General features: G+C 31.0%; 2 protein-coding genes across 2 annotated transcripts in view; one reads left to right on the top strand and one right to left on the bottom strand.

Annotated features, from left to right (window-relative positions):
• Positions 1-15,687, top strand: part of LOC111627113 (GATA zinc finger domain-containing protein 14-like) — a 40,582-nt gene extending 24,895 nt beyond the window's left edge. Inside the window, exons 5-7 of the mRNA XM_023370670.1 lie at positions 4,022-4,416; positions 4,492-4,588; positions 15,328-15,687. Of these exons, the coding sequence (XP_023226438.1) occupies positions 4,022-4,416; positions 4,492-4,588; positions 15,328-15,400 (565 nt within the window). The 3' untranslated portion in view covers positions 15,401-15,687. The remainder of the gene's footprint in view (positions 1-4,021; positions 4,417-4,491; positions 4,589-15,327) is intronic.
• Positions 15,688-34,515: 18,828 nt separating this feature from the next.
• Positions 34,516-59,731, bottom strand: LOC111627112. Its single transcript, XM_023370669.1, has 8 exons — positions 59,324-59,731; positions 57,256-57,335; positions 36,227-36,378; positions 35,858-36,052; positions 35,684-35,781; positions 35,095-35,606; positions 34,810-34,893; positions 34,516-34,730 (listed from the first exon to the last, which is right to left on the bottom strand). The coding sequence occupies exons 1-8, from the start codon at positions 59,333-59,335 to the stop codon at positions 34,646-34,648; spliced, it is 1,218 nt and encodes a 405-aa protein (XP_023226437.1). The 5' UTR covers positions 59,336-59,731; the 3' UTR covers positions 34,516-34,645.
• Positions 59,732-72,089: the final 12,358 nt, after the last annotated feature.

The raw sequence follows: 72,089 nt of genomic DNA, 5'->3' as shown, positions 1-72,089 counted from the left end.
ACTATGGACATGATGGCTGAAAAAATACTTGTGACTGATGATGAACTTGCTCATGAAAATGAAAACTGTGACGAGGAACCTTTTGAAAATGTCGAAGACCATAGCTCATCAGATGAATATGAACCAGAAGGAAAAAAAAAAAAAAAGAGAGAGGTAGACCATCTTTCTTTGGATTACAAAATTAAAGTTGTTAATATCGCAAAGGCTCACCCTATGTGGAATCTACAAACATTGCATAAAAAAGGATGCAGCCGGTTAAAAAAGAAGGAATATTTATCTCAATGGAAAGAAGAGATAAAAAAAAGGAGGAAATCAATTTGATAAGTACGAAACAATCAATTTCTGGACACGTGATCGTTTTGTTGAAGCCCAAGAGAATTATCAACAAGTGACTACTCGAAATTTACAACAGTGGGCTTTAGCAGCAGCACAACAATTTACAGATTTTGAATTTAAAGCTTCTGACAGTTGGGTTCATAAATTCAAAAATAAGCATGGAATTCGTCAACGAAAAGTGACAAAATTTGTTTCAAAAAAGAAACAGCAACGATTGAAGAAATGTTGGCTTCTGAAGACACTTTTCGAACCCAGACGTTCAAATTGATACCGAATTTCAACAAAGATTTTGTTATTAACACTGACCAGACAGGTAAATTATTGCAGAGTATTTACAAATTTATTTTGCTCTTTATTTTTACGACTCTGACAAAATACTTAAATTTCGGTTGTTTTCTCTTTCCAGGATGTCAGTATCAGTCGGTGTACAACAGGACCTTGGATAAAAAAGGAAGCAAAACTATTTTCGTCAAAAGGCATGACATGAATAAAGTGACTCATACATATACTGCTCAATATGTTCTCACTCTGTCTGGAAAAGTCCTACCTCAAGTATTTGTTTGTTTACAAGAAGCAACCGGTAACTTTGGCCCCCGAGTTCAAAAACACAGTAAATGAATATGCGCAAAAATATAAAAATGTCGTAATAATGTCTTCGAAATCTGGGAAACTAACGACAGGACTGTATATTGACTTTCTCAATTGTTGTTTAAAGTCTCATGTGGGAAAAGAACAGTTTTTATTAATTATTGACTCTTGGGGTGGACAAACAAAGCCTGAATTGTATGACGAAATCTTTCAGGATGACGAGAAATCACCGACTTGTACAATAAAAGTAATTCCTCCAAAATGTACTCTTCTAGTTCAACCTTTGGATGTATATTTTTATAGACAGGTAAAAAATCTAATAAAGCATATACAAAATTGCACTTATCTAATTGAAAATAATAGAGAAATAAATTCCCGTGAAGATTGTATAAAAATGCAATCAATAGTGCTTCATCAACTATCATCACCAATTTTTAATGAAATGATTCGGTATGCCTGATATGCTTCCAAACTTTCTGATAAAAGAGAAATTTTTATGAATATAAACGAAGTATGTTTTCCAACAGATCTATTAAAAAAAAAGGTTGTTCGTGTAAACAATCATCCTTCATAAATTGTGCAAGATGTCAAAATAGTTTTTGTTTTCAATGTCTTTATAATAATTATCATTCTGGTGCTTGTATGTAAAATAAAAAATTGATAAATAAAGACAATATTGTAAAAATTTTTTATATAAATAAAATTATTTATATATATTTTATATTACTGAATACAGTGGAACCCCGGTTAACGAACTTAATCCGTTCCGCGACTCCGTTCGTTAACCGAAGCAATTTTTCCCACAGAAATTAATGCAAATACAANATTTACCTCCATTAAAAATGCATTTGAAATTATTCAACTTTTGAAAAATAAAATGTTATCTTTAATTCACATTTTAATCTGCTGTAACAGTCATTTCATAAATAAAATAAAAGTATTTATGATTTAATTGATAATATTTTTACATCATTAACTTTATTTAAAAGTTGTTATAATTTTAAACCAATGAAAAAAAAAAGTTTTCTGAAGGTAGGATCAAACCTAGGTCGGACTGCATTGCAAGCGAGTACGCTACAGACTCAGCACTTCACTGTACTGCCATAATGTAGAATCGATCGGTATATAAGCTGCGCTTAAAATTTTAGAGCCTTTTTCTCGGAATCTTCTGGCTAGTGCACTTTACAATTCTTCTGGGTGAACACCCTTGAAGTATACTACTAACCTGCAAGTCTCATCCTGAACTGAATTTCTGAGACCATAAGGTCCCCTTGTCAGATATAAAAAATATAGTGCCAAGTAAAAATTATGGCACCTGAAATGAAAGTCAAATTTTTTGTTGGGAGCTTATTTTTGGTAAAGATAAGGTGCTTTGAAGCTATATTATAAGTGTTTACTTTCCAGGTGTGATCCCACGACTAACTACAAGTGTTTAGTGGTTTTATTCACTCAGCCACTGGTGGGTCTTAAATTAATAAAAACTATTTTCTGAAAGTATAGAGCATGTTGTGTGAGATATGCTTAACATTTTCCTATGAAACGGCCTTTATGGGTTAATATCATTTTGATATCTACGTTTATTAAAGTGTCCATTTTCTAAGAAATTTCTTTAAATACTAGTGCGAGAATTGGAATTTTATCGTAAAATTCCATGGGAAATTATATCTATCTTTTCATGTTGTTTACAAAAATGGATGGCAAAAAGTGACACTGTTGTGTTAGAAAGGGAAATCAACTTCCTTTCACAAAGTTCTTATCTCCAACTTTGACAACCATCTGTGTATCTGACCCCCGTACATCCCATCTGTGGACAAAATCCTATTGGTTGAAACTGATGATAAAAGAGGAAATTTCCCACGATTTGGGGCAGTCAATAGAAATCTGACATTGTCACATAGACTGCAGTCCTCCATATTTTGAAGGTGCCAGAAACAACAGGAAGTTCATGATAGTTTTGAACATGCCACATTAGCAGGAGTGCCCTCACTCACATCCTCTTCCTGGAACCTTGTCCAAGAACATAACATACTTCATTCAATGAGAAGACCGACATCGAGACCTTCAATCAAGATAGTATGTATAAGTTGTTGTAAGTTCTCTGTCTCTCACATGATTAGATAGGGGACTAGTATCTCTTTATGTATCAATCATTATTCTTTTATTATATTTTGTCCTCATTAAATTTTGTTTCATTTGATTTAAATGGTCTTGTTATTAAACTCAGCTCTTTGCCAAAGTCTTATCACAGATCTATGATCCTTCCCTCTTGGAAAAGTATATAATTTTATTCATTAGCATGCCTAATGCTCTAATTAGGCTGGTGTCAGGAAAAATCAACAGGGAGATCGTAAGAACTTTCTGTTCCCAAATTTAAATCATACTAAAAACCCATCCTAGTGACCCTGCGGGCGGATCTTCCTTGTCTGAGGCCGAACAAGAGTGAGAAATACGTTTTCTTAACTCCAGATTCTCACACTAGTTAATTAAAAACTATTTTTCTTACTTTGCATTTTACCTATAGTAAACTTCAAGGTTGGAGTCATTGAAGTCAAAAGAATTTTATTGACTCCAGCTCTGCCCAAAAATGTCTGACTCCAACTCCACAATAGTGGTTCTCAGAGTTTAGTGGGTAATGATCTGGTAATGGATCCTACTTACATCAACTGTCATTGAAATCTTCCATTCTAATCACTAATAAATCCCCGATGTTCTTTTTATATTGTTGCCATCCTGCTATTGTGTAATATGGAATTCAATGCTAATCACAGATGGAAGATTCCAATGATGGCTAATATACATAGTATCCATACCAGATCATTACCCACTAGACATATGACATAAAGTTTATAGAATTAAAATTATAACCTAATATAATTTTTATTTCTAAACCTCCATAATTTATTACAGTTATAGATTTGGGTATTGTTTCCCCTCCTCATTCACACTAATAATCAGTTCTAGTGTGGGCCAGGCTTGCTCATATGAGGCATAATTAAGGCTGGTCACTTAGACTACAATGTGCTGGTGCTTTAAATTTTATTATATTTTAATTTTAATTTCTAAATTATTGATATTTAATATAAAATTTTATTTATAGAAGATCACAAAATACTAATTTAAAGAAACACATCAAGTCAACAGAAGAATTAGAAATAGAAAAAATAACAAGTCTAAGAAAAGAATTGGAAGATCATAGGAGACTTTCAAGGATGTCTATGCTAAAAGCAATTTCTGGACAATCAGTTCATCCTAAAAAAGAGAAATTACTTGAAATAGTGAAGCAGCCTTATCTTCCCAAAAAAGAAAATATAAAAGCTAAATTTAAATTGCCAACGATATCAAATGCCCCTTCCAGTTTCTTGTTAAATTATCAACAAAAGCAATATGTATCCAAAACTTCAACAATGCAATCATTTATTACTTCAAATAAGAATACTCATATATATAAAACAGGAAATGAAACTGAACTTCTTAAGAAATATAATATAAAAGGTTTGATTTAAAAATTTTCTTACTATATTAATAAAATAAGATGATTTTTAACAAAAAATTTTGAATTATTTGCAGATTCTAAAAATGTATTGACTTCTCTTCCATTATCTGACCAAGTGTTTTACTATCAGAAACCGATAAATATCTTTCATAAATTGAATGATACTAAAAGGTAAATTAGTTGCAACTTTGCAACTTGTAATATGATATTGAAATAATTTGAATATATAGTGTGTTTATAATTAAAGTTCCATTTTGAAATGGCCATAAAATGAAAACTACTGGACAGAATGTTATCAAATTTGGTAATAGTGTACAGGACTTTATGGGATTTTATTTCCCGCGAAAAAAAAGTTCAAAAACTCACCACCAATGGGAAATGGTGCTGTCTGCAATATTGTTAAATGAAATAAGACATGAAGACATTGTTGAAAATGTTTTCAATCGGTTTTAAAATGAAACTGTTTGTTATACTCCTGATATGCTAAGAGCTACTGTTAGGAATACAGTAATGTGATGTAACTTGCTTATCAAAAATGGTGGACACCACATTGAACATGCTCTGTAACGTGTTTTAAAACTGATTAAAAACATTTTTAACAATGTCTTCATGTCTTATTTCATTTAACAAAATTGCAGACAGCACCATTTCCTGTTGGTAGTGAGTTTTTGAACTTTTTTTTTTGCGGGAAATAAAATCCCATGACATCTTGTACACTTACCAAATTTGATAACATTCTGTCCAGTAGTTTTCATTTTATGGCCATTTCAAAATGGAACTTTAATTATAAACACCCTGTACAATGTTTTTACAATAAAGGTAATACCTTATTTACTTGAATAATTTTCAACCTTGAATAATCTGCACACCCATTTTTTTAAGATACTGGTTTTAAAAACTTGAGAAAAAAACTTGATCAGTTTCATTTATTACCTATTTAAAAAATTTTACTTATTTATGATTGTAACGTAGTAGCAACCTTTGCTCTTACTGTTTTATAGCATTCAATAAGGCAGTGGTCAGTTTACAAGTTTGCATGGTATTAAAGGATAAAAATATCAAGGGGAAAAAATTACTGATTAAATGAAAGTAAGACTTCTTTAGTCATTTAATTTGAACTAAAAATGAAAAACTGGTAATAGAACAAATTAGCTTAAATTAAATTATAATTTATTTGTCATCAGTCTTAGACGTATGTTTAAATTAGTTTATTTTCAGAAAACAGTCTCACAAAAATATTTAATAGTAATGCTTGTAACTATTGACTCTATAGTTGATAGTGCAAATTACAAAGTCAAAGAGTGTCTCAAAATTAATACAGAAAACGTTTTTGTCAAGTTAAAATTCTCAAAGAGTAAGTGGCTGGACATTATCAAAAAAATAGGTGGGGGAAATAAGGCTGTATGGCTTCTCTGCATGGTCTTATATGCTGCATTGAATGCACAAAGTTAAAGGAGTATAAATTACACTTGAATCTGGATTTGCTTCATTAATTTCACATAGTTAAGTAGTATTTTCTGTTTCATTTTTTATTATAAATGTGTTCAATTAACCATTATTATCTTCTTTATTATAGATTTGTTAGTTTATTAAAAATTCCATAGTTTTCATTATTTGAGTACATGAGATCAAAATCATAAAATCAGAATAAGAAGTTTGTTGTTGTTTTATATAATATGTAAGGGCATTTTTAAATTCATTACTTAAAGAGGTGTTTTGATTTATTAGTTCATCAAGCATAAATTTAAATATAACATCAATGACATGCAAATTAACATTTTTACAACATAATACATCTACAGGAATTTTTATTGGTTGTAATTAGAGGATTTGATCCCGGGATCTCGAAAATCGGGATCCCGGGATCCCGACCACTTTTCAGTCCCAAAATTTTCGGGATGAAGTTTTCCTAATCCCGGGATTTTCGGGATTGACATCATTTTAAAAAAAGTTGCAAAATAGACTGCATGAAGCGAAACGTTCAGTGCCAGTGCTTTTAACAGAATTGCTTGCCTATCATTTTAATATAAAATACAAGAAATTTTATTCCAAGCAAGCAGCAGAAATTAACCTAGCGGGCTTGCGATGCTTGCTTGGAATAAAACTTCTTGTATTTTGAACTAAAATGATAGGCAAGCAGTTCTCACTGGGTTACTTGGTAATATACTTCATTTTTGTATTTTTGAATTTTCACGGGTGCCAATCGATTTTCTGGCGCAGTCAAGAGCACTACTCAGTGCATTTTACCTGTCAATGTGTCAGCCATCTTGTTTTGCCAGTGTGGTTAATATAGACCTGACGCCACTCGCTTAGGGGAGTCGACCTTAGGTGAAAAGGTTATGACCCTCGCCTTGCCCGCGACCTGTCAGGATGATGCGAGAAAGTCTTTTTACGTTTCGGAGTAGTGGTTTGCTGAACGCTGAGAGGCTCACACAGAGACCGAATTTACAAAATTAACGCGTTTATTTTTTGAAAAACATGCTTACAATGATCGAAACAATCGGGATTATAGCCTTTACTTCTACAATCCCGATCCGTGTCGACCGGACTGTTTTCTTCCAACCTCCCCGTGTCCTCGAAGCTTATAAGTATTTACTAACGATTCCTCCAACTTCCATCAACCTAAACGCGTTTTCTCTGCAGCTGCATATATGTGCAACAAATTGAGAAGCAGACTTGGTGATGAGACACTGGATGCGTTGTTATTTCTCAGACCATATTTTCGCAATTCAAATTAGAATGTTCCTATTAGATTAGTTTTCTTTATATTTAAGAAAAATGTGACTGATTAATATTATTTTTAAATACTTTTTCCTAAGAAACTTACTTTACTACCTACTTACTAGGTTGTTATATGAAAGTAGTCTATTTAGTCGATGTTAAGAGAGATTTTTTGTGAATTTTCAACGTTTATTTGCATAGTTTGTTACATAAAGGTTTTTTCAATTTATGTGAGTTTAAAGAGATCTCAGTAATGCTTAAAAAAGAATAAATTTAACATGAAGACAGTGATTTTAAGTCTGGTTAGTCTGACTGTAAGTCTGATTAGTTAGAGTGATTAAATTAACTAGGTGTACACAGTAAAATACGTTGATTTTTTGTCTAAATTTTGATTTTTGATTTCTGTAAGATTTTCTTATTTTTTATTAACCCTCAATACCGAAATAATCCCGGGATCCTGGGATTGAATAAGTATAATCCCGAAATCCCAGGATTAGAAATAAGGACCGGGATCGAATTCCCTAGTTGTAATGCTAGCATTGTATTAACAATGTAGCCTCATTGTCTGTAAAGATAATATCTGATTTCAAATTTATTGTATGAGACTAACACAATTTTTAATCATCAAAGAAAAAAAAAAATTCAACATAATCAATAAACAACTCCGATAAGTATTAGAATCTATTGCTAATGACATTTCTTTACCAAATTTTTTTTAATGTCATTTTCATTTATTCATAGATAATCATTGTTTTGGGTTGATTTGTGGAATAGTTTTACTGCTATGAATATTTTTGCTATCAGAGAACTCAACTATATATTTGATTCTAATTTGAAATCCTTCCCATTGATTCTCAATTGAGAATCAATAGCATTTCTCTATAGAATTCAATGATTCTCAATTGAATTCTATAAAGAATTTAATTGAGAATCATTAGACAATACTTTAGTAGTGATAGTAGGTGGTGGTGGTGGTGGTGGTAGTAGTAGTAGTAGTAGTACAAGGCATATCATTATTTTCATTGTTATTGGTCATGATCAGCTGTTTAAATTAATTCAGCAGGCTCCTGGTCTTTGTTGATTTCTTCTAAATTATGTTTAGTGTAAATGTACTTTGATTAGTCAACTATTCTATGTACAAGGAAAATCTGATGAATTGCTTTCATCAATTTTCCTACTTTTGTCATTACACGAAAGCTCAATCTGTAGTAATTGATACAATATTTTTAAAATAAATATCAAATTCTTTTAATTTATTTTTAATGAAAATTAAATATGTGAAGGTCTGAAACCCTTTTTTTCTGTTTTAAAACAGTATAAACCTCGGAATTTTCTCTGAAAAGGGAAAAAGGAGAACCGCTGTGGTCAATGACCGAGACGCTCTCCTCGAATAAGAAAAAAAAGGGGAATGTTAAAATATCAATAAATGAAATCTCCTCCATTTGTTTATAGGTAATTCTACAGATGTTGATATCAACAAGACGGGAATAAGAGATGTTTCTTATCACCTTTTTGGTTGTTCCTAACATGTGGTTACGGCAATAAATCGTCTCATTTGTAGTCAAACACGACGTTTGATATAAACAATATCTAGATAGTTGACCAAGTTAAAGAAATTATTGTCAGCTGAATGTTAATTTATGGATGACCTATAGAAATTTATATCAAAAAATCATATCATCTTGACACCAATATCAATAAATTGAACAAACTTCTCTATGTCAGTTGTCCGAACTAGCTAGATCCAAACATCAACACACTAACAGGTGTGCGGATAAATCATTTGTAATGTCATAGTTCTCACCCCTCAAATTTGGTATAAAGAGGGCTCCTGGCCAGTTATCGGTGTGGCCTCCAAGATAGCAATAAGCAACGGATTAACTACCTTCAACGCTGACCGCCGACAAATGGACGAAAAAGCTAATTTCTACCATCTTCCACTTAGTAAGTAGAACTCTCTTTTTTCTTTCAGGTGGACTAGGGCTAATTCCGAAAATAATATTAATTAAGGAGGATCAGAGACTATCCTCAGTCGAAATACCCGAGATATAATCCGACTAACCTAATATTGTAATTTCGGTTTGATATTAATATTCTTATTATTTGTAACCTTTCTTTTATATAGTGTATACTAATTAAATTTATATATATATATATATCTTAATCATGTGTGTTTACTCGTACTCCATCAACACCTTATCGACTTATCTGCAACCTCCCACTCGATTTCCTCCCACTCCGCCCTCCTAAATTGCCATCCACTGACCCTGTGAGTGGGACTCACCTCCCCGTTGTCAGAAAACGGTTTAGGCTTAGATGCTTAAACCCCGATTCTCACAAATACTTGTCAGTAGACATAGATCTATGATTATGGAATAATCCAAGGTTCCAAAATTTATCATCACTTAAATGGACATTAACTTTCATCTATCTGTGATTTTTAACAGGCATCTGCTTACCTAATGTTAGATTAAATGCTTTATAGCTATGTTGTGATATTTTGTCAGCTACTCAATTCTTAATTTTATCTGCAGTTTTCTTGATTATATTTGAAGATGTAGGAATGTATATAGTCCTTTGCAATTAACAATATTTGCAAATTTTCAGATGTACAAAATCTACTAAATAGAATTGTCTTGTGCTATCATTTGTACTATAATGGAAGAAAAGATTAGTCAATGGTCTTCTTGAAATATGAAAAAACTTTTGATTGAGAATACACATCACTCTTAACATCAATATTTTAAGTTGATGTAGCTGAATTATCAGTTTTTTTTCTTTAGTAAATTAATTTTGTGGGCTTTGGTCTTTGCTTTTTTTTATGTAGACCACAGGGTACTTCCGTCAGTTGCTATAATTTTTGTTAACACAACAAAAAGCTACATCTTTTACTTCTGTACAATTAATGGTAAATTTTTATTAATGGTTACTGTTATCAGTTAATAATTTTCATTTGTTTCTCCTTTTGAAATATGCAATACCTTTGACACACACAAAGTTTGTTCTCCTATGTTAAAATATTTCTGAAGAACAATTGATTTTTTTTATAAATCTTAAAAGTATATAAACTTTAAGATGAGTAATTTAAACTTAAAATGTCAACTAGGACTTATCTGTTATCCAGTATAATAAGTCCTTATTATACTGGATAACTGGTTCTGCAAATTAAGTAAACAAAGTCAGAAAAACAGTCTTTATTTATCACCTGAACACATACATAATATCTTTTTGTTTTGGACCTGCTGAGGGATCAACAGGTCTGAAACACAAAGATATCGTGTATGTGTTCAGGTAATAAATAAAGACTGTTTTTCTGACTTTGTTTACTTAATTTGCAGAACCAGTTATCCAGTATAATAAGTCCTAATAAAATGCCAACTAAAACTTATCTATTAAGTTTAAAAATTAAAAAATTATGGACACAAAGGCATTTAAATTTAAGATGAGTAAATTGTCTATATAAATTTTTCTTATGGAATGAGAAATAACTGCTACAAAAAAAAGAAATCTTTTAATATTGTATGAATCAATGTATCTTTTAATATTGTATGAATTTAATGAATCAATGTAAAGTAATCACAATATTTTTTTAACTTAAATTTGCATAATTTTAGAATAAATGAAAAGTGTAATATGTGATCTCATATTTAGGATTATGAATCAATGTAAAGTAATGAAATCACAAAGTGGAAACTGCAGTATTATCAGTTATTTGCATTTATACATTTGTCAAATTGTGATAAATTTATAAAAGTATGATAGAAACAGTTAATGAGTAAGATTTCTACTTTTTATAGAGGATCTAATGCAAACATTATAGATGCTCTTCTTCCATTTGAAAGATAAACTTTATAATTAAACATACTGAACAGAAAGTTGATTTTTGGAACAGATTTATATCATCTGTAATATTTGGATATCAATAATTGTGTGCAAATAAAAGCACTTTAACTAACTATGTATCCTACTCAGCCTCTTTAGAATATTTAATGAAACATCAAACACCTGATGCTGAGAAACATTTATTAAACAAACATATTTTGTTTTATTTGATTATTTATTTTTAATTTAGCTAGTATTTTGTTTTAAATTTAAATGTAAAAGTATTCAAACGTTCTGTCGTTTAAATGTTAAGTTAAAATATGTTCAGATTTCAGTTGCATCTGAAGATGGCCTATCATATTGGGTCAAAAACATTAATGTTTGCTTAATAACCATTTCTCAGCATCAGGTGTTTGATGATTCATTAAGCATTTTTTAACATTAATATGTGTTTTTCTATTTAAGATTTTTTCAGAAATTGTAACTTCAGCAAATGATATTTTTATAATTTAATAATCTTTGGTTTGTCTTTATAAATGAAAATATACCAGTATTAGAAATGTTTTGCCTTCCTTTTGTTTTCCAAAGAAAAAAGAAATGTTTTGCCTTCCTTTTGTTTTCCAAACAAAAGGAAGGCAAAACATTTCTTTTTTCTTTGGAAAACAAAAGGAAGGCAAAACATTTCTAATACTGGTATATTTTCATTTATAAAGACAAACCAAAGATTATTAAATTATAAAAATATCATTTGCTGAAGTTACAATTTCTGAAAAAATCTTAAATAGAAAAACACATATTAATGTTAAAAAATGCTTAATGAATCATCAAACACCTGATGCTGAGAAATGGTTATTAAGCAAACATTAATGTTTTTGACCCAATATGATAGGCCATCTTCAGATGCAACTGAAATCTGAACATATTTTAACTTAACATTTAAACGACAGAACGTTTGAATACTTTTACATTTAAATTTAAAACAAAATACTAGCTAAATTAAAAATAAATAATCAAATAAAACAAAATATGTTTGTTTAATAAATGTTTCTCAGCATCAGGTGTTTGATGNCACCTATTCCTCTTTTTACATAATTTTTTTTTGTGTAAAAAAATCAAAGTTGGTTTGAAAATTTTTAAATTTAACCTTTTGTTAAAAAAGTTACTGTTTTCCTTGAAATTAAGAGTTCATTTATATTTTTTAAAGCACAGTACTGTACTGAAGGTATTAATATATCAGAGAATACTATTTGTTCATTTTCTGTTTCCTATGCAACCTTGTGTTTACTATATTTATGTAGAAATAATGTCAACGATAAATGATGTTAGAATAAAAAAAGCTTGTGTTTCTTTTGTAAATTGCTTGCTTTTACACACCATTGAAGTTGTGGCTCCTATCAAGCATTTTTCTACAGGATGCATGTGCTGTACTGTTTACACGCCATTCTTTGAAGTGTTTCCACCAGACAAAAAGAGGGAAGGATAGGTGTATATAATTTTAAAGAAAAGTTATAAAATAAATCTGAAATAGACAGTCCCAAACTTTTGAATTTAATGTGCTTCTGAAAATAAGGTATATATGAAAGCAAAATGTTTGAAAGTTGAGATGTAAAATTGCATGCTATGAAGAGCGAATTTTGCTTTCCAGTTAGCTAAGACATGTTATAAAAGTTTTTATTAAAGTAGAAAACTTTTAGTTTTTACAGCAAATACATTACATTGCATAAAATATTATTCAAAATGTTAAAAACCATACATTAACCATAAAAGATAACAAAAATGAATTTTTACAAATAATTTTGACATTGAAACTAAAACTGGTAAATAAAAGTGTTGTTACATTATACTCAAAATCTTTGTTTGCTGTATAAAATAATTTTTAAAGATTTTAAAGAATGTTTCTTGAGGAATATAGTTATTTAAATATCTAATATTTCTAGAACCTTTACATCAATTTTCAATTTGTTAGATAATTAAATAAAATTGACAAATAAAATAGCATGAGAAGATTGTTGACTGCAAACCAAATTTGGTGATGCTGTGAGCTGATTGTGCTTGAGCAAGTAGTGCACTACTTACTCATAGCTCCAAGTTTGACTTGAAACATTGCCAAATTCCTTAGGTTACTTGCAAGTTTTCCTTTCATTTGGCAATACTTCATAAAATAAATCTTTAAAGTAAGTTTGAAAATTTGAATGAGTTTAAAATTTTAAATTAAAATTAGTATTGGCTAAAAAATATTTTTCAATTTTTGATCTTTCAGAATTCTTTAGTTTTAATCTGATGCAATGTTTTTGTGATCTCATCAATGTCTGTCTACATAATCTTGTTAAAGGATTAGTTAAACATTATATAAATAAAGAAGCCAGATCTAAAGAAATTTATATATACAGGGTGTTTATAAATGAATAGTGCGGTTTTAAAAATTAATAATAAATCTATTTATTACCTTATATAGGCAAACCATACAGCATAAGCAGCGGTAACTGTCCAAGTTTTTTATGCATTAATCACAATCCTTCAATATGTGCAACCATGGTCACACGACACACGTCTACACGGTAATCAAATTCTTCCCATACGTGGTGTAGCATGTCCTCCATGATGGTCTGCAGTGCATCTTTATCCAATCACACAGTTCCCCAAGGGACATGGGCATTGACGGTACATAAACTTGGTCTTTAACAAACCCCATAAAAAGAAATTGCAGGGTGTTAAATCTGGCAAACAGGGTGGCCAGGGGAGCAAGTTGTTATCTGCTGTTGCACCACATCCAATCCAGCATTGGTGAAGAACACTATTAAGCATGACAAGCAAAGAGCAGGTAGCGCATAAAAAACTTGGACAGTTGCCACTCTTATGCTGTAAGGTTTGTCCATATAAAGTAATAAATAGATTTATTATTAATTTTTTAAACTGCACCATTCATTTATAAACATCCTGTATTATTAGAGATTGATAGAGTTTTGTTGTTGTTTACGAGAAGTTTAAAAGTGTATTTAACTTAATTTCTTATGAAGTTAAACTGGATGTAACTGATCCAAATATTTCCTGTATGAAATAAATATATTCTTTGAGAAACATGTTATACTTAAATAACATAGCAAAAGTATTTTATATTTGTTATATTTAAAGAAAAGAGTGACTATTTAAAATTTAAATGTTATTCAATTAGAAATGAAAACTCAAGATGAATGTTTAAAATAAATTTTTAAAACAAGGTTAATTTCTTTTTTAAAACATATTCAATATTTTTTGTGTGTTAGATTGTGAAGATATGTAACTAATTATAGACCCAACACATGTTTATTTACAAAAATAAAATTGATACACACAATTTTTAATTCGTAAACATTAAAAAAGTGCATTGTGAAATTCAGTTTTTTATGTTCATAATAACAATAAATTTTGCAAACATTAGTAAATATATTAATTAAAATTCTTAAATTCAAAATAAACACTAAAATTAGATGTTAATATATAACTACTAAATTACAATAGAGCGTCGTTTATCCGAATCAATTGGGGACTGGGGTTGTTCGGATAACTTATTTTTCGGATAACCAATTATGTACAAAAAAATATTTTAATTTATCCCGTGTTGAAATTTTTCTCCGTTGCATGTCGCTTCACGTTGAATTTTCGTCTATGTTAAGCCTAACGAAGACTATTGTATCGTTAAAAATTATTTTTTTATTTTATACGAACAAAATAAATATATTGAAAAATATAAAAACAATAAAAAATTATACTTCAGAAGTTAATTTAGTATCAAAAACGTAAAATATTTGAGTAGCCGAAGACATAGCCAAAGATTACAGCGCCACAGCACTGGTGAAAATTTAAATTTGTCGACTGGAATTCCTTCGGATAACCGACCTTCGGATAAACGACGCTCTACTGTATTATAATTTTTATAATTGTATCATCTCTAGAGGGATTTTTATCACCTTATTTGCATATTGAGGCTGATGAGAATCTCAGAATAAAGCAAAACAGCAGGTGTTCTTAAAGTACATTTTGCAATCCTGAGATGTAAAAAGAGATGAGTCGTGAACCCATTTTCACTGTAATTTTTGGTGTTTCTATTAAACTTATGAATTTTAACTAGTAAATACACTTTTCTCATTTTAATATGAAAAGATTAAATCAAGTTTACTAGTAGAGTTTACAATTACACTGTACAATTATAATAATTTGTCCCAAAATTTTAACTTGAAAAACATAAGATCAACCTGTTTTTAATTTCAAATTCTATATGTTGTACATGCTTTTATGAATTTTAGTGTAGTTTTTATGAAGAACATAACAAAAAAATAATTTTGCAAATGTATTTTTCCATTAAAAAAATTTTTTCTTTTTGTTTAAAGGAGAAAGAAAATAGAACTGCCACTTCATAATTCAGATCTGAATATTTTAATTTATGAAAAGTCAATAATTTGAAAACTTAATGTAACAAATTTATAATTTTTCTTCATGATCAAAAAAGAGAACCAACTTTAATAAATTATTAATTAAATTACTCTATAGTTAATTTATTCATAATCTTATTCTATTATATTAATAATTTAAATATATATATTTAATTATTCATGTGAAAATGAATGTATAAACATGAGAAGTTGTGAGAACTACTTTTAATATATAAATATTTTCTAATTTTAATTACTATGGACAAATTGGATAAATTAGCATTTTTAATTTTTAATGTATGATTGATTTAATTACAAAAATCCTATTACTATTATTTTTATTATTAATTTATAATTAAAAAATTGATTGTTATGTCAGTATTATAGAATCATCTGTTTGTTTATTTAATATTGAATTTTAATCAATAAAATGTTATGAAAATTTTATTTATAATTTATTACTCTATGTTAAAATAATCTGAATGCTAATTATCTAATGTAACAAACATTTTTAGTGTAATGATAAATATAAACTATACATGTTTTAAATATAAATAAATTTATTGAAAATTTAACTTGTTTTATTTTTTTCTGAAAAATATCATATTTCAGGCACCAAACAAGCTAATTTTTTTGCAATTTAATACAGTTGACTCTCAATAACTCAAAATAGAAGGAATAAAGAAGAATTTTGAGTTAATGAAATTTTAAGTTATGGAAATTAGCACTACGTTAATGAGATATAAACAATACATTTTGACTTGCTTAAAAGATAATAAAATATTAATAAAAGAAGTCTGTTAAGTGAGTTTGATGTTGATCTGTTGCTTTCTGCTTGTCAGCATCTTTTATACAGCTTAAAAACATCTTATCTCATGTGTTACAGTGATACAGCCAGGAATGTGCACTAATATTTGGTCCAGCAAGAGGAATTCACAGTCTTGCTGGACCAGATATTAGTATCCATCTTTTAACAGTTGAAACTCATTTATATGTAAGTGTAAAAGTCACTCATTCATATAGATATTAAATTCATATCTATATGAGTGAGTGACTTTTAATCAGAACTGATAGTTTTCATATTTTTAGCAACATAAGAATTTTTTCTTTTCTCAACCATAAGAGACTTTTTCTATATCTACATTCATTTGTTAAGACCATTAGATAGTGACTGTGGTTTACAGATAGCATTACATAACTGACTCTTGCTGCTCTCTTGGAAGACAAGACTATCTTTGTCAACACTTAACAGTCTTAAAACAACTCTAAGACTAATGGCTCAAACTACCCATGTAGTCACTGGCTCTTGTGGTGACCGGTGCTGATGAGGAATGTAGAACTAATAAACCTTAAACAAGAATGATACTACACCAGAGTAAAGTAAACAAAAATATACCAGGGAGCCTGTTATTGGTGTGCTTCTTGGAAACAACAGAGTGTTATGAACGTTTTTGAACTTGTAAGTTCTTCTTCAGGTAACTAATGATTGTTAAACGAATGCAATTCAAATTAAAGTCAAATTGGAACACCATTCAGAATTCTATCATGTGGATATCGATATCGTCATTCAGGCATGTGCCCCTTTAACGGCTGTAGATTATTGTAAGTTCTTGTCTACAAGCGCCTGCCATGCAGTTGACAGGGTGATTTTATCTTTATGATTAATGCAGTTATCATCTTTAAGTGTAGCCATACAGATGTAAAGAGCCTCTAGCCATCTAAGATGGTGTACGTATTGTGTAGTGTGGATCACTTTGGCTTATTTGAACAATGGTTCTACTTCTGGATCTGGGCATAGATAACAAGAGCAGTGGTGGGCCTTGCATGTAGAATATCCACTGTGTGTTCTTTAATTCTCACTTCCAGCGAGTGCTTGGTGGATCCTACATAGACCAGGCTTCTGTCCCATCTATGGTTCATAATTGGGATGGTGTACACCCCCAGGAGTCGTTCTTTGTTGGGGGTGTCTTTTCCATTCTGTAAAATATCAAAAATTGTAGCACACCTTATATAGGCGATACGAATATTCTTTTTCTTAGCTATCACATTGTATAATGATTTAAGGTACTGATTGTGTGTTACCAGGATGATGGTAGGTGGAACTTCGTTGGCTGCCTGGTTGGGGTCTAGTTGTCGGCAGTGCCATCTGCAGATCAATTTACTTGTGATCACAGGGTAACCATAGTCCTTGGCTATATGTTCAATATGCCTTAGTTTGGCTTGGAGAGTTATCTGAGAAGACAAGTGTGTGTATGCCCTCTTAATTAAGACATTGAAGGCTGCCATTTTATAGTGGTGATGGTCACATGATCCTACCGGTATATAGAGATGTTCTGCCCCCGGTTTACGGTAAACTTCCGTGTAGGTTGCTGTTTGCTCGAACTTGATGCTAATGTCTTGGAAATGGACCTCAGAAGTGTGAGCTTGGTCTATCTCTATGGCCAAGCCATAAGGGTTATCATTGAATGAATCGACGAACGCTGATATGTCTGGCTTTTACCTCCATAAGATGAGAATATCATCTATGTATCTTTTATATAGTACAGGTAGGCCTCCTACAACGTGGTAGATACATTCCTTGAAAATACCGTGTTGTGGGAAATCGCGTTGTAGGAGACACCAACTCAATACAAAAACTGGGATTCAGTTCTAAAAAGAGAAAAACTTAACGTTTGAATGGCGTTTTTTGAATTTTTCAAACCAGCCATTGGTAGCCACGAATTTAACACTGGTTTCATCAGCTGACCAGTGGCGTAGTGTAGTGGGAGCAGCAGGGGCAGCCCACCCCGGGCGGCACTTTTAGGGGGCGGCAAAATTTCACAATAAATAATAATAATATCTTGTAAAAATTTGAACCATTTCATTTCATATTTTTGTCGCACCTACGATTCGGACCGATTGAAATGAGCACGGAATTGTTCATTACTTATTCTGTGACGAAATTGAATTTTAGTTTTTTAAATTGAGATACCTAAATAGGGGGCAGCGAAATTTTCCTCTGCCCCACTATGCTACACCCACACTATGCTACTGCAGCTGACGACTGTCCCATTTGTTATAAATAATCAAATATTTTTAAGGCTTTGTGTTTAAGTGCAGTTTTATTTAAAGGCAACCATTTCTTGTTCATATCTTCTACCCATAATATTAGCACTTGTTCTATTTTTTACATTATAGGTGCTCTCGGACTAGCAACATTTTTCGCAAGAATAGATGATCCAGATGCAACCAAATTTCTAATTTTTTCTCCTGATTGCTTAATCGGCCGAATAGTCAACTCATCTAAATCAAAATGCCTACTATCAGCTATCCGCTCTTGATTTTTAATTTGATCCAAAATTTCTATCTTTGAAGAGTTATAAATTTCTTTTTTAACGACAATCCTTTTTTTTCATTTGGCATTGTTATGGCTAAAATTTTTTCAATCAGTTTTGTGGACAGTAAAAATCGCAAAAAATAACTTTTCTCACTATGTTGTTAAAAATATACACCCAATAGAAGTTTATACTGTATTTTGGACCATTTCTGCAGTTCCCACTTATTGAAACAGTATAAATGATTGAAAATTTAGTGATATATTTCAGTGTTTACGGAAACTGATGCACATCTGTCTAGAAACTGGTCTTCCCCTGAAACTTTCAAGGGAACAACACGCCAACGTCAACAAACAGCTTTTTCAAGGACATTTAGCTCTGTATGCCAAACTGCAGTTCGTATCACATGATCCGTTGCAATTTTTCTGTTGTGTGAAAGATAATTCATTTCTAAATACCATAAACCGCGATGTAAGAAAATTTCTGCATTTTTCCAACTGCATTGGAGTGAAAACGTGTTGTAAAGGTACCTCATTGTAGGAGGCCTACCTGTACGATGTTAGGTAAATGCTGAGGGATGATTCTAGATTCTAATTGTCTGACCACTATCTCACAGAGGTCTCCTGCGATGGGGCTACCCATCGGGACTCCTCTTCCTTGGCTGTATGTAACCCCATTGAATTGGAAAAAGGAGTTATAACACAATAGATGTGCCAATTCTAGTATCTGTTGGTGCATAGTGCTATTGTTTACGAAGTTGAAAAGTGCATCTCTGATGGCGCAAAATACTGGTGGGAGTTTAATAGACGGGCAAAGTGACTTGAAGTCTAAAATCATTATGAAGATAAAAGGCGCTGATATTTCCTTGAGGTCTGCTGGGTGGGTCAGAGCATATGTCTATCCTTCTAAGTGGGGCAAAAGTAGCATATGTATGAGCTTCTCCAATTTAATGGTTGGTGCTCTAGCTTTATCAATAACTGGTCGTAGCTGTTGTCTAGGTTTGTGGATTTTTGCGAAGGCAAAGATCCTAGGGGTATCTGGAGAATCGATCATTATATTCCTTAACTCCAGGTGTTTAGCTAGCTTTGTATTGGAAAAGTGTTTAACTCTCGCCTGCAAGCTGTCAATAGCATTATTGCTTGCAATGGTACATTGTGTGCTGGCTATATGCTCCTCGAAAATGTTTGTAACACTGTTTTTTTCCAAGAAGCACACTGGTAACAGACTCCCCAGTAAGTTTGTTGTTTACTAATAAACCTTGCACACAACATGAATTAAACAGTGCAAGTTAGCAAGTATGTAGACAGGGCTAGCCATAGGCACTAACAAAGTAAGTATAAGCTTTGAGTGGCACATTTTGAGGTAGTAGCATTTCTCAAATTAATTTTAAAAAAAGTAAAAATAAAATTTGACATGGGGACAGCATCTGTCAGGTGCTGGAGAATCTGTGGAAGTAAACAAACCTATAGATCATTGGTTTATTTACTTAAGATGACATCTTCACACAATCTCACCCAGCAGCATGCAGTGACAGTTTTCAAAGGGGACCAGACATGAGAAAACCCATGTTTTGTATATTATAACTATTATTTAAACACCTCAAACACTGAAAAAACAAAGCTTTCATTTTGTCACATTATGTTTAATTTTTCATTTTATTTTGTTGGAGAAAACACAGTAAGTTTCCACAATAGTAAAATATTGTACATTAATGGAATCTTCCTAACTTCTTTAAGAGAGAACTTCTATAACAAGATCATAAAAATTTCTTTGTCTTTGTGTAAAGTACTAAGTTATTTTTACGCCTTTCACAATGATTAGCGACACAACTTTGTGCCGGAAATATCCGTTACCTAACTGGAACTTTACACGGATTTGCATTAATGTGCCAGGCCTGGACTTTAAGCGTGCACCGAATTATATAATGACAAAGTTAGTCAAAATCAAATTCAATATTTAATAATTCTAATAACGATTATGTACAAAAATTTAGTAACAATCAACAACAAATTTATTCTAAGAAAAAATCAATAAGAATCAACCTGACAAAACTCAAAACAATCTATTTGCTAACTTAAATCTATTCTCCTTTGGAACTCGACAAAATTTCAAAGACTTAACTTATGTACAACAATTCTTATGAACTAAGGTCCTAATCGTCACCTCAATATACTAGGAACCTTTTTCATCAACTCTCAAGACTTTCTCTAATCTTCGATCCACAAATCGAATAACTTCAAAATCGCCTTGGAACCACTTTATCGCTATCGGACACCTCTTGTTGTTTGCTGCTATGAAGCTCACCACGCTCGTTGCTAACAGAAGCTCACCTCAGTCATCTTCACTTGAGGTTCGGACTTTATACTGTGAGGTGACATCACAATTCTGAGTGAGATCACTCCCCTCGTCTACGTACTTATTGCTAACAGTCAACTTTTCCTTTCTGTCTGTCAGCCTATTTCACGACAATACTTGCTAATCTTTACATTATTCTTTTTTACAATTTTTCAGGATATTTTATTCTTTAAGGTTTAGCAAGTTCCTAAGTTGTGCTTATGGGGTCTCCCCTCCTCTTTCTCGGTGCGGACTTACTTTTTTCCACTCAGGAGCACAAGTTTTTTTTTATGGCGCTTTCTCGTTGATGAGTTGGTTCTCTTTCTTCTATTTTTAAGTTTCTAAGGTGGTTGGTGAGGAAACCTTCGTCCTAACAAAACATAAGCCCCAAACAAAAATAGAATAAAAAGCAAAATAAAAAATAACTAAAAATAACGTTCAGACTTGGTTTCTTACATTTGGAGATCTTTAATCAGTTTTTTCAATTGACAACAAGGAAAGCTGGGAAAGTCTCTTATGCTTATTAAAACATATTACATTCTATTTTAGAAGTGCTCACAAGATGTGTTTGTGTTTCTGTATATGCTTCTTCAGCTAACTTGATGCATTTCTGGGAAACTCCCAATTTCAGTCATTGTTTTGTTTGAAAAACCTGACAACCTGTACACAGACATTAACTCCTCAAATTTTTAAAATTGAATATTGTTTGAGTCAATTAATTTCAGAAACGGAAGTTCTTTCAGATCACTAAATCTTATTTGCATCTGTCTAATGATTGTATTGAAAATCTCATTGTAGAGATGCAAGTATCTCATTCTAGTGCAGGCATGGCCAACATACGGCCCACGGATCAGATCCGGCCTGTCTAATGAATTTATGTGGCAATCTCTTAAGTACAGCGTAGTGTGTTGATAAAGCATGATAATGTGAGAAATGTATCTGTAATCTCTATCTACAATTTAGTCTCTACGGGGTGACACCACAATGAGATCTTGCACTACCTCAAATTCTTCCTAGGGCAACCTCTGGTTCGGCCCGTGGAAAAAGTTTTATTTCCAATCCAACCCGGGGGCAAAAACTGTTGGCCACCCCTGTTCTAGTGTCTTCTAATTCATTTTCTCTGTGATGCTTTCTCAGTGGTTCAATGATATCATATTTTTCTTTCACATTTGTATAAATCTCTTCAAAGTTATTTCGAGCTTCTTGGAAGACATAAATTGTTTCCTTCACTTTCTCAACACAGTATTTAATGTCAAGTTTTAGTTTGAATAATAATGAACAATGTATTAATAAGGGAAAAAATATGGCTGAAAATTTCCAGGTAGAAAGAGAAGTTAAAAATCTGTGGTAAGTATAAATTAGTTAAAAGTTAATATCCTTAAAAGATGTTAAATACTCTTTGGCAGTTATGAATGAGTTAGCATTCCATTTTTCTGGACAATATCTTCAAAAAACTGATCAGATCTGTTTTATTTTTTGTAGACCACATTCACAATTCTTGAATTGTAGTTCCATCTTGGTTTACAACTGTAGGAAATTTTTTTTCACTTTGACTTTTCAATGCATTTACATACTTTGTAGAGTGTGAGAAAAATGACTGAAGGCCACTCAATGTCTTAAAAGAAAGCATGCAAGGCATTTTTTATGAAATTCACTGATTGTAACAAGATTAAGTTAAGTCTGTGTGCATAATAGTGCTTCGGGGCATTTTATCTTTATAAGAGTCTGCAGACTATTCAAATGATCAGAAAATGTTGCAGCTCCATCATAACCCTGCACCACTAAATTGTCTTTACATCCAAAATCTAAAGCCCTTTAAACATTTGGTTGCTTGAAGCAACTGCTGAGTGATTCTTGCTCATATTTGTAAATCCAATAAATCTCTCCTCAATTTTCTCTTCTTATACAGACCAGATAACAGTGGAAAGTTCAGATAGTTTTGCAATATCTGTTGTTTTGTTGAGCATGATTGCAACAAATTTGGCCTTCTTTACTTCTCCCTCTATTTTGTCTTGAACCATGTTTTCCAATACATTCAATAATGTCATTTTGAAGTTCCATATGTTTGGCTTTTTTGCATGTATTTTTACTCTTTTACTTATTATCTTTATATATTACAATATATGATGTATATGTATACTTTGGAGAAGCCATTACAACTGATTGCGATCAAATGGCAGGCAGTAGAAGCATTTTTTTTTTTGTATATGACCTTTAACCATAACTTTGCAATAGTTCATAATATATATTACTATATAATATATTTTTATAATACAAATATACGTGTTATGTCAGCTAGTTTTAGGCATAGAAGAAAAAAATGGAGCTTGGGAGTGGAGTGGCAAGCTTTTCTTCTTTTTCATCCTGAGTTTGGACAAGGTTTGGTTGGTTGACTAGGGTGGAACTAGGGTTCAGTCCTTATTGTAGTAACTGCTAAGCTTTTTTTTTTTTTTTTTTGTCTAAGTTGGAAATTGTCCCTTTGGCTTTGTAAATCCTGAATTCCAAATGTCTTAAGGTGGAAATGAAATGGGTGTTTGTAATAGTGAGTTGTCTCCATGTGTTGTATGCATGGTCCTTGATTCTTGTCAATAATGACCAGGAAATGATCTCCTGCCCAACCTATTATCTTTTATTGGTATGTTGTACACACCTGGTTTCTACATAGGTTCTATTTCATCTTTATTGTTTCTTAGAAGACCATATATGGAAGGATTCCTTCTGTAGTAAATATGCCAGTGAGATGCTCTAGAAATCTCTTAATGGCTGTCCATATGGTGTCTGTTAAGAGCTTATGAGCCTGAAGTCTTCCTGATATATTTTTTGCTTTTCTTGTCATGGGTTTTCTTGTGTTTGTAGATACACATACAAATTCTCCTATTTTGACTTTAACAGTTTAGAATGCTTTTGAAAACAAAAAGTTTTGAAAATGTGTACAACATTGAGTTCCTCCAGCATTTAAAAATCAAAAGTTAGTTAGGGTGGAGCCATTGTCAGTGAACTTGACTGACTGAAAAATATTTGGACATTAGAAGACAAAATGTTTTCTCATGTCTGACTGTGAAAAGTAGTTTCTTACATTATCCTTATCTTCACTGATCAAGAAATATTATTTATACAGCAAATCTTTGGAAAATTCATATGCAGTTTAACATGGTAATGACAAAAATATTTAATGATTCTAATCACAGCAAGTTCTTAAGAAATATTACATCTTTCCAATGGTTGTGTATGTCTCATCTGTTCATTCATTGTTGGACTACAATATGTAGACTAGTGAAATGGCAGATGCAACTCTGATATAATTGGTTGAGGTTTATGATTTTATTCAGTAAAACATCTAAAATCTTGGAATACCATAATTTTTTTTTCGCTTGTTTGAATTTATTTTATTGTGTAAAAACATCTAATGTTCTCAAATTTAACTATTCATTCAATGACATTTTTAGTATTTAATTGATTTTTACATAAATTAAAGTGAGAATCAAATACAAGCTTTGAAAAAACTAGAATTGATAAAAAGATTTAATTTGTATAATTTCTTTTTGTACTTCATACTATACAGTGTGTTCATAATTAAAGTTCACATTTCAAGAAGATAAAACTCTGGAACTAATCAAGAGAATTTCTGATATTATATTTTACATAGAGACATCTGTGGTGATGGAATTTTATTTAAAAAAAAAAAAAAAAAAAAAATTAATTACAAAAATGTCTGCCAGTGCAGTAAGTGGCAACACTAAACTGCAACACTAGTGAATAACTCAAAACTTATGATACACAAAGTAAAGTGTGTGGCTATGCAATACCATGATCAATATGCGGCCTCCATTATTGGCAACATACTGAAATTGCAAGATTTTTGGAGACCAGCATATTAAGCATACTATTGCATGACAACACAGCATACAATGTGTATTGTGAGTTATTCATTACAGTGTTGCAGTTTTGTAACTAGATTCTTGTTTTTGTGTAAAATTTCACCACCACAGAAAGATCAGCTCCTGAGTTATATCTTTTTGAAATGTGAACTTTAATTATGAACACCCTATATATAATTGTATAAAATGATTCAAAATCACAAGACTTGCTATATATGTAAGCAATTCAGCATATAAAATAAATTTATATAAATTTTTGAAGGTAATGTTTAATTACTACAAGTAAAAAGTAGTAAATAATTTGTTAACTTTCAAAACAATTGTCTTGCTTTGTGGTGTATATAAGTTTTATTTTACAAATAGGGAATTGTAAAGTTGTATAACCATACTAGGATTTTATGAACTTCAAGTTCATAAAATCCTAGTAATCTAGTAATCCTGCTTATGTTGTGTAGAATCAATTTTAGTGTTTTGCTTCTTTAATATTTCTCTGCCTGAGCATGGTTCTCATTTACCTCATCATTCTTAACAAATTAGGCTGAAAACTTTTAGTTTTGAAAACACTAAAAAGTAATAAGATATAACTTAAAAAACCTCATTTGGTTGGTATGTAAATATATAAAAAAGGTAATTAGTTGTTAAGATCCAAACTTCTTTACTGACTGTTTATCCGAGACAAAACTATTTTAAGAGAGACACTAAAAAATTAGTTTACTTATTAGACTAAATAAAAATTAGTTTACTTCTCTTCAGTATCTTTATTGTGATAAATGCATTTTGATTCAACAATCCAGAATCCAGAGAAAAATCAAGAAGCAACCTGGGAATGGTCATTACCTCACAGAAAATCTGATCTTTAAGATTGATAAGAAAATCACCCTATATAACCATAAGTTTATTGGACTGCAATTTTCAAATTGCAGACCTACGCATTCCCAATATTGTCCATCCACTTGTCTGTCTCTATGTCTGTCCTTCATTAATCTAAATAACAGAGTTAGATAGACAAAAATCAAGACCAGATATGGAAAACTTATGGGTCGGAGGCCTGATTAACCATATAGAACTTTCAGTCTAGACCAGAAGTCATGTGATTTCAATTCAAAATTTTCTTCAGTGCAGTTAGATGACCAGAATGACTTGATTGTTATGAGGAGAAGTATGATGTACAGGGGTGAGGCATTGTTAAAATTTGTACTAGATATGGAAGCTTGAGGGCCAGAGATCCCAATTAACTACATATGAATTTCTGGTCTGGACTGGAAGTCATGATTTTTTTTTCTTTCAATTAAAAGATGATTAAAAATTGCAGCCTGGCATTGTGACTTTGGCTTTTCCTTAATTAATTTTCTTTGAATCATATAAACAGACAGCAGATCTACAAACTAGTAGTGGCAGATTCAAAATGTGACAGACCATAAGTTGCCAGATCACAAAATGCTGGATTAAAGAAATTTAACCTGTATTTAGCAATGACATCTACATAATAGTTTTGAGGCTGTGAGGTTGAAAGTCATGATTTTGTGATAATGCCATTCACAACACAAAAGCATATGTTTAATAGTTCAGATACTGAAAAGTTCTCTATTATGTAATATTTATGATAAAGATCTATTCAAAATTATTCATTGGTGCTAGTTAGAACACAATATCAAGGGGTGACTAGTTTGCTTGTTTTTATAAAGCTCTTATATTATGAGGTAATGATGATTTGTGTAACTAGTAAACTTTATTTATAATTAACTTCATATCATGATTATGCTGTTTTAGTTAAAGTGCATTTGGTGATGGCCCCACCTATAAAATAACAAATCACATACTAGGTCATCAGCATATTTGTAATTGAAACAGAAATATTTCATCAAACAATAAATCTAGTACTCTATAAGAAACTTCAGTCATTTAAATTTATATATATATTGTAGAAATGCTCATTCCAGACTTTGATTTCAAACAACTGAAATATGGGACCTATTTAAATAAATAAGCAACATTATAAGAGAAGAATGAAGTGTTAAAAATCTTTAAGATACATTTTATTATAAACAAATGTCATCTAACAACGTATTACAACAATAATGAATAAAATTTATTCCCTCTATAAAAAGACAAAACAACAAATATCAGGTTCTGTACCAAAACATATTCTTGATTATTGCTGTTTTCCTAGATGAGAGTTTAAAATCATATTTCAAAACTGCAGAAACATTTTTGAGAATATGCCAAAAAGGAAAGCATATGAATTCAAAAATAATAATCATTTTCCTTTTTCAAAAATTAATATAACTTGATTACTTATGCAATTTTGAAAAAATATAATTGTTCCTCAAACTATACAGGACTTTGAAATCAAAGATTTTATGATATTATATAGATTGTATCTAAACTCATGTAACAAACTGATTGAGGTGATATTAGGGATCAATATAAGCAATTTTGGTACTATGAAGGTGCCACAGACTTCTTAGGAAATATGCAGGGTAAGTGTGGGGACCGAGGGGGGAGAAATAAAAAAAACTCAATGAACGATAATAGGCAATATATATCGTCTCCCTTGCCGTTTGGACTGCCAAGCGGTAACAATCAACGACATGTGGAAGCAGTTGAGTCAGAGATAGATGCTTTGTTTATAAACAACACAACCGTTTATTAAATACGAAAGAAGCTTACAAGATTTCCGCGATCTTGGAAGTTCTGCAGCGGCTGCGGCCTCTGGGTCTTCCTCTCCTTTCCAAGATAGTCCCATTTTGAAGGAGTGTTCCTTGTTCGCAAATGAACCATTCCATCACGTCTCAACGACTCCAGGATGATGCAGTCAACTTCCGTTGATGGAAAGATGTCAATCCGAGGTCAGGAGATGGAGATGAAGATGGGTGCAAGATACACACACACACACACACACACACACACACACACACAACAACAGATCCGTCACTTGAAACTTTCAGGAGAAGAAGCCGGCGCGTCCTTGAATTTCTGGGATTTTATCCGTTTTCTCTCGGATTCCCCTTTCCGATTGGTCTCTCCTCGTCACCTGATGACAATTCGAAACCTTTTGGGGCATGGGAGAGGTCAAAATCGAAGTTTAATTCTATCTCCAACTGGAAATGGTGGACAGACTTACATTCTTCTATTGTTTAAAAGTTAGCGTCGCGTTTTCATAAAATAAAAATCTCTTTCTAACTACTATATATTTTTTCTCTAAAACAATTACAGTAGAGCATCGATTATCCGAAAGTCAATCATCCGAAAGAATTCCAGTCGGCAAATTTAAATTTTCACCAGTGCTGTGGCATTGCAATCTTTGGCTATGTTTTGGGCTACTCAAATATTTTATGTTTTTGATACTAAATTAACTTCTGAAGTATAATTTTTTATTGTTTTTATATTTTTCAATATATTTATTTTGTTCGTACAAAATAAAAAATAATGTTTAACGATACAATAGTCTTCATTAGGCTTAACATCGACGAAAATTCAACGTGAAGCGACATGTAACGAGAAAAATGTCAAGATGGGATAAATTAATATATTTTTCCGTACATAATTGGTTATCTGAAACATTGATCTTCCGAACAACCCCACTCCCCAATTGATTCGGCTAATCGACGCTCTACTGTATTTTAACGCGAATTTTAGTGAGGTTTCGGACCTGTCCAAAGCCTCACATAAGCATTTGATGCTGATGTCTGTTCACTTTCCTGTAAAGCATATATTTTGCTGTTTACAGATAATTTATGGAATAATTCAGAGAAAAATTGTAGAAGGCACTCTTCTTTATGTATATGCAGAGCCTTTAGAAAATTCGGGTATATACTACTACTTGCTCCCAATCCCACATTGTGTAGATACTTTGCAACAATAGAAATGGGGTTACACTTTTTGAAAGTCTGGAGTATACCTTTATAAAATACACTTCTTCTTCTTCGTCCTGGCCTATATCCCAGATTATTTGGGGTCAGCCCAGAATGTCAATTTACGCCACGTTGGTCTATTTCCAATTGTTTCTTCATCCACTCCACAGTCCAGCATATCTGTTTTTACACATTCAATCCACCTCTTCTTAGGTCTTCCTCTACCTCTATCTCTCTGTACTTTCATATTTAGTGCCTTTTTGTTACATGTTCCTCATTCCTTCTCACCACATGTTCAAACCATGTCAGTCTGTGGCTTTTTATTTTTTCTGAGATAGATACTACCTTTAAACTTCCTCTGATGTAATCATTTCTAATCCTATCCATTCTTGTAACCCCACACATCGACCTCAGCATTTGCATCTCTGCAACATGCAATTGCTTCTCTTCGGTGGCTGTCATCGGCCAGCACTCACACCCATACATAAGGATGGGTCTGATGACAGTTTTATATATTAGCCCTCTTATTTTAAATGGCATGCGTTTGTCACAAGTTATTCCTGTCACATGTTTCCACTTTAACCACCCTGCATTGATCCTCCTAGTAACATACCTATCAATGTTGCCATCTTTCTGGAGCAGAGATCCCAGATATCGGAATTCAGCACTTTCTGGCAATGGTATTCCATTTAGTTTTAACACACCAGTACCAGGGAGACCGTCAAAATTACAGAACATATACTCCGTCTTGGTTTGGCTGATTTTTAGTCCCTCATTTTCCAGCACGTGTTGCCATTTGTTTAGCCGTCTCTGTAATTCTTCCCTGCCCTCATCAATGAGGACTATGTCATCTGCAAACAGCACACACCAGGGTATGTCCTCTTGTACAGCAGATGTTATCACATCCATAACTAATAGGAAGAGGTATGGGCTGAGTGCTGACCCCTGATGTAAGCCCACTCTTACTTCAAACGTGTCCGTCAATTCGGCTGCAGTTCTAACTTGCGTGCTGGCCCTATAGTACATATCTTCAATTGTCACAATGTATTGAAGCGGCACACCTTTCTTACTAAGGCACCACCAAAGGACTTCTCTTGGGACTCTGTCATACACTTTTTCCAAGTCTATGAACACCATATGCAGGTTTCTCCTCACAGATCGGTACTTCTCCATCACCTGTCTCACCACGAATATGGCATCTGTAGTACTCCTCCCAGGCATAAATCCAAACTGGCCTTCAGTGACACTAGTTTCCTCTCTAATCCTCCGTTCAATTACCTTTTCAAAAAGTTTCATTGTGTGAGCCAATAGTTTTATCCCCCTATAATTACTGTATTACATTCCTGCATATCCCCTTTTTCTTTAAAGATGGGTACTAAATAGTTTCTTCTCCATTCATTGGGTATAGTTCCCTCTAACAGTACTTTGTTAAACAGCTCTGTTAACCAGTCTCTTCCCTCCTCTCCTAGGACTTTCCATACCTCTATTGGTATCNACTGGAGATATAAGAACAGATCTTATTTCATCATTTATATAGCAAATGAAAAATCAGCATTAAAAAACATTTGTTTTGTGAAATTTATTTGAAATGAAATTATTTTGTAGGGAGTGGTCATTTAATTAGTGAACTAATTCATGCTTAATTTACTCTTTGTTAGCAATTCCTTTACACATTTGTTGAGGTTTGAGAGTATTAGTTATTCTGTTTAGCTGTTGTTTGTGGGATAATTTTTCTATTTTGTTTAGAATAATTTACTTATTCCATTATATTCTATATCTGCGGTTTCCAACGTTGCGAAAGAGGTTTTATAATCACCCAACATGTTTGTTCCATAGACTTAACATTGTATCTTTGCCACTCCATCATGCTGGAACCTTTACACCTTTCTCAAATCTCTCTTCAGCAGAATCATATATAGGGTAAGAGCTTTAATTTGATCCTGAACTATATTTTTAGCCTCAAAGCTGTTGTTCAAAGTAATTTGACAAACTGAAACCCTCTTTCAATTAATATAATTTGATTTTTCACTCCTAAAGCATATAATTAAATTTGCTTTTTTATGCCCCATTATATGTTTATTCAAATATGTATTTCATTTTAGTTTTATAGAATTTAAAATTTTAAATATGTTTGAAAATTATATTTGTTTAGAAAATACCTTAAATGATGAATAAAAGCAACTATTCTTATTTATTTTAAAGATATCAATATTTATATGTTTATATTATTGAAAAATGGAAAAAAATGGAATTTTTATAAAACAAGATTTAGATGATATGCAGAATATTTGAAGATACCTTTATCAAAACTGTTACAATAACTCTTTATGTTCATTGAATCAAACTTTATATCAATTCATTATTAATGACTGATTGACTAAGATTAAATACTGTATTTACAAGAATTTATTATAAAGATATATTATAAACATATTACTGCTCATATTGATTCTTGCAAGATTGTCACTTTAGCCAAATTACCACATGCTTACTATTGGATAGCATATTATCATTTCAACATTAGCTCCATTTGCCAGAACATTCATGTAAAATTTGCTGGTATTTCTTACCATTTATTCAACCATACTATGAATTGTGTTGTTAGTATAAATGTATTGTTTTAGATCTATGTAAGAATAAAAATAAACAGTTTTCTTCTGATTGTTTGTCCCAAAGAACTGTTTTGAAATGTTTTATACAAGATTTCATGATTCAAGTAATGAATTCAATTTATGTATTCAAGATTATAATTAAAATTAAAATCATCCTAAAAATTACAAGATTTTTTTAGAATGATTTTAATTTTACAAAGTGATATTAGTCTGCAATTAAAAAATTATTAAAAGTATCAATTTTTCCAACATGGTACATAGTGTTTAACCATATACTACTGTACATATATTTTAAATAGTTTGATTTGTCTTATAATATATATGTCTTATAAAATATAATTATATAAATACTGCTTAAACTTTTTGGTGCAAGGCTCTCTAAATCTATACTAATATTATAAAGAGGTAATGTTTGGCTTTTGAATTTAGTAAATTATATCCAAAATTTTTAAAACTCCATTAAATTGCAAAATGTATTCATGTATTCAATCTGTGTTTAACTCCNGATTCGTCTCTTGTTTGAGCGCCACGCAACTCTTGATTACTGACTCCCCCCACACTATTGTTCAGCTTACATGTTCGGACGTGTCGCGCGGAATTGACACATAAATAACACAAAATAAATTGTAGCTATTTCTGTGTTTGTTATATCTACGGAGCCTTGAGAGACTCTATGTGGTGATTTCTTGTAACCGTAAATGAATCAAAAGACGAGATAAGATTAACGAGAACATTTATTAGCTTACATACATCCAACTTGGATTTTACACAAATTGGGAAATTATACCCCGACTTACGTGGTTATCGCTTGGTCCCACCTATCGCGTAAGTTCAGGGTATTACTGTATACTAGTGACAAAGGGGGCTCATGTTTACATTTTTTTAAAGTTTTCTCTGTATTTTTATCAATTATTTCTATGTATATTAATTCTGTTTTTTGTTAACCATTGCCATCATACATTATGTTTGTTTTGTAATGGCATATAATTCTGTATTTTTAAATTTTTATGTTCCATGCTCATGTGCAAAGAGCAATTTGAAAATGTGTTCTATCTCTAGATTTATAATGTTCCATCTGCCATATTACCTGAAGACAGTTATGTACTGTTGAAAGTGCTTCTACTTGTTAATTAAACATATTTACCAGTAATGCCAATAGACAGTTTTTATGTTTTTTGTTTATTTTTAGTAAGTGGCATCCTTGTTTTTATATCTCTACTTTTATGATGAAACTTTGCAACAATGGGAGAGCTGCCCAGCAACTGTATCCCAACTGTTACCCACATTGTCTAGTTCTGATGCACACAGTATTTGCATGTGTCAACGGTTGTGCTAAGCAGGCAGTTTCACTGTAGAGCAATCCGAGGCTGGTGCCAAGGAGAACTCAAATGCCAGACTTTAAAAAACAGGTTTTGGTACATAGTGCAGCAAATCAATTAAAAAAATACACAAACACTTGCTAACATACAGGTAATGAACCATATGAGTTTGTGGCAGATATTTGACTAAGCAGTCTATGCTTTGTAGTTTCTCTAACAGTGCAAGAACCCAGATTTCCAAAGCTGGTGTTGTTTTTGGACAGGGTATCATTTATCATTGAGAGCCTGTTCAATTCATGGAATGACCAGATTTATAATTATGAAAATCTGCCTATGGCACTCATTCCAGAGCATTCCAACACTCACTGGTTTGTCATCAATGTGTGGACAGGAATTGTAGAGCAGTGGCTAATGGGATCATATATATATACAGGAAGGTAGCATATATATATATATATGCTACCTTCCTGTCTCAATGACACACTATGACTATATTTGACAATTCTGCAGGAAGAATTGCCTAGACTTCTGGAAGACATTCCCTTTAACACCTAACATTGCATGTGCTTCCATAATGGGAAACTAGTATAGTTAAGTCTTGTTATTTGAAATCACCTAAACCACATGTTCAGAGACAGAGGGACATGTGCCATGCCACATGTCCCTCTGTCTCTGAACATGTGGTTCCCTGTCATATATCCCTGATATGACACCTATCAATTCCTTTTTTTTATAGGCCACATGAAAAGTCTTGTCTACAAGATACCAATCAACTCTGCTGAGGAATTAATAGTGCAATTTTAACAATTGGAGTTGACATCCTAGGACTTATCTTACACATGTAAAGTACAGTACCATAACATGGTTCAAAGGTGGACCACATGCAATGAAGTTAATAACCATCATTTTGAGCACCTCCTGTAAGTGGAAGTTTCACAAAAGCAAATAAATAAGTATAAAAACCTTTTCCTATCCTTTTCCATTTCTGATCTGTACACCACTGGCAGGAGCACTGATATTACACAGTTACACTTTGTATTTTCATATTTATTAGCATACCAATGGCACAAACACATAAATTTACATAATTTAATTTTTGTTTGTTTGTACAATTGCAAACTTTTATTTCTTTTTACAACCGTTCAAACAAATTTATTGTTTTTTTTTTTTTTTTGTAAAATTGATGTTTCTTATGCCACATGAAAAGTTGTATCTGTTTAGCAGAGATTTAGCCCTACTATCATCCCTACCAGTTTGTTACAGGAGTTCAGATACATGCTGTATATTATTATTAAAGGATCTGTTTGCTTGATATTTTCAAAGATTATAGAAACTAAAAGCTCATTCAGCATTGCTACAATTAAAACACATGATTCACAATTGACATTAATAAATTTTTCTCATAATTATTCAATGTCAGATGTCCAAGACAGGAAAGAAGACAACCTGTTGCTCTATAGAGTTCGGGTTTGAATCCAGGTTAATCTTCAAAAATTTTTAATTGTTTGACTATATGTCAGATCTCTCTCAACATCTGACTAACCCACTGTGAGACTGGCTGAACCACAATTGGCTCTGAAAAAGAAGCTCAGTGCCCACAGGAATAAGAGTTGAAATCAAATTTTGTTGGTATTTAAATTATTGATATACTTTTATGTTTTGAAGTCAGATTCAATTGATTACCCGTCATTTCTGATGATGGGTAATCAATTGAATGAAATATTGCTAAGTCCCATCATTTTTGATGAGACTTAGCAATATTTCCTGTAATAATTTTCTTCTCCTTAAATCCAATATAAAAGCAGTCTAGCATATCATAAATTTATCAGATTAACAAAACTCAAAATATACAAAACAAATTTATTTTTATTTACTAAAAAAAAGAAATGAAGTACATTTTGTAATAAAAAACTAGTTTAATTTGGCCATTGCTGGATAAAATGATTTCCTTATTGTAATTTACCATTATATCCTATGAATGTAAACTCTTACGGTTCTGATATTAACTGGAGGATTCAATGATGATTCGTTTGGTTCTGTTGTCTGTTCACTATAGAGTACATAAATAAATAAAATCCAACTATTTTATATATATTCTCTATAAATATATTGAATGATTTGCAAATTACCTTTTAAAATAACAATAAGAAAGAAATAATAAACTGTGCACGATCACCAAAATCAATGTTACAAGTAAAAAAATGGTAACATTGCTGAAATAAAGAAAAATTATCTGTTAAACAGAATATGAAATATATTTATTAATCTTAATAGCAAAAATCAACAAAAATATAAATTTTCTACAAGCATATTGGCAAAATTAACATAATAATTCAAAGATATTACTTTATACAATTGATTATTTTATTAAGAGTATTTTTCATGGCCATGCAAATAATACTTTATCTACCCACCGGAGTAAATCTCTGCCGATAGCACGATTACTCTGCCAATCCTGTGGATTATTTACATCTCGTTTCTTGCTTCGAGCATTCGCCCTATCAAAAACCCAATTTTTAAACTTTGATTCTTTCTTCAAATTAATATCTACTTTGGATTCAGCTCTGCCAGTCAATGATTTGCATTCTTCTTCATTTAAGTTTAATTGTTTTAACAATGTACAATGTTTTCTGTTAATCCTTTCTTGAATATTATTGTAAATGGAATGATTTAAATATAAAAACATTTCTTGGTTATCTATGCAGTAATTTAAACCATCTTTGAGTAATTCTCTTAATTTCCTAACTTCGTTGGTGAGATTTTCATTACGATCCTGTAAATCCTTTAGATTTTCTTCCATTAAACTATAATTTAATATACTAATATCTTCATTCAATCTTTGAACCTGCACTTTCATTTCCGTAATATCTCTCATTAAAGATGTGACATTTTCGTTACGATTTAAGATTTTATTAAAAAGAACATCCTAAATAAACAATTTTAGAATTACATTCATTATATAATATAAATTTCATTTGATTTTGTTAAAAAAAATAAATTTACAGATTTTTGTAGCCCTCTCATTTTATATTTCACATCTCTAGACAATTCTTTGAGCATGATGCTTAAATCTTGTAGCAGTGCAATTTCTGTTGTTTTTTCTAGAAATTATAATAAATATATTTTTAATCACTTGATTTAGAGTGATAATAGAAAATCAATAATTTAAAGAGTTACCTTTCGTATTGTGCATATTAAAAATAAAGGCTATTATTAGTATTAGACCAAAAAGTATATAGTGTTTTTGAAAAATAGTTGATTCTGTTTGGTGTTCGGGTTCTACTGTTATGAAACGTGGATCAATTTGGTCAGTTTGAATTCCAACATTTTTCCTCTCAACTTCTTCCTTCACTTCTACATTTGATATATCTACTAAAATAAAAAATTAATTTAATGCTGAATGCTGCATCATCCCATGGAATGCTAAATTAGCTGAACTAATGCAACTGACCCCATTTGCTGGAGACAGCTGGTTGCCAGCATAACACTTGGCACAGGAAGACCTAAGACTAATTTAATGCTATATATTTTGATTATTTCTCTTACCTGGAGAGTTGAAAACAGACCAATGGGATGAAATTGAAGATTGTAATGACTCAGCATAATCTATTAATTCAATATCACTTGATGAATCATTTTTTTCACTCTTTAAATTATCAGTTTCCTTTAGATCTTGTTGTTCAACTAAAGATTCATCTCTAAAAGAAGATTATTTTTAAATTAATCTCATATATAAAAAATACTATCAATTTTTTCCAGCTTTCACTTACATAAATTCGACATTTGTTAAAGAAAAAAAAAATACTGTTACAAATCTTACTATTAAAACAACAAATATTATGATTCTATCAAATATATACTGAATGATTCATTTACTAACAGAAATAAATTCAAATGTACTTTTTACTTATCTTATTCATAAATAGAACTGCAGTATTGTAAAATTATTATTTGTTGGAAATCTTTGCAACTATGAACTTTCCATACTTTATTCAGGTTGTTTATCTCAATGTTTAATTTTGTATTACAACTTTTGTGTAAGACAATATAACACATTTCTTTGATCCTGAGATATACTTTAAATCCATTTTTACTCGTATGAAATATAGATTCATCTTAAAATTGATAGCATATTACATCCATAGTCCAATACAATAGTCAATAGCAATCATGCCAAACAATTCCTGAGTTACATCAGGCTATAGTAAGGCTACCATTTAATAAAATATTGAGTAATTTGGCCTAGAGATAGATGTTAGACACGATTACTTGATATTTAATTATTAAACGTTAGCCTTATTATAGCCTTATATAATTTGGAAATTGTTTGGCATTAATCTAAAAATTGAGTTTAATAGATGTTTATATTAGTCAACAGTCATCACCACCTACAGTGCACACATAATAGACATTTTTGGCTATATTGCTCAACACACTCAGCTCACATTTTCTGGACAATATACAATAATAAAGATAATAGTCTAAATTCATACTTGAGATTGAAACAAGACTTCTAAACATTTTGATATTTCCTTAAATATTTGAACCATGCAATATCAAAGAATACTCATACTAAGGATGGTCTACATATTAAATCCAACTTTAGAAAGTTGCTCATTTATTGCAATCTCACTGTTTCATAATACATGTGACAGACACCTCACAATAACAAATAAAATTCAAAAAATGCATTAATAGGTGCTTAAAACTCTCTACAAAACTAAAATTTAAGACTAAAAATCTTGTTCTAATTCCATTAGAGCAGGGCTTCTTAAACTTTTTTTATTCACGACCCCATTTATAATTGTGATTTTTTCACAACCCAAAAAATATAAAATAAAGATATATACAAATTTGCAAAAACAATAATGGTGTACTACCACAGTTCACTCTTGTGTTACCATGGAACAGAGACAACTGAATACACTGAAAAGCGAAAACACTATACTAGTTCACACTACAGTGTTGCTGAATCATTGTCTCGCTGCACCAGAAGTGACACAAAGCGCAACTCACGAAACCAAGGGCCATATTCTGGTCACTGTCTCTGGTCTCTCGTCTCTCGCAAGCCGGTTGCTGGTTGGCTAATCCAAATGATTAGCAAATCGGCGACCGGCTTGCGAGAGATGAGAGACAGTGACCAGAATACAGCCCCAACACAAAGCGTGCCATTTTCAAACTCTCACAAATTATTTTCAAATTTTGCATTAAAATCTTGCGACCCCAAATGGGGTCGCGGCCCATAGTTTAAGAAGCCCTGCATTAGAGCAATTTTTTATTTTTATTCATAGAATATGTCAAACAATTAAATTGTTTGCAATAGTCATATCACCAAATAATCTCTTAAATCTTATATTTTAAAAAATCAAGTTAAAAAGTTATTCAGCATAAATTTTATATTTAGCAATATGACATCACTATATTTAAACAGGAGGAATAATTTATTCCTTTTAAAAATACTTTCCTATTCTATTTAAATGCTGTTTTAAGAATGAGTCATTATAATAAAAATAATAACAACTATTATAATGCTCTGTTAATTATCATTGTTATAAAAATATCACTGGATTATTTATATCTTAAAGTTTTACAGCCATCTTTGGATTTTATAACAGAAAAAAATCTAAAATATAAATGCCACAAAATTTAAGCATGTATAACAGAACAAAGATGATTATTATTAAATAAATGTAATGGACAAACATTTTCCATTAAATTTTATTTTGGATTACAATGATTTTTTTGTTTTAGATTCAAAAATTGAAGGAATATTATTCAATATGGGATAATTTTGTAGTAAATAATATATAAAATAGTTATTAATTTCCTCTTCCATATTGTAACTGTTATAGGAGATAACTTAGACATTTTACAATGCTGAAAGTTATGTTTTAGACTCTTCTTTATGAAATATTTTTAGAATGTTTGTAATTCTGTCATTAGAATGCATTAAAATTGGAAGTGTTTAATTTAGAATAATTCTTTATTTTATAATTTATATAGCTTTTGAATTTAGTAAATTATATCCAAAATTTTTAAAACTCCATTAAATTGCAAAATGTATTCATGTATTCAATCTGTGTTTAACTCCTACTGAGAGTTTTTTACAACAGTGTAACAAGTACAGAATATAAAATAGAATTAAATAATCAATATTTATTACTTTTTCTTTACTCAATTTATATGTAGAAAAATAACTACAAGAATGGTTCAACTTCTGTCTGGAATTTCAGTAATGGTGATGGGATACAGTAATGGATGGCTACATGTAATTTGTTTTTTCCTATAGGTACTCTCCCTCCACATACATCTCTCCCGTCAGTTTGGTAATGGTGGTATGCATGCAGAATAGAAGTATTTTTACTGGTGTCAGAGCATGGACATGTGCATGGTGGAGGCAATCAACAGACTTGGTTAGGAAATTCTGGATCATCTGGACCACAGTTTGGATCTGTCATCATGCAATTATCACTCTTTTTGGCCCTTTAAAGTAAGCCTTTGGAGACCAGAGTACTTTATACAGTGGCTCTTAAGTCAAGAGTTTGTCATGCAGTGGTTCTGACACCAGTCAAGATATTTCTATTCTGCATGCATACTGTTGTTGTCAAAACAAAGGGTGTCAAGTGTGGAGAATATGTAGAGGGAAAAAAACACAATTTGGGACTATGCAACACACACTATTCCATTGCTATTACTGAAATTCTGGACAGAAGTTGAACTGCTTTGTATAAATTTGTCTTACACATAAATTTATACAAGGGCAATTCAACTGGAGATATAAGAACAGATCTTATTTCATCATTTATATAGCAAATGAAAAATCAGCATTAAAAAACATTTGTTTTGTGAAATTTATTTGAAATGAAATTATTTTGTAGGGAGTGGTCATTTAATTAGTGAACTAATTCATGCTTAATTTACTCTTTGTTAGCAATTCCTTTACACATTTGTTGAGGTTTGAGAGTATTAGTTATTCTGTTTAGCTGTTGTTTGTGGGATAATTTTTCTATTTTGTTTAGAATAATTTACTTATTCCATTATATTCTATATCTGCGGTTTCCAACGTTGCGAAAGAGGTTTTATAATCACCCAACATGTTTGTTCCATAGACTTAACATTGTATCTTTGCCACTCCATCATGCTGGAACCTTTACACCTTTCTCAAATCTCTCTTCAGCAGAATCATATATAGGGTAAGAGCTTTAATTTGATCCTGAACTATATTTTTAGCCTCAAAGCTGTTGTTCAAAGTAATTTGACAAACTGAAACCCTCTTTCAATTAATATAATTTGATTTTTCACTCCTAAAGCATATAATTAAATTTGCTTTTTTATGCCCCATNAATCCTCCGTTCAATTACCTTTTCAAAAAGTTTCATTGTGTGAGCCAATAGTTTTATCCCCCTATAATTACTGTATTACATTCCTGCATATCCCCTTTTTCTTTAAAGATGGGTACTAAATAGTTTCTTCTCCATTCATTGGGTATAGTTCCCTCTAACAGTACTTTGTTAAACAGCTCTGTTAACCAGTCTCTTCCCTCCTCTCCTAGGACTTTCCATACCTCTATTGGTATCTGATCCGGGCCCACAGATTTCTCATTTTTCATTTTATTCAATGCTAGCTGTACTTCCCATTTCTCTATTATGCCTACTAGGCCAATATTTGGCTCTTACATTTTCAGTTTTAGTTTGTCTGTCATTCTCCACATTCATAAGGTCTTTAAAGTATGTTTTCCACCGGGCCTTAATTTCTTCATTTTTAGTTAGCACTTTGCCATTTGTGTTCTTTATACACTTGCTATAGGTCATATCTTTACTCCCTCTGCCTCTCATTTTCGCAAGTCTATATATGGCTTTTCTACCCACTTTTCCCGTGAGTGACCTATACATTTCGTCCTGGGCTTGAGCCTTAGCTATGGCGACCTCTGTCTTTGCCTTCTTTTTCATCTGCACATAGACCTCTCTTTTCTTTTCCCTTACCTTATTATCTCCTTTCTCATTCTGCCAACTTTTAAAGGTATCTTTCTTCTTCTCTCTTATAGCTTTCTTTACTTCTTCATTCCACCACCATACCTCCTTCTCTATTTTCCTAACTGACTTTGTTTCTCCCAGAAGTTCCTTTGCAATCCTTCGTCTTTCCCTGGCCACCTGTATCCACCATTCATCTGCCGAGTCATTGCACTTCGCATTACCATTAATAACGCTTATTACTTTTTATTTAAACTCTATTGCCCTTTCCCCTTTTAACAACCACCATTTAATTTTAGGTATCAGTTTATCTTTATACTTAATCCTATTAAGATCAATCCTTAATTCCATTACTAAGAATCTATGCTGACTAGTTAAGTCTTCTCCTGGTATCACTTTACAGTTCTTAATCCCTTTTAGTCTATTTGTGATTTATGATCCCCGCTGTTATAAGTTATTAAATGTTCTTCACATTTATCAAAATAAGTGTTGACCACAACTAAATCATAGGCAGTGGCCATTTGCAAAACACACTCTCCTTCAAAATTTCTACCACCAAATCCTTTGCCTCCGTGTACTCTCTTATAACCAGCATTATTTTTTCCCACATGCCCGTTAAAGTCCGCTCCAATAAATATCTCCTCATCTGTCGATACCTCTGTCATTATCTTAGCCAAATCTTCCCAAAATTGCTCTTTAACTCCAGCATCTACACCCGCTTGCAGCGCATATTCACTGATTACATTAACTATCAGTTCTCCAATACTCAGTTTCACCAATATTAATCTATAAAAATACACTAACTGGGTTAAATTTGTATATGTGAGAACCCAGTACATTAAACAATGTAAATTAAATAATAATATAACTTTGTTGGCTGGGATATCTGTCAACTTTCACACCTGGAAGCATCTTCCTTTAAGTTCTTAGTATCAAAAAAGATGCTTTCCCGTGACCTTATCTGCTGTCGTGATGATTTTGTTGTTTAATATGACAACTATCAGTCAGTTGTTGCCAGTTCCTTGAGCAGGTCAATCATTTGTGCACACTTCAGTTACTCCTTTCAGAAACATCGAATTACAGTATTGTCAGATACATTGGCTTTGTATTGAAAATGGATATTTCTGCAACCTTGGCTACAGATACTTCACCCCTTTTGTTGTGTGACCATACTTTCTATGGTGGATTTACAGAATATGAACTATCTTCAAGAACTTTTATATTATCAGCCCAACCTGCATGCACCAGATCTCTACTCCTCTACAAGGTATTTATCCCCATGCACTCTATTGTGAACTCTCTCCCTCATGCATAACTGAGTTATTGTGTCTATGTGTCTAGAATTTGGTAATTGACTCAGTAGTCTTATTTTACTAACCTTGTGTAACTTTTAAGAACAAATAAATGGGTATATGTGTTTGTATAACTTGTCTCCAATTGCATTACTTCCGTCGTGCTGTCTCATAGTCTTCCACCTGGAAACAGTCACTTATGAATGCGACTGCTTGCATGACCTAGTTTCTAACAAAAACAATTCATCATTGCAGCTTCTGTGTTGAACAGGATAGTGATGTCATCTTGATGTGGCATCGAAGAGGTGTTGACCCTCCAGTCACATATATATAGGTGCACTACCAGAATGCTCCATGCACTGTACATCTAGCAGAGCATTGTGTGAGATAGCCAGGGACGTAATCAGAGGTACGCCACTTACGGGCACGCGATCGTGAGATCGGTTCTCTTATTCTTTTTTCATAGGAGAGCGTTAATCGCTAGTAGATCTGAACTGTGAAGTTCAGATGCTTGTCAGGACTGACACCAGTTTGTCAATTTATCGATCCGCGGACAAACACGCGTATGAGATCTGATTCGGATTCAAATTAAAAGACATTTTAATTAAAAACAAACAAAAGTAAATTTAATGATTCAATAATTAAAACTAATACAAATATCGAGGAACAAGGGATATAAATACGACAATTAAGATACACGATTTAGGCAAGGACTTATACTATACCGATGCGCGATCGAGAGAGAGAGCTCACAAAATCGTTATAAAACATACAACCTGTTTTAGTTGTCGTTCGTCTTCTTCTCTGTAGGCAAGGGACACCTTGGAGATAAAGTTCATTTACTTCTTTCCATGGGAGATCAATATATGCACAAAATCCAAGTATATTTTCTAAGTGCTAACTCTGGAATTATTCTGTATGTGACTCATCAAAGGACGTTGGTCATCAGAAGGAAAATGTATGGAGTTCGAACACTCTCTATGTCTGTCGATGAACTCCCCGAATCCTGACAAATTCTCTCTATATCTGCTGATTTTCGACCAATCATTGGCCAGTAACTCTTTCGTGAGAACGGATGAAAGGGGAATGAATGAGGGGTAAACATTTCCCATCTGAGCAGGATTTTAACCAGATAAGGGAAAGTCAGAAGATGTTCTAACTTCTGTGAAAGGAAGTAACATCTGTTATCTGCCTTTCCCCACGTTAAAATATTATTTTTCTCACCAAAAATGAAGTAATATTTGGTGACAATNATTTTTTTTTTTGTATATGACCTTTAACCATAACTTTGCAATAGTTCATAATATATATTACTATATAATATATTTTTATAATACAAATATACGTGTTATGTCAGCTAGTTTTAGGCATAGAAGAAAAAAATGGAGCTTGGGAGTGGAGTGGCAAGCTTTTCTTCTTTTTCATCCTGAGTTTGGACAAGGTTTGGTTGGTTGACTAGGGTGGAACTAGGGTTCAGTCCTTATTGTAGTAACTGCTAAGCTTTTTTTTTTTTTTTTTTTGTCTAAGTTGGAAATTGTCCCTTTGGCTTTGTAAATCCTGAATTCCAAATGTCTTAAGGTGGAAATGAAATGGGTGTTTGTAATAGTGAGTTGTCTCCATGTGTTGTATGCATGGTCCTTGATTCTTGTCAATAATGACCAGGAAATGATCTCCTGCCCAACCTATTATCTTTTATTGGTATGTTGTACACACCTGGTTTCTACATAGGTTCTATTTCATCTTTATTGTTTCTTAGAAGACCATATATGGAAGGATTCCTTCTGTAGTAAATATGCCAGTGAGATGCTCTAGAAATCTCTTAATGGCTGTCCATATGGTGTCTGTTAAGAGCTTATGAGCCTGAAGTCTTCCTGATATATTTTTTGCTTTTCTTGTCATGGGTTTTCTTGTGTTTGTAGATACACATACAAATTCTCCTATTTTGACTTTAACAGTTTAGAATGCTTTTGAAAACAAAAAGTTTTGAAAATGTGTACAACATTGAGTTCCTCCAGCATTTAAAAATCAAAAGTTAGTTAGGGTGGAGCCATTGTCAGTGAACTTGACTGACTGAAAAATATTTGGACATTAGAAGACAAAATGTTTTCTCATGTCTGACTGTGAAAAGTAGTTTCTTACATTATCCTTATCTTCACTGATCAAGAAATATTATTTATACAGCAAATCTTTGGAAAATTCATATGCAGTTTAACATGGTAATGACAAAAATATTTAATGATTCTAATCACAGCAAGTTCTTAAGAAATATTACATCTTTCCAATGGTTGTGTATGTCTCATCTGTTCATTCATTGTTGGACTACAATATGTAGACTAGTGAAATGGCAGATGCAACTCTGATATAATTGGTTGAGGTTTATGATTTTATTCAGTAAAACATCTAAAATCTTGGAATACCATAATTTTTTTTTCGCTTGTTTGAATTTATTTTATTGTGTAAAAACATCTAATGTTCTCAAATTTAACTATTCATTCAATGACATTTTTAGTATTTAATTGATTTTTACATAAATTAAAGTGAGAATCAAATACAAGCTTTGAAAAAACTAGAATTGATAAAAAGATTTAATTTGTATAATTTCTTTTTGTACTTCATACTATACAGTGTGTTCATAATTAAAGTTCACATTTCAAGAAGATAAAACTCTGGAACTAATCAAGAGAATTTCTGATATTATATTTTACATAGNACACTAAGAAGAAATTTTTCGAAAAATTCCCCCCCACGGGGGAAGTGTTATAAATTTATAATAGATACATTTTGAGCCACAACAACGCGTGGCGGGGTCTGCTAGTCCAATATAAAATTTTATAGCCCCTTGAATTTATACTTATAATTAAAGACCTCAACACAAACTGGTCAGCTCCACTTTTTAAAATTTTTATACTATAGTAGAATCTTATTTTAATGGATTGCAGAACAACAGATTTTTCCCCAGATCCTGCCAAATCAATGTAATTTTACCTCCTTTAGCAGATCCATAACTGAATTAGATTTTTCTAGCCCCATCTACTGTAAACATCATATTTTTTTAATGTTTAATTAATATTTGGGTGTTTCTGGGCACTGAATTAAAGAAATACATTGCATGAAAAGCAAAATATGTGCATAACTGTCATGGTTTGCATTACTTATGTTGCAGCTGCACATCAGCTCCCACCTGTAGTGCATTGATTAGTGACAGGAAGCTACTTTTGGTCCAAGTGTGGTGCTGAAATTTAGCAAGGCCATTGAGTCTTTCCAAGCTGTAAAGATCTTCCTGGCTAGTTTAAGCATAAATGAACAGGCTGTACAGTACAGTAACAGTACATGACATTAAGCACAACCACTGTTCATTATTAGCAAGGGTCAGAAAAGTGGCAAAAAACTATTCCATCTTGGTTTGTTTTGATAACAAATCATGAAGTCAGGTGAAGTGCTAATGAGCATACTAAGTGTATTTTGCCTTCTTTTGTGCTTACAGCATATACAGTTTCTGTCAACTTTATCATACACACACATGTAGTGTTGCCAACTTTTCAAAATCGCTGACCCGGATGGGAGGTCAAGTTTGTTCAAACAGAAGTTCCTGATGCATGCGCAATGTTATTTTACAATGTGAAGAATAACACGCATGCAAATCAGTTACAGTGTACAGATAATTTAGCTGTATTTGAAACGTGTACAATAGTACATAAAAAAAAAGGTTGCTGCGCACCACACGTCAGCATAAACAGACTAACATGGCAGAATTGCAGATGAGTTTCAGTGAGTGTGAATTATTTTGCCATTAAAATAGTATAAATTTGTAAAAATATTTGCAAGAACTTTGTTTTATCGTAATTTCACAATTTCTACGAAATTCCTGGACAAAATTAATAGTTCACCCAGACAGTGAGTCAATTTCCAGACTGTCCGGGTGAAAACCGGATGGGTGGTAACACTACACATATGTACAGTACAATCTTGTAACATGTGTTTCCATGCAATTCACAGTAATTACCTCAAGAGAATAATTTCATGTCGAGTTATTTCTTATATGTAGGGATTAAAAAAAACAATTTTTTTTTGAATAACAAATATTTTCCTGGATGTGCAGGAAATTGTTGTTTACAATATAACAGATTCTTGAAATAATGGACAATGGATGATTTTCAGTGTCCTGAGCAATCCATTAAAACAAGATTCTACTGTATGAACAAAATTTTATGTATGAAAAAAAATTAACCAAAATAGTCAAAATGTGTAAAAATCAATAAGATAACATGCTTTTAGTAAAAAATACTATTTTTGCAACAATAATTTCTATAAAAAGATTTTTTTCTTAAATAGAGCTGTCAGATTTTTGCCTGAAAATTAAAAAAAAAAATCAATTGAAATTAAATGTATAACAATACAGATTTATTAATCATCAAATAGTTAAAGCAAGCAATACATTAATACATTTTAATTTTGACATTGCATTGCTGTTATCAGGTTCTTCTAAAGATATATATGGTCCAACAACATTCATTAGAATATCATAAGCATATGCTAAATATTGATAAATGGTATTATCAGCTAGAAAAGAAACATTTTTTTAGCTTCTTTTGGTTAATGGATAGAGGGTAACTAGCCAGGGCCGTACCATGCTATGATGCAGAGATGCAGCCGCATCAGGCGGCACCGTATGGGGCCGGCATAAGCAGCATTTAAAGGGTGGCATAAGCGGCATTTAACAGGCGACATTTCGAAGACTTGCATCATACTAAGAAAATCTACCACACGGCCCTGTAACTAGCATATAGTTTTTCATTTGGCAGAGAATATAACTGGAGTTTTTTTAAAATTAAACTCAAAAACAATTGTAATATGTAACAATGATGCTACATTTTACTTGGAAACACAATAATTTGAAATAGTTTTATTGGGAAAGTATTAAAAAAATAAAATTCTAAAGTTAAAATTAATCAGGCACAAAATTACAATTTCCTAATTCACATCTAAACAAAGAAAATTCTAATTTTCTTTATTTAGTTTCTTTGTGTTATAATTTTAAAGTTCTTCCATCAGAAATTTGTAGGTACTGAGTCAACTCCATTCCTAAAAGATTATTATATTTTAAATCTTGGAGTTGAGTATTTTTCATACCAAAACACATGTAATGCTTAGTACATTTAAATGTATTTGAAATCATTTTTGCCAAAAAGTAGAACTGACTGGTATTTGCACAGAAGCCTTAAGTTAATTTACATGAGTAGAGAGTACATAATTGATTGTAAATTTATGAAATACTTTAATACTCATTATTTATAAGCTGGTAAAAATGCATGTTTGTATTCACATACACATTTTCTTAATACAAATGTGTGATTCATATTAATTTAGTAGCTATAATGGTAATGATCAGTAGAAATGCTTCATAATGACAAACAAAAATAGTAAAATATTGTTTATTAGTACTTAAACTTTTTAGTGTTGAAGAATATTAATACTTAATTCATAAGAAACATGTTTTCATTATATAGTGAATATATTAAACATAAAAACTGAAAATTGTTTAATTTAAATACTAAATGATTTGCAATGATCTCTGATTGAAGCTGTTCAGCACTCTGATTTGAGCAGCACTGATTTAAACAATTATTGATAAAATATTGAATAGAAAGTTCCTTTTAACAATTTAAATTTAATTTAGATTTATAATAAAATAATATAAATACAACAGTTATCATATATAACAGATAAGAGCAGGATCATCTGTAATTTAGAATATTGTACATTTTCAACTTTAGAAACATCACCAAACGATTGCATTAAATCGGGTCAGCAACCTGCGGCTCTTTTTAAATTAGTAAATAATATACGTATAACAAAATAAAATTTTTAATTTAAGTAAAAGGAAAAGATAACTCGTAAATGCCACTATTTTTTAAAAGACTTTCTGATTTCACTAATCACTTATCATTTCACGTCAGAATAAGAATATTACACACATAAAAGCATTTATAAAGAACGGAACATCTGGTTGCAATTATCAAGTCTTAGATGGCACAAAGTGTAAAATGTTACCACTATGCTCATGAGAAATGTTTATTGTACTGTAAATAGAAAGGTTTCCTTACTTTTATGACTGAAAGAACAGTTGTTGCTTGTCCCTAGAATTTATGACTCTGTTTTTATTTCAAGTGATTCTAGAATTTCTCACCTACAGTGTTGCTCTTGTGTTGGCAAGTGGTCTGTAAGTTTTCTGCTTTTAGTTTTTTTTGCTCTATTGGATATATTTTATATAGAAGTTATTCTACTGTTTTATCAAGTTTATTATAATTATATGATTTCCAGAGAATATTATCTATTTGTTTTCTTGCACATAAGATATAATAAAACAGGTTTTTAGATAATTTTTCTTATTTGTTAGATCGGTTAAAAATCACTATTCTACTTTTTCTAATTATTATGGCTGGGAAAAAAAAGAGAAAAGTTGAAAAAGAAAATCGAGAATTTAGAAGTGAGTGGACTAAATCCTATGTAGTTGTTTCAAATTTAACAGATTCCCAGTGTGTTTAATATGTCAAGAAAAGTTTTCTAATAACAAAAAATCAAATGTACAAAGGCATTTTTAAAATAAACAAAGCATTTGCAAACACTTATTGAGAGGGAGAAGAAAGGCAGTAGAACTTCAATGTAAAATGAACATTTTCAAATTGGATAAAATCAAGTAACAATACAATTACTGCTAGTTTTATTGCCTCTCTAGAAATAATGAAACAGGAAAGTCATTTATGCATTGTGATTTTGTGAAAGATTGTTTTATTAAAATGTCTGAGTATCTTTTTTGCAATTTTAAAAATAAAACAGAAATAATTACTAAAATAAAAGACATGCCATTGTCTGCTAAAACTGTAAGAGACAGAACTATTTGTATGGCAGAAGATGTAACTTAGTAAGTAGGTTATGGATTCAAGTTCAACACCAGGATTTTCTATTGCCTGTGATGAATCTTGTGATGTGAATGATATTGCACAGACTGTACTTATTTGTAGATATGTTGACTCTGACAGGCCTCAGGAAGATTCACTTGATATACTGCCACTTACAGGACTCTATATCTTCGAGGTGAAGCTATAGAATCTGCTGTTACCAATTGTTTGAAAAGTAAAAATATTGATATTAATAAAATTGTATCAATTGCAACCAATGGAGCACCAAGTATGAAAGGTGAAAAGAAAGGTTTTGTTTCTATGTTTAAAAAACAAATTTTGAATGACATTTTTTCTTTTCACTGCATAATCCATCAAGAGGTACTTTGTTTGCAAACTTTTCCAAAGGAACAAATTGTGAACAAAATAATGGCAAGACTATATCATCGGCAATTTTGTGAACTACTTAATAAAGTCAACAGCCAGTATTCTGATCTTTTACACTAAAGTAAGGTGGCTTTCCAGAGGAGCAGTGTTAATGCAATTTGCTGCTTGCATTAAACAAATAAAATTATTTTTAAAACAAAAAGATCTTGAATATGTTGAGCTCAATAATCATGATTGGTTACAAAAATTTTATTTTATGGTGGACATGACCTCACATTTAAACACACTAAACAGGAAACTTCAAGGGAAGGTAAATACAGCTATTTTGCTTTTAGAAGTACAGTAGAGCCTTGAAAACTCGGCCTAATGTGGACTGAAGGGTGGCCGAGTTTGTGAAAATGCCGGGTTATCGGGAATGGAGTTAAAAAAAGGATAAGTATGCGTGTTTCCTCAGAAAATATTGTACTGTACTTGTATGTATTGTTTGCTTGAGAATACAACAGAGAATAAACTGCCCAAATAGCCTTAAACAAAGGAAAAGTACATCCTTTATGAAGGCATAGAGCCTTTACTACATGAAAATGAAAATTAATGAATACACTGTGTACAGTAATTTACCTCATAAAACAGACCTCAGAAAAATACTTTATGAGGCATAAAGCTGTCTATAATGAAAATTAATTAACTAAGGATTTTTTTGCCCTGCCAAGGTGTGGTCGAGTTATCCGAAGTGCCAAGTTTTCGAGGCTCTACTGTACTTGCTTTTGAACAAAAATTATGTTTGTTTGCCACAGACTTAGAGAAAGGCACATTTTCCTCTGTTGAAGAAATATCAACAAGATCATATTTCAACAGATTTAACATATTTCACACAAATAGTGATAAATATGAAATCAGGATTTGGTAAGAGATTTAAAGAGTTTATAAAGGAAAAGACAACCTTATTGTTTTTATTGAGACCACTCAAAATTAATTCTACTGATTTGAATTTTTCATTTTTTAATGATATTGATCAAAGCAATTTTTCAACTAGAACTAGCAGATTTAAAAATCAAGGAAATGTGGAGTTCAAAATTTGTAAATCTTAAAAGTGAATTAGAAAACTTAGAAAGACAGAAATCTACTTTTGCTTCACAGCATAAATGGTCTGAGATAGAAAATATTAAAAGGCAAGATCAAGTTGTTTTTGATACTTGGAACAGTTTGTCTGATACTTACATTCAATTAAAAACTTATGTATTTGGACTGCTATCGATTTTCGGATCAACATATTTTTGCAAACAGACATTTTTGAACATAAATTTTATTCAAAATAAACTAAGAAATCAGCTGAACAGTGTGAGTCTGACATCTTGTTTGAAAATAAAAGTAATGTCATATTTACCGAATTTTGACAAACTTTCTTGAGAAATTCAGCAACAAAAATTTCATTAGAAACCATATATTGTTCTTATTTTTTATAAAGTTCTCTATTTTAACTTTTTTATTCATACAAGTTAATATTATAAAATATTTGAAATCTCAGCATACTGTTTGACTGAAAAAAAATGTTAATTTATATGTAAGAATGTTTAAAATTACTTACAAGGGTCATTCAAGGTTAAACGAGACTTTTGGGCCTATAATTTTGAAGAGTAACTGTAGCATGATAAAAGTTGGGAAGGGAATAGCATTATCCATCCCAAGATTTCGGTAGCAAGAATGACGTATTTTGTGCATATGTAGCAGTTTTAGTGATCATGGTGAAAGGTAATGTGTTTGCAATGGTTGAACAGCGGTGCGTAATCAAATTTCTCATGAAGAAAAAGGTTAAACTTGCTGAAATTTTGAGAAGATTGAGTGCGTAGTATGGAAAACAAATGTTATAGCAGGCAAGAGTGTATGAATGGTGTCGACAATTTGGTGAAGGATGAGAGCTGGGAAAACCATGAAAATTGTCTTCTGGGACATGTGAGGTGTTATCCATGTGGATTTGCTAGAGAAAGGGGCCACAATTAATGCCCAGTATTACAACAAATTGATTATGAGTGCCGTATGAAATGCCATTTGCAAGAAAGACTATAATGTTGTCTGGGAAAACAATTCTTCTTCATGACAATGCCTGTCCTCACACAGCAATTTGACAACAACAACTCTGGAAGGTGTTGCCTCACACCCCTTATAGTCCAGACTTAGCTCTCAGCAATTATCATTTATTTGGGTCCCTTAAACAGTAGCTGGGAGGAATGAAATTCCAGACAGATGATGAACTACAGCAAGTTGTCCTGTGCTGGCTATGATTTTTCTATGAGAAAGGTATCAGGGACCTATCCCACTGCTAGGAACAGTGTCTACATACAGATGGAGAGTATTTTAAAAAATTGGTGTAGTTTATACATGTTTTGGGCATTCCTTTTGGTCTGTAGAAATAAAAGTCTCGTTTAACCTTGAACGATCCTTGTATTTTTTACTTTAAATTAATAATTATATTTTGTAATTACAATTATTGTAACATTGATAATAAATAATTGAATTGCAGTGTATTTTATTACACCACCTTTAAGCAAAGCACAGATAAACCCATTTTAACAAAAAAAAAAAAAAAAAAAAAACATGTTTACACTCAATTTTCAAAAATGTATATTTCGTAATTCAAGTTGATGACTTGTTGCTCCGTAAGTATTATTTTGGTAAATATAATTCCTAAAATGGCTCTTTATGAAAAAAGGTTGCCGACCCCTGCTTAAATAATCAAGCTATAACTCTGCTACTTTAATGATTAATACTGAGTAATTTGCTACTAGAAGTAGATGTTAGGTGCCATCTCTAACTAAATTAATAATTTAGAATCATCTGGAAGAAAAGAACTGACCTGGGGCATGGCTTGAACCAGGGCCGTGCCGTAGATTTTCTCAGTGTGATGCAAGTCTTCGAAATGCCGCCGCCCCTTAAATGTTTTTCTCTAAAATACCTTCGGTTCTGATTTTAAAAAACTGCACAAATTGTATGAATACTATTTTTATTTTGAAAATAAAAATTACTTTAAAACAATGATATCAAGTATCAACTACAAGAATCTACTACAGTTTTACCCTTCTAACTTTAACTTTAGCAAATTCGTTAATTAGGGAATCGTAATCTAGAGTGGCAGCCAATGTAGATTCAATAGAAATATCAATAAATGATAGATTTCTAAGTTTTGTTTGGCTTATTGAACTTCTTAAGTAGCATTTTATTAATCTTAATTTGGAAAAACTTCTTTCCCCACTAGCTACAGAGACAGGGAGTGTTAATAAAATTCTGAAGAGCTACAACAGTATTCAGATACAAAGTAATTAAGTTATTTTGGCATAAATTATTTAAAACATCCAAAGGTTTCATAGAATATGGTAGCATTTGGGATATATACGTAATTCTTCTCAAACATCATTCGCATTTATATCTGATTCATTTTCCACCAAAAGTATTGACTGGAGACTGGTACAATGATTTTCTAGCATTTTGTCATCTAAATCCTTGAGTTTTAAAATATATAAAAACTGAAAATTTTTGCTATGGGTTTCCAGAAGCGTGAATCATTCATTCAGAGAATTAAGGGTAATATCCAGAATATAATTGAAAAAGTTTATTTTAAATTTACTCTCTTCTGTTAAGGGTTCGTCGACAGCTTCTTTGTAATAAAATTGATGCTTTTTCTTTCTGGCTCTAACTTCAGTTTCGGCAGGAAATTCTTTACTGCATTCAAAATTCTCTGCAATCTCATTAGCAGCAATTTTCATCTGATCATATCCAAATTGTCTATAACTTTTCATTTGTTGTATGGTTTCTGATAACATCCTTACCCAATCTGACAAATTTATAGTTACAGATTGCAATAGCTTCGAGATTTGAATTTATTTCAAATAAAATAGCATGCCAAAGAATTATACTGCATATAAACTTGTAATTTTTAATATTTTTTGCTAACCCTCTTGCTTTAACTTTAGTTTCTGCATCTCTGTTGATGTCTTCTATTATTTGGAATAATGCATCATAATGCATCACAAAGTTGAAATCGTAAAGGTTTTAACGCATCTATTCTGCTTGACCACCTAGTAGCGCTCAATGGTTTTAGAGTTAATTGTGAGACATATTTTTTTAGCACTTCCCAACGCTTTGTAGAACCAGAAAAAAAAGTGTAAAGTTCTTGTACAATAGAAAAAAAAGTTGTTGTTTCTGAAGATGAAGATTGCTGCATCATTCACAACTAGGTTTAAAGAATGACACATGCAGGGCACATAAAATGCTCTTGGATATTTTTCAAGTATTCTATTTTGTACACCCTTTCTTACTCCTTTCATATTAGCTCCGTTATCGTAGCCTTGTCCTCTAAGCCATTTTAACTCAAAACCTAACTTTTCCAAATGTGTCAGAATAAGTTCTGTCAAACCCTCTCCAGTTGAATCACAAGCTTCAAAAAAACCAATATGGAATTCTTCGATTTTATATTTATTTTGAATGGAGTTAAAAGCGACAACTCTTATTGTTAATGAGAGCTGTTCAATATGACTTATGTCTGGGGTACAATCGGCGATTATCAAAAAATATTTAGCGATTTTTGTTATTTCGACAATTTTGCTTAAAATTACATTTCCCATCAAATTTATCAATTCATCTTGTATATTATTGCTTAGATAAGTCACAGACCATTTATCAGACTCGTGTTGAACTCTCCTCATATGTTCTTCCATAACTGGATCAAACTCAGAAAGCAATTCAACCAACTTTAGGAAGTTTCCGTTATTAGGCTGAAACAAATGTTCAGTTGTTCCACGAAAAGCTAAGCATTGTGAGGCCAATAGTCTAATTATTGACATAATTCTTTTTAAAACTCCTTTCCAATGCTGAATTTCTATATCCATAATTTGATGATATTCAGCATCAATAGTTTTTTTCTGTTTTAATTGAATGTCCAATTCTTTCCATGCTCTAAATGCATTTCTGTGATTTACATTGTCAGGGTTCTTGGAAGATTTCCCCATTCAGAATAGCCTTTTTTGGGCCAGTCACTAATAGCAGACGAATTATCAAATAAAATACAACAATAGCAAAAAACAGCATCATTTGTAACAGAATAAATCAACCAATTTCTCTCAACGACTTCACCATTGCTCAACACTTTCGAATAATGCGAGGGCAAAAATCTACGCCTTCCTTTATTAATAGGAAACTCGAATTCTTTTATTTGATGTGGACCCCTCTCCACTACTATTTGACAAGTTTCAGATGACATGCAAAAAGCATTCCATAATGCAGGATCAGATGGAATTTCGTTTACTATCTGCTGGCTGCCACTGCTACTGCTACTCGGCTCTTGATGAACTTCTGATGGTGTTATTTTTTGGCTCTCTTCAACAACTTCTTCTGGAAGTGATTGGGGTGGCACTGAGTTTTTATTTGCCAAATGTAAAGCAGACACTGTTGATGTGGATATGGACGGTTCATCTAAACAGGATTTTCGTACTAAGAATTTTTTCATAACATAGCTTAGCTTTTTTCCTTCTTCCCTTTTCTGTAAGCGTTTCTTTTTATATTGACTTCCAGACAACTTTTTCCTTTTCTGTTCCATACTGTAATAAAAATATTAAATAAAAATTCACAGTCCTTTGCAAAGACCAGAGGGTGTCATTGAAAAGGATTAAATATGATGATGCTTATCATGCTATTAAAACAGAGTAGATAAAATAACGATAGAAATGAGTTGCAAAGCTAGTAAGATTTGTAGGTAACAGAACGTAATCTTATAATATAATCGAGATGGGTTGATGATAATGATAATAAGTGCAGAACCCAAACGGTTAGGAGTTGAAAATTGAAAGTTGGTACACAGGGTACGTAATGAGAATGTACTGTACACTAAGAAGGGATTTTTCGAAATTCCCCCACAGGGAAGAGGGAGAGGATTAAGTCTTATCCTTAAAAACTCAGCTTCTACTGTACTATTTTAGATGTGGGTTTTTGTTTTTAACTACATTTTAGTGGGGGACGTCATGAAAATGCACACTAAAAAAGGATTTTTGGAAATTTCAACCCCCTTCGAGGGAAGAGGAGGAGTCAATTTTAGTCGGTATAAAGTGTAAATAATAAATAAAGAAAGTAAATAGTGGCACATATAGTATACATTTTGGCAATTAATAAATATTTTAATAATTTCCATCTTTTGGGTAACCCAAAAACAATAAATCCAAAATTCGAAATATTGAATTGGAAATATATAAAGTTTCAAACAAGTCTTTTTTAGATTTTAGAATTTAAAATCAACAATATAATTCAAGTAAAGCAAGCAAGTAAGTTAATTCTCCATTAAAATTTTTTTGATTTTTTTTTAATTTATAGGTTATTTAAAAAAAAAATTCTTTTTGAATACTAAAGATTCATTCTATTAAAATTCAATAATGATTTTAATCAATTTTTTGTGTTTTTGACTGCATTTTAGTAGGATACGCCTTGAGAATGCACACTAAGAAGGAATTTTTGGAAATTATCCCCTCGGGAGAGAGGGACAGGGTTAAGGATTATCTTAAAGAACTCTGCTTTATTGTACTATTTTAGATTCGGTTTTTTGCGTTTTTGCAGAAAATCAAACATATTTTCAGACCATGTAAAAATTCTGTAATTAATCTCGGAAGAGGAAAACCTAATTCTTGCATCCAGTGAAAACGGGTAAAATCGGCTATAATCTAAAAATCTTAATCTTCACTATCATTATTTTTTGCCCGTGCAACACCGGGCTCATCTGCTAGTAAACAGATAACAAATATCTCTCAAATTGACAGCTAGAAGCCATTTTGACATATGCCTTTCCTTAACTTGTCATTGTATTGTCTCCACTTCAACATATATAAATTTAGTAAAAATAGAGCAAAAAAATAATGAATGCAAAAGTAGCAAATGCAAATATTTCCTAAGCAACTCTCTCTATCACATACAGAATTTAAAAGTAGTCCAATATTACCTAAATAACTCTATCACACACAGGCACACATTCCACACCTGATATATACCCAGCTCGTGCAAATGCTACTTTTTAATTTGAGTTCTTATTATAACAACATAATCCTTTTCAATGATAATAAGTAACTAAAATTGCTGTAAAAAACAATAATTCTCTTACCTGATCTACTTTTTAAACACAAAAAACTGAACTAGTAAAAATGCAAAAATATTATACTGATACATATATATATCTGATTCACTGATTTAAACACAGCACAGCCACTCGCCACTTATAAAGACAAACTAACGTTAAAACCAAATATTGTCAATAATTTAAGGTCAAAGCAGAACTATCAACACGTTACACATGCAATTGTCTTTTATGATAATTGCCACATCAGCTTTTAGGAGAGTCGCACGGTATATTACAAACAAAAACAATAGCTTTGCGCTGTCTTGTTAAAAGCCTTTTGACTGCCGCTCTCCAACAATGCATTTGCACCATAACCGAAATCAAAGGGTACCGAAAGCACTTAAGCAGAGGCGTGCGATAAATCATTAATAGTATACATCAATATTGGAATAACATAGATCAATATAGAAAAGAGTTGCATAAAAATTTTTAATTATTGAATGGTTCAAATAATAATTTGATTTCGCTGCTTATGCTGCCCCCTTACGGTGCCACCTGATGCGGCCGCATCACTGCATCATAGCATGGCACGGCCCTGGCTTGAACCCGCAACCTCCACTTGTCACATGGTGTGCTTGCCAGTTGTGCCGCCTGGATCCCGAGCAAGCCTTCATTAAATTAGCAGAGTTAGCCCAATTATTTAAGGTGATCATTTGGTTATGTTTCTATATATAGGGCTTTGCAATGTTTTCAATTTTACTTAAATTAGATATAAAACTTTTATAATGTTTAATATATTTTAGGCAAATCTCAGTTATTTATAAATATAACAGCTAATTTTTGTGATAATATTTTATAATGCAGTACTTTCTTTTTATTTAAAATCAGTAAAAAAATAATATTTATTCATTAAAAAAAAAATGTTTAATAATATACATACTCTGATGTAGTTTCTGTTTCTGATGATGAACCAGAGGTTACTTTATTGTTATCATCATTCATTTTCAATCTTGTATTAATCTGTAAATAAGAGAAAAATATTTTAAATCTTATTTCTATTAATAAAATAAAAATTTTAACAACAGCATTGTCTATATATATAATGAACAAAACATCATCTCACAGTATATACTGAATATATATATATATATATATTCATATTATATATATATATATATAAATAATACTATAGTCACTTGGTTTTATGAATTTCTAGGACACATACTGCAATAAAATGCACATTGTGATTCTGCCTATGTCCCAGTATGCATTTGTATGTATAATTTGCAAAATCATGATTACATTTTAAATCTTAAAAACAATGTTTTTTCAAAACAACATAAGGCATTACTAGAAATCTAACTAGTTAATTAAGATTATTAAAGAAAAATAAAGGCAGTTTATTAAAATTTATGCATCTTTATTTAGTTACATTTTACTGTATATATTATATTATTATTTAAATTTTGATTATACTAATAAATATCTCATTCTTGATATATCATTAAATATTTTTTGGCCACTGAATTAAGCTATTATAACCATTGAATCCACACATTCTCTTTTCTAAGTCTTTTGATTTTATTTAAATTTAAAAAATTCAAATAGTCATATTACATTTAATACAGTTTTATTGACAAATTCCAAATTCAAATAAACTGTAAGCAAATTATCAGATCGTGCATTTAAACTTAAAAAAAAAAATTGATTAGATACAAGCATGGAAGCTTTATGTTTATATAATAATGACATTACATTTTCAAAAATCAAAAAACTTGACAAAAAAATTTTAATATTTTTGATGATTAGTTTTGACTGAAAATATTTAATTCGAATGACCAAAATATTTATTTTACGCTGTCTATTCATTGATTCTAAGGTGCCAAGTTTCTTGATTATTATGCACAATAATAATGACATAGTTTGTCTACTAAGTATGCATAATTGCTAAATATGCTTTCAAACAAAAGAAAACTATATTATTTCTAAGAAATAAAATTTTGTTTCCAATAAATTACTTTGTCAAAAAGTTAGGAACAAAGTCTGATGATTCATTTGCTTTATTTTCATTTGATTTTTGATAACTTGATATTAAATATAACATAATAATTTTAATTTTCAAAGAGAAATAAAAAATTCTAAAAATAGTTATTGCAAGCATTGTTCAATTCAATAGAATATCAATCATATTAATTTACTTATTTATTAGTCTGAAGTTTTTATTGTTATTTCACTACTGATATTGAGAGGTAGCATGAGAAGTTCTAATTGAAGTTAAATTTAATCATGTTATTTGTCTTTTTATTTCCATTTTCATTAGTTTTGGAAATATTTTGTTAAATCTCAACAGCTATCCTTCCAGTCTATTAGCTTATTTGCATAATAATAATGGTATGTTATTAAACCTATATTCCAGGAAAAAAATATTAAAATTATAAATAACCATTTTAATAAATAAATAAATGACAATTTATCAATAATAAATTATTTCTGAATATATTGTTATAAAATTTAATGAATTTGTGTAAATATGTTTTATGTAAATTAGTATGCTATCACTAGTGTATAAAATGTGACTGTAAAGCTGCACATATGCTTCAAGTTATTGGAGTATTGATAAGTTTTTTTCTTTATTCTGCTAGCTTGTTCATTTCTTGAACTGTATTTTCAAATAATTATATTTTAATTTACTACAAAATAAATTGTAAATAAAAGGCCAATTCTGGCAAGTAGCTGGTTCTAATAGATCTCTCCCCCTGTGTGTGAGGTTTTATACAAAATAACTCAAAGTAACAAAATTCTAAATTTTTACAAGCCCATTTAATATATGATTTTTAAATGTTTCAAACCTTTTTATCTCGTCTTTACAAAATAATTCAAATTAAGAATAAATTTTTACATTTTGCGATATGAAGATTAAATGTCTTGGAATGCTAACTTGTATATAACCAACCAGTAGTACTTTTTATATCCATGATTATAATAATAAACTGATAAAATCTACTTACCAGAGTTGGCATGTTCTAAAATATAATGTAAATATATACAGATAAAGCATTTTGCTTAATGATATTGTAATCAGTTTGGTTGTCTTTGGGTAAACAGCAAATAGGCAAATGGATGTGTTTTTCCACTTCAGCCTCAACATGTAGGTGATAACAATCATGTATTATCACTTAATGTCAAGTCTTAATTCAGTGCTTCAAACATAACAATTTAAGTGATTAACATTTAATCTGCAGGAAGTAAATTAAATTGCTGACCATTTCTTATTTCAACTATAAGTTAGTTTTAAAGACTACCCTGCAAAACCAGTAGATAAACAGTCCTAGATTAATTACTATTAATAAACTATAGTATATAGAGTTATCCATTTTAATAATAATTGCAGTATTCATTTATCTCCCAATTGATTACATCATTTACTTATCACTATGTAAGATTACGAGATTCTACTGTTATATATTCTATATATAAATATTTAAAACAAAAATTATTTTAATAAATTAAAGACTTAAGTTTTAAAACTATAAATTACTGTTTTTATGTCTAAATAATCTTCAATTATTGTAACAGATGCTAAGTCAAAATAAAATTAGATCAATTTTTGATAACAGTTAAATTTTAAAAAATACTTGTTTATAGTTTTAAATTTATAAAAATTCTAAGTTGGAAAATAATTGAGTAATTTCAAATGATGCAAAAAAATATAATTTTCATCATTTTTATTAGTTCAGTTGTTACATATCAGTTATTGTAATTTTTTTTTTAAATCAAATAAACTATTAAGTGATAGCTTTAAAACTGAAAACTTTCTTAATTTTTTGCTTTGCTATGGAAGATGTAAATTCATTTACTAATCTTTTTTATAGGCTTAAAAGGAGTCTTACAGTAATTAATTTAATAATAGATGCTGCTATGCAAAATATTATTTTGATGATAAAACTCAATTTCAAAAAATTAAAATCAAATGGATGACTTCACATGAAGATAAATATAGATACAAATTAAATGACTTTGTAAAGTGTGATATGTTTTGCAATAGATACCAGTTAATGATCTTATAACAACAAAGTTTTAAAATCTAATATATTTGATTTATAGTACATTTTTAAAGAATAAAAGAAATTCTTCTGATTTTATATTGTGTGTATACAGTTGTTATAATTTTAAAACTTGTAAACCAAATCTTTCAAATTATTGGGCTAAGTTAATTGGCAGAATGTTTTATTTGAATTAACTATAAATTGGGTTTAGAAATGATGATGATGATATATTAAGACTTGCTATTTATTTTTTGAAAAGATAAAAATATATCTATTTTTCCAACATGTATTTAAGGTGTTATATAAGGTAAAACTGAAGCTAAAAGTAATTCAGTTTTTTGAATTATAACAGTAAACACTTGATAGTTTCTAAAAAAATTAAATGAATAGTTTATATTGCCAAGAACTAATAGCAAAATTCTTCAGAAAAAACAGAAAACATTTTATATTTTAATAAATTCTTCAGTTTTTTTTTATGTAATAATTATGCATATTATGATATAGAACTCTATTATTGAAAAACTGCAAAATTTATTTAGCTGCAAATAACTTGCAGCTTACTAAATTTTGCAGTTTTTCAATAATAGAGTATACCATAAGCAGATAGGTAAAATTCTAAATGGCTACATAAAATAGTAAAGTTTTGGTGGGCAATTAAAGGTTGGTCCAATTTTCAAATCCTGTTTTCTGAAAATTATGGTTCATAGCCATATATGGTTCTATACCCACAACTTGCTAAAAATATGCAGTTATAGAAAAAACTTGCAGATTACATTATTACATCAAGCAATTGCAAAATCACCATTGATATTCTGGTAATTTGTCAATCAGTATCTGGTAAATTGATGTTTCAAAGGAGAAAATAGAAAACATCCTGTCACATTGACTAGTTATGTTTCATTTGCAGGTTAAAGTATACCTAGGTAACCCCAATGGTGGCACTTCGGTTAGGTTAGATTAACTATATTTTTAGTAGACGTTTCCTTTTTTTTTTATTTTTATTTTGTTCAAGAACTACAGTGAATCAATAACTAGTGACATTTGGCACTCGGCGGCCTGCCGGTGGCTTCCCTCTGGGAGGAGTCCAATGGGACCTCGAACAGTCGGAAGCACAGCCATTGGGGTTACCTAGGTATACTTTGACCCATTTGCAGATGTAATTTGCATACATACAATTTTTTTTGGCTAACTCAAGCCATTGTCAGGTTCCAAATACAGTACATTAACCACCAAATTCTAGAACATCAGTTAAAAAATATTGATTGATAATTGGAAAAATTAATTGTTGGAATGATGTTATAGAATTTGGTAATTTATATATTTGAAACATGATTGTTAGCCAAAAACATATGTTTGTTTGCAATTTGCATGCTGTAAATTAAAAGTTTAGTTTGTCAATTTCATTCAGCTGTTGTTTACATTAATTAAACTATAATGTTGATGTCCATTATTTGAAGTGTAAGATAGGTTTTTTTGTAAATATGCTCTTGATAATTCATGAACCTAGAATATATTTAATTAAAAGTATGTTTCCGCATCAGAAATGTTTGTTGGAAAAAATGTCAATCTATATTGTCAATTATTAATATATAGAAATTAAGCGAACTAATCTTAAATTTAAAAAAATTTAATATAAATCAATTCTTAAGTAGTTATTGTGAAATCTTGTATAACAAAGAATCTCGTGCAACAAATGTCATAAAAGCTAACCTGAAATTGAGAAGTAAACAAACATTGGATTTACGTCACACAACCACAGTCAGTATTTAAATTTCTCTTTCTATATTTTAATTACGCTAGAACTTATCACAATATAAATGTAAATTATACATTACAGAAAATAATAAACAATATGAAACTCTTTAAATATAACACAAACTCTTTAAATAACAAAAACAATGTATTTATTTTTTATTTATTAAATATTGGTTACAGCGACATCTTTTTACTGCACTTTGTACTTTAATCGAACCTAATCTGAGAACGATATCTATGACACTCGATTTTTTAGCCGTACCATTTTTTAGGTTATATATAATACATTGTTTACATTTGGTTTACTGATTTAGTTATGTTTATCACTGATAAAATTATATCACAGTATCCAATATTTATTTATTATATTTAATCAGGACTATTAAGCAATATTATATATACGTTTTTATTTTAAAATGTAGCACAAATTAAAGCGTTTCGCAAATAAATCGAATAAAATTTTTCGAAAAAATGAATTAAAAATAGCGATATTTACTATTTTAGAAGGTTTTAATTGAAATAATCGAATTTATATCAAGTTTTATCATCATATTTAGTAAATTTAATAATTAAAATAATTAAATTATTATCGATTTTAGATTATTAAAAGACTAGAAAGGTTCAAATATTTCTAGTATAGTACAAAATGTACGGTATAAAAATTTACACGAAAATATACCAAAAAAGTTTATTCTAATACAAATTTTACATCCTTTGCCCAATACCGGTACTTGTAATCTACTGTATACAGTATATTTAAAATCGAACAAAGTCATTTAGTTCACACACTTTCCATTGATCAAATTAAGCAAATGAAGTCTCAAATTAAAACTCATGTCCTCTAGATATGCAGTAAGCTAAAAAAATTTGAATATGTTTCGAGTTTATTTAATTATTAACGTTTTTAGGCAGTTTTTATCGGTTTACCTGACGAGTAGTGCTGTCACGTGGTCTATTAATAAAGTTTTTTCACTGCAATGATTAAAAAATATAAACCTTCACAGTTGTAACGTGACTGTTGTGTGATTCACGTTCCATTTTGTACATTGAAATTACTTTACGTTCATTAAAGTTTGATTAACTATTGAACAGAAAATTGGAAGACGGAAGTGTTTATAGCGCACATAGTGTCATATATACTGTGTTGTTGCGGCCGCATGGCGGATTCGCATGCTTGTTAATTACAGTATCTATTTTAAATTCGTTAATTAGTAAGTTATTACTTTCTTTGTTTTTGATAAGAGCTTATCGTGTCCGGGACGTCCATAAAGGTCTTTTACATTAAGTTAACGGCCTGAAAGAATTTTAGCGAAGCCATTAATTAACAGAAGTAATAAGGTGAACTTTTGCATCGCTTTCAGTAAATATTTTTCATGATATGGACAATTTGATTGCTGGATGCAGTAATTGTTCAGCTTTACACCTTTAATTGTGAAAATAATAAGAAACCACTTCTCTTTATTAAGTTGACAAAATATGCAAGAAGCCTTTGTTTACTCATGGATAAGTACTGTATATAGCAATGTCATGGGTCACATCTTTTTATAATTTCAAAATAAAAATTAAAATTGTGATAAAAGTGATATTCCAGATATAGTTTTAAAGACGTTTTGTGATGTACATTAAATTTTTCTGCAATAAGATATTGTAGACCTACTAGATGTTTTCTATTTGGTATTTTTACCAAATAGAAAACGGTACCAGTATTTGGTACCTTAGAAATACGAAGTACCGGTATTTTTATTTGGTTTCATTTTCCCGTCATTCTTGAAGGGCAGATTTACTAGTAATAATTGAAAAGTTTATGATTTTTTTTGATATGTTAAAACTGAATATTAAAAATGTTTTGGAATTATATTTGTGGTGAAAATTAGAATTGAATATTTATCTTATAATCCATTTAGGTCAGCAGCGGATGGGGGTTACAGGGACCCAAGGCCACCGAGAGAGGAGCTGGGGATTTTTCATCGGGTCCTGAGAAAAATGTCCGTAGTGGTTCCTAACCCTTTAAAATTAATGTTATTTTTACTAACAGAAAATAAAATCATAAGTTAAGGTTGCTTTTTATAAATAAAGAAACATTCTATGCATTTCATTTGTTCAATTTGTTCGTGCAAAACTCACAATAAATCTTATCATGTTTAAAAATTAGTCTTCGAGAAAGTCGGTTACAAATCCAGAATTCGTTAAATTTTAGGATAAATCTAGGATATTTTAAACTGATTACTCTTTATCTCGTGGTTCGTTACTTCAACAATAATTTTAAAAGTGCTCTTTGCAATTATTTATAATTTTGAATATACAGTACAACAGTCAAACCTATGAACGACGACCACTGACGGAAACAAAAAAAGTTGTTTGGAGGTTCGATTACATTAACTTCGTATACGTTTATGAGATAGGCTACCCAATATTATTAGAGCGGAAAAGGGCCTAAACCACAAATAAAAAAACCCCAATATTATAAGATATGTTTTAAACAGTTGGTCTTCACTTACCCGAAGATATGCATTTCGTTTTATAATACTAAAATTCGTATGTGCCATAAATAATTAAGACCCAAAATAAAAATATTTTAATTAAGATGTTTACCTCTGGACAGCTGACAAATTTACTTTCCTTGCAGAAACTGCGGGGAGCCAGTATTCGCGGCACCAGGCAAATTAAATCTCCAGGGTGCTGTCTCTTATCTATCGTTGAAAATGGCCGATTTTATTGCATTTATCTCAGTTACTATGTAATTGTATTAATATTTATTAGTATTTTACGTTTTATGAAAGCAGATATTTATAAACAATTAATTCACAACACTGAGAACTTCAAGATTTAGAATGTCAATAAAGGTGAAATAAGACGTTATCCAAGAATAGTTGACCTAGAATCGTCACATTTGTTGCTAAACTAAAAACGGAAAGCAATAGTTTATCGCCAAGTAGGGTCTGAGAGTTGAAATGGATTCCTCCTCGAAACCATATACTGTATATTATAAGAGTAAATTTTCGGGGGGCTGTGATCAGCCTTGACCTGGCCTTATCCATTCGACCACTGGTGAGCTATTTGGTGAATGTATTTAACTCCTCAAGGCATCTCAGCAGGAAGCTTTAAAAGTGTCTTCCAGCTAAGACGTGAAACAATTGACAGATGGCTGAAATGTTTCCTATTGTAAATTAATCGAAAATAAATTCACGTACAAAACTAATTTTAATTTTGAGCCAACATAAAAATAGAAAAATCAAGGTTTAGTTTTAAATATTCAGTAGTATATTAAAATACTTAATGCTCATTTACTATATAAAAATGCTTTTGGATTATGAACGGAGAATATGTATGTAAAATGCATGAATATAATACTATGCAAGGAAAAGTTATGATTATATTTCATACATAGCTAAACCATTATCAAATAAAAAAAATAACGAATAAATCTGTAAAAGAATAAGTACAGAGATAGAATCGTTATTAATTTTTAATAATTAGCCTCCATCATTATTAAAAATTGAAATTATCGATAATTTTCAAGCTTTATAACAGGAGTGCCAGCAGGACCATTTGAGCAGGAGCAGTGACTCGGGCTTAAAAACATTTCTTACAAATGACTCATTGTAGTGCATTTTTTGAGAAAATATTTTATTTTTCGTCAAATTTTGTTACATGAAAAATATAATACATTTTTCTTTGGTGTTTTTTTAATGTACTGGAAGTCTCAAAAAATCAACTGATCCAGGCTTGATTTCTGGAAGCACCATTGATTTTAAATATGAACGAAACATGTTCTATTAATTAAACTGCATATAAATCTTATCTAGTCGTTTTAGACAACTGTCACTTAAACCCTTGTTAATTAAATCCATTCTATTTGAACTTCAGAAAGATGGATTTAATAAGATTATTCCGAATGTAATTAAAATTTTTAACTATTTTTTTATCTATAATTACTTTATATTAATTCCATTCTTCGTATGATTTAATATTGAACAATGTATTTCATAGAATTAACAAACTAAATAAGTCACAAACGTTTAAAAGTATATAAATTAAAATTATAAAATTTCTGAATTTGTTTTACTAGCAAATAATCTATTTGATACGGTATCATACACTTGAAACAGGAAATAGTTCTTTATTATTACGTACCATAAAATAAGGAATTATACGAACAAATTACGGAAATCGAAACAAAATTTACTCAACATTTGATAGAAATTTTGCTCTTTCTCTCCTTTTTTTAAATTAAAGAACACATTCTTTTTTGTTTTTGTCACGCGCTTGTAACACGTGCTTCTCTTAACCATACTTTTTGATATTATTAATTTTATTAAAATCATTTTATCTAAATACAAATTTAAGAAATAAATTAATAAAGATTAGGAATTAAACTAAACAAAATCCTAGTTATAAATAGAGAAATACCTTTCCAAAAGATCACTAGAAAATTGGGTACAAAAACAGGAATAGTCACGGCCACCAAAGAGTACTCTACGAAAGGATTTGTTGTGACGTCACTATCCCTTAGGGTAAGATATAGAGATAATGGGGTAACTAAAATAAATTTCCCAAATAAAAGAAGTTTTATTTGAGAAATGTTCGGTTATATTATTTTATATTATGCAATATACTATAAAATAATATAGTATACAATACGAACGAATTTTATATATTGTATATATACTAGTGGGGGATTCGCTCTCTTGCCCCATGGGCTTCATCCATTTGTTCAAAATTTTGTGACGATTTATCGATTTCCGATGTTGCCGTTTCTATTTTTGTTTTTGTTTTTTTTTTTGACTGAAAAACGTTTGCGATGATTTTAAGCTAAGTATTTTATACATATAGAATACCATGCATGCACTGTACATAAGAATGAAAGTTTAAATGTAATTTACCTCTTAAGTATAAGAAATGTACAATACAATGCCATTTTTATAAATAATAAATTACGCAAAAAATAAATTTTATGTTAATTTCGATATCATAATATTCCAAAAATAAAAATATTCAAATAGAACATACTTCTTTTTTCTTCTCTCCGCCCTGTGGGCACTAAGAGGGCCTTTATTCGCAAGCCCATTATGGATTCGTCCAGGTCCACAATGGAGAGGCTGGGTGGCGAGGGACTGGGCCCACATATCCGGGCGAACCACCCCAGAAATATTCCTGGGGAGTTTTCAACACGACTGGATTCTATTCCAGGTCCCCCAAAGAGGTAGGCCGCCACCTTGACCGCTTGGTCATCCGGCCAGAACATACTTCTGTGTGACATAAAATTCTGTTTTATCTATTGCTGATTTAAAATATGACACATTAAATTGTGTTTTGAATTTAGTTTACAAAATGTGGAAAGTCGTACTTTGATAGATGACTAAGATGATAAAGAAACTAAATAAAAAGCATTGAATTTTCTTGAAGTTTATTAGATGCCGTTTGATTTATAAATAATATATTTGAGGCGTGATAATTCAATCTTTGTTTTCTATCCAAATTTAATAATATCTATCGGAAACATTAAATCTTTCTGCGCTGAAGGCATTAATAGAGCCCTTTTCCCATGCCCTTCTGGTTTTGGCCAGATCCATAATGAGGAAGACTGAGCCTGATATATCGCGGGCCAAACCATTCCTGAATTTTTATGGTTCCGATCTGCACTGGAACCGGTTCCTTACAGCAACAGGATGACGTATTTATAGCTTCGACCATTCACCTGTCTCTTAAATATGTTCGTCTATGATAAATCGAGAGGCTCATCTGTTAGTATAGAAACTCAAAAATATTTATTTGATTTTTCATCTCCACAACTTTCCTTGACGAGATTGAGAGGGAAAAAATTTGATATCGGGGCGCTAAGAGAAAAGGATGTATAAGCGTGTAAAATAAAATTCAAAGTAACTTAATCTATTTTTTTTCTTCACACGCGTGCGTGAAAAGTTAAAAGTGCAAATTCTTACATTTCTGTAAAGTGTAATTCTGAATGATCAATCAAAGAATTACATTACTTTTTACAGAAAATCAATCAAATTTGTGTTGATGTTTTGTATCATTTGCCTTGAAGATTTTCAATCGTTAAGATTCCATAAAAGAGAGCCATATCCCCACAATCGACAGGATGCAACATATTAAACATTTTTTCCTCTAATTCTGTTCAAATTATAATTTCAGAATAATTCAATTACAAATTTATCCTACAGTAACCACGTAACAATATTCTTAGTTGTGAATCTGAAGTTTTATTGCAATATTTTAATTTTTAATTCTTTATTTTTAAATAATAGATTTAAAGAAAAGATTATTTTTTATCGAATAAATACAAATTAAGCTATAATTATGGATTATACTACGAGTAAGAAGTTTCTAAAAGAATTCCACACTAAGAATTCGAAAAAATCTTTGGATACAAAAACTGCAATTACGAAGATTTTTCCAGTTCTTCGCGTTAAACAATTTCTGCAAATTTTACGCAAACCGAGTTTAAAAGATGATAAATTGAGAGAATTTAGAAGAAAATCAGGAAGTTTTTCACATCGTTTTAAAACTCTATCGAAGAATGAAGGTTCTTCTAAAGATAAACAAAGTTTCTCTATCGTGGATTCGGTTAAACAATGTGAAAAAGTAATAGAATGTTCCAAGATATGGCTTTCTAATTCGAGAAATGACAAAGTTAAAGATGTAGAAGAGATAAGCAATGTAAATGAACTGAATAAAGCATCAGCTTATGGGTCATATAATATGAAAGTTCGAATATCAAAGCGATCATTTATGGAAGATAAAGAGAAAGAAACGAGTTTAGAGGATAACGCAGAAAAGCATGATATTTGGATGAATGCATTCCAAATAAGCCAAATTATAGAAGAAAGAAGCGCATATCTATTAAGTAAAGCACGAATAAAGAATTCGAATTACTGTCATAGCTTAAAGTTATTTATGAAAAGAATGCTGTACGATTTTACAGCTACAATTTTACAGATATGGTGGAAAATTATGGTAGAAAGTAGTGAAAATCCGATGATATCGAACTCTTTCTCATTTGGTCAAATGATTCGTATAAAGATTACGACCCTATTGAAAAATTTTCTCGAAGAACTAGACGCCATCATTATTCAGAAATGGTGGCGAAAAATGCAAACACGGAAAACAGAATTGTTAAAATCCGAAGAGAATGTTAAAGATATGATCAAGTATGAATCTTCAATACGTAGATGGAAAACAGCTTACGAAATTACTTACTCGGTCGAAAAATCTCTTCATAAGTTAAATAAAAAGACAAACACGGGAAGTAAAGAATTTAGATTAAAGTTACTGAAATATATAAAGACAATTAAACAAGATTTTGCGGTTTTGACCATTCAAACATGGTTACAAATTTCAAAGAAAAAACAAAATGCTACAACATATGAGGACAGTTACGCTTACGGTTGGTTAATTCGTAGAAGAGTGAGAAAACTTCTCGCTAATACCGAAGAAAATTGCGCTAGTGTCATAATACAACAATGGTGGGGAAGTAACTTTGGAAATAAATCAAAACAATTAACCGTAATTAAAAACAAAAGGTGGAGAACAGAAATCGGCATTCGTGTAACTAAAGAACTCGTTGCTATTTATATTCAAAATAAGTTGAGACAAATGCTTCGAAAGAAAATGGATGACATTTTGTTTTGTATTCATGTAATACAAAGTACAATCAGAAAATTCTTAATAAAACCAAAAGTAAGAGACACAAAGACGCGCCTAATGATAAAAATTCCACACGTTATTAACCAAGATTACTCAAAAGATTTTCGGGAATTTTATGAAATAAAACCTTTAGAAATAACGCTTAGAAATGTAGCAGTTAAATTTCACACACGGGAATGGACACCAGAAAAATCGTACATTTGCGAGATTCCTTTATCTAGAGTGACAGAGACAGTGCAAGGATTCGACCAAGAGTGGGCCAAAGAATTTTCTTTAGAAAAATGCATTTATATTGATATCGACGAATTAGGGAGAATGAATATTGATATGCCAATCGTGGTTAAATTGGATTTGAAAATAGCTGATTCCATAGAGAGAAGAAACTGCGTAAACTATTTACAAACAGAATGTGCTATTTTAACAATACAAGCTTGGTGGGAATCAGTTAAGAATAAATTAACTTTATCGTCTCAATTTACTGGAGAAAATGCTTCTGATTTCATAATCGGTGAAAGATTGAACGTCATTATGTTAAAATTAATCACTGATATCACCGTTATTATTATTCAAATCGAAATTCGAGATTATCTTGACAGAAAGAAAAAACAGAAAATCCAGAAAAATACAAAATCCCTCCGTAAAATTGAGGATAATCACATACAAGAAAGCTTATTTGTGAAGGAAAAGATGGAGGACGTATTAGATGTTCCAGAAGAATTGATAAGTGGAGAAGCCGCTGAAACGCCTAGGAAGACAGTTAAATTCTCTTTGTCCAATGCTCATCGCATCAATCTATATGTAGAAAATTATATTTTTTTAAACAGGAAATCGTCAGTTCTGGGTGGAAAATATCAAAAAAAGTTGCAAATATTTGTTAAAAATCTAAGATACCAATTTGCATCTTTAACAATTCAAATTTGGTGGAGTAACGTTAGTAATAAAACTTCCATAATTAGATGGAAAATTGCGAGTATAAAAAGTTATTATTATGGTTCTCTGATGCTAATAAAATTGCGAAGGCTACTTATGGATTTTGAGAATCATATTGCTGCCTTAATAATCCAATTGTGGATGAAAGAAAATAGAAACAGAAGGCGAAATCAACTTACTATGTTCCCATCTGTACGACAAGTTGTAAATATCTGGAAGAAAATATCATGGCTATTGATAACTCATGCAAATGAATTTGCTGAAAATGCAAGAAGTTTCGTAAAGTTTTCTGGCTTAATTAATATGCAAAATCATTAAAAATTCAAGATGACTTTTTTGGATTAAGAAACAAAATTATGACAGTTTAAATTTTAATTGAGAAATTAATAATAATAATAATAATAATACATATATATATATAAGCGAAAAATTACATAATAAAATATAAAAGAACTTGCTTTTCAAATTTCAAGATTTTAACTTATATCGCGGGAGAGGTCAAAATCAAAGTTTAATTCGATCCCAACCAGGGATACGGTCGATGTTAGGGCTTATATTCTTCTATTGTTTATACATTTACGTCGTGTTTTTCATACAAAAAATATTTCGGATTAGAAAATGCTGATTTCTCCTTATCCTTTAGGCCTAATTGCCAGAACCCCGAAAGGGTGTTTATGGTGGAGAAGTATTTTGCTTGACCCATCAAGCTGAAAGCTTTCTGCACCAAAGGTAAGGGTATGGATCGTTTTTAGTCACTTTATTTAATTTCCTATAGTCTATGACGAGACGCCATAGTCATGGGTCCTTCTTTTTAACCAATAATGCTGGCGCTGACACGGTGATTTTAAATGGGTTATTATATCGTTCTCTAGTAATTCATCAATGATTTCATTCATTTTCTCCTTCTGAGCATAGAGTATCCGATACGGAGGTTGATAGATGGGAGAAGCATCTCCGGTATTAATTTCATGTTCAACTACCTGACAATATCCTAAGTCGTAATCGTGGGTAGCAAAGACATGGTGATATTTATATAATAAATCTAGTAATGGTTTTTTCTTTTCTTTTCCGATATGGGACCAATCAAATAGTCCTCTTTGGTAATGTTTGGGTTAGGTGATATGTTGATAGACTTCGAATTTAGGGAAGATTTGTCCTCCTTGGCTCGAAGAAAGGTCCCTATACATTCTCCCTTGGGGGTCTTCCTCGGTTGAGTGGAAAAATTGGTTATGCGAATAGGCACTTGTCCTCCCTTCTTAGTTTTAACTAGGATATCTGCTTCCACAACTCGGTCTTGCTGCAGCTTCCCCGCTTCTATAATTCGGACTTGGCCCTTTTTCTTCACTCCGGTGTTTCGGCTCATTGTAATTACTTCCGT

This window comes from Centruroides sculpturatus, unplaced genomic scaffold, assembly GCF_000671375.1.
Source record: "Centruroides sculpturatus isolate CEXI.00-Female unplaced genomic scaffold, Cexi_2.0 scaffold334, whole genome shotgun sequence".
Classification (NCBI taxonomy): domain Eukaryota; kingdom Metazoa; phylum Arthropoda; class Arachnida; order Scorpiones; family Buthidae; genus Centruroides; species Centruroides sculpturatus.
Note: the sequence above shows the minus strand (reverse complement) of the source record. Positions and strands in the feature narration are given on the sequence as shown.

Coding starts and splice junctions, on each gene's coding strand:
- LOC111627112 (XM_023370669.1), bottom strand. Junction 35,607..35,683: donor TGAGAGGGCTACAAAAATCT/GTAAATTTATTT, acceptor TTGTTTATTTAG/GATGTTCTTTTTAATAAAAT. Junction 34,894..35,094: donor ATCGGCAGAGATTTACTCCG/GTGGGTAGATAA, acceptor TCTTTATTTCAG/CAATGTTACCATTTTTTTAC.